The 71,677-nt window shown below is 37.2% G+C and overlaps 4 protein-coding genes and 1 long non-coding RNA gene across 14 annotated transcripts; 2 read left to right on the top strand and 3 right to left on the bottom strand.

Moving 5' to 3' along the window:
- Positions 1-10,393: 10,393 nt before the first annotated feature.
- LOC124177702 (activated RNA polymerase II transcriptional coactivator p15) lies at positions 10,394-12,188 on the top strand. Of its 2 annotated transcripts, none has more exons than XM_046560369.1 (4): positions 10,394-10,546; positions 11,078-11,182; positions 11,628-11,850; positions 11,979-12,188. In XM_046560369.1, the coding sequence occupies exons 2-4, from the start codon at positions 11,129-11,131 to the stop codon at positions 12,059-12,061; spliced, it is 360 nt and encodes a 119-aa protein (XP_046416325.1). In that variant the 5' UTR covers positions 10,394-10,546; positions 11,078-11,128; the 3' UTR covers positions 12,062-12,188. The 2 variants fall into 2 exon arrangements, with proteins under 2 accessions (XP_046416325.1, XP_046416326.1); XM_046560370.1 differs by lacking the exon at positions 10,394-10,546 and adding an exon at positions 10,762-10,786.
- Positions 12,189-12,599: 411 nt separating this feature from the next.
- LOC124177701 (serine-rich adhesin for platelets-like) lies at positions 12,600-27,304 on the bottom strand. Of its 4 annotated transcripts, none has more exons than XM_046560364.1 (12): positions 27,104-27,304; positions 24,376-24,546; positions 23,216-23,349; positions 22,333-22,483; positions 21,987-22,223; positions 21,673-21,914; positions 20,052-20,362; positions 19,355-19,947; positions 18,660-18,719; positions 14,020-18,543; positions 13,564-13,619; positions 12,600-13,192 (listed from the first exon to the last, which is right to left on the bottom strand). In XM_046560364.1, exons 1-12 carry the CDS (start codon positions 27,144-27,146, stop codon positions 13,094-13,096), a joined length of 6,621 nt encoding a protein of 2,206 aa, XP_046416320.1. In that variant the 5' UTR covers positions 27,147-27,304; the 3' UTR covers positions 12,600-13,093. The 4 variants fall into 4 exon arrangements, with proteins under 4 accessions (XP_046416320.1, XP_046416321.1, XP_046416322.1 ...); XM_046560365.1 differs by having other exon boundaries at positions 21,673-21,902; XM_046560366.1 differs by having other exon boundaries at positions 23,240-23,349.
- A 13,882-nt stretch (positions 27,305-41,186) lies between these two features.
- Positions 41,187-48,153, top strand: LOC124179130 (synaptic vesicle glycoprotein 2C-like). Of its 2 annotated transcripts, XM_046563263.1 has the most exons (12): positions 41,220-41,292; positions 41,921-41,962; positions 42,021-42,095; positions 42,188-42,349; positions 43,331-43,493; positions 44,557-44,678; positions 44,937-45,175; positions 45,441-45,601; positions 46,718-47,076; positions 47,307-47,466; positions 47,549-47,676; positions 47,971-48,153. In XM_046563263.1, the coding sequence occupies exons 1-12, from the start codon at positions 41,259-41,261 to the stop codon at positions 48,102-48,104; spliced, it is 1,779 nt and encodes a 592-aa protein (XP_046419219.1). In that variant the 5' UTR covers positions 41,220-41,258; the 3' UTR covers positions 48,105-48,153. The 2 variants fall into 2 exon arrangements, with proteins under 2 accessions (XP_046419220.1, XP_046419219.1); XM_046563264.1 differs by lacking the exon at positions 41,921-41,962 and having other exon boundaries at positions 41,187-41,292; positions 42,036-42,095.
- Positions 48,154-48,622: 469 nt separating this feature from the next.
- LOC124179132 lies at positions 48,623-51,726 on the bottom strand. Its single transcript, XR_006869959.1, has 2 exons — positions 51,513-51,726; positions 48,623-49,555 (listed from the first exon to the last, which is right to left on the bottom strand). It is a non-coding gene; the product is annotated as an uncharacterized LOC124179132 (long non-coding RNA).
- Positions 51,727-52,320: 594 nt separating this feature from the next.
- On the bottom strand, positions 52,321-67,583 carry LOC124179129 (probable multidrug resistance-associated protein lethal(2)03659). 5 transcript variants are annotated; one of them, XM_046563260.1, is made up of 12 exons: positions 67,518-67,583; positions 63,009-63,138; positions 61,494-61,745; positions 61,085-61,349; positions 60,813-60,987; positions 60,584-60,740; positions 60,279-60,481; positions 58,859-60,194; positions 58,103-58,317; positions 56,448-57,526; positions 53,367-53,477; positions 52,321-53,196 (listed from the first exon to the last, which is right to left on the bottom strand). In XM_046563260.1, exons 2-12 carry the CDS (start codon positions 63,083-63,085, stop codon positions 53,170-53,172), a joined length of 3,897 nt encoding a protein of 1,298 aa, XP_046419216.1. In that variant the 5' UTR covers positions 63,086-63,138; positions 67,518-67,583; the 3' UTR covers positions 52,321-53,169. The 5 variants fall into 5 exon arrangements, with proteins under 5 accessions (XP_046419216.1, XP_046419215.1, XP_046419214.1 ...); XM_046563259.1 differs by having other exon boundaries at positions 67,369-67,580; XM_046563258.1 differs by having other exon boundaries at positions 67,373-67,580.
- Between the last annotated feature and the right edge of the window lie 4,094 nt (positions 67,584-71,677).

Genomic DNA, 71,677 nt, shown 5'->3' with positions numbered 1-71,677 from the left:
AAATAAATCCTGCTGAAAAATGTCGAAAACTCAGGTTCTCGTTTTTTGGCTGTAACTTTCGATGCGTCGATCGCAGCGTATTGGGACTGCGCCCAATCGATTTCTCTCGCAATATTACGTCGGAATAGTGCATGAACGAATTCGTTCCAGCACTTTTCGAAATCGTGAAAATTTTCGCCCGAAATGCAAAGGGGTTACTTACCTTACTTAGGCCTTACTTTTTCTTCATTTTTCGAGTCGAAAATTTTCGGTCTCAGATTCGATCTAAATTACCCTTACCTGACTAATTGGACCCTCAGGAACTCAGAAAACGCAGCGAAAACAGCGTAGTGGTTTGAAAACCTGAAGAGGTGATACAGAAAGAAAGAACGAAGCTTCTTAAAACTTCTAGTACATTTTAACACACATTTAAGAAGTACGAGCAAAATTTTTTATCATCCAACTGTTGCAGAACGGTAGCGTTATTAGCTGACCCGTTAACTGAAGAATATATCTTTAGTCAACATCTGACTATCGAAGGGCCTGGCCGCTTGAGTCTGGAATCGACAGCAAAGATGAAGTTCGTATTTCTTGTATGTAATGTGAGATCTGCAATCATTATACATCATGTATCATCGTACATCATACATCATACATCATACATCATCATACATAGTATTAAAGGTCCAAACCAAAGTTTGGATGTCGGATGTTCAGAAAGTGACGTCACCAATTCAAAATCAGCTAGCCGAATTCCTCAGTCTGGAAACAACCGCGCAGTAGAGCGGACGGATAAGAGTCGCGCTCCGCAAATTTCGAGTACCGGGTTCTCAACCTCCCGGATCCCGCGCTTCGGGTCCGCTACGTATTTCGAGTACCGGGTTCTCAACCTCCCGGATCCCGCGCTTCGGGTCTGCTACGCGGTGAAACTCGACTTCCAGGATAAGCGCTCCGTGGCTCCTCGTTCATGTTTACAATAAATTATTTCAATTCGTTTTTCGCGCAACCCCTAATTCGGTAGCTGTCAGTCCGCTAATAAAATTTCTCGACTTCCAGGATAAGCGCTCCGTGGTTCCTGGTTCATGTTTACAATAAATTATTTCAATTCGTTTTTCGCGCAACCCCTAATTCGGTAGCTGTCAGTCCGCTAATAAAATTTCTCGACTTCCAGGATAAGCGCTCCGTGGTTCCTCGTTCATGTTTACAATAAATTATTTCAATTCGTTTTTCGCGCAACCCCAAATTCGGTAGCTGTCAGTCCGCTAATAAAATTTCTCGACTTCCAGGATAAGCGCTCCGTGGTTCCTGGTTCATGTTTACAATAAATTATTTCAATTCGTTGTTCGCGCAACCCCAAATTCGGTAGCTGTCAGTCCGCTAATAAAATTTCTCGACTTCTAGGATAAGCGCTCCGTGGTTCCTGGTTCATGTTTACAATAAATTATTTCAATTCGTTTTTCGCGCAACCCCAAATTCGGTAGCTGTCAGTCCGCTAATAAAATTTCTCGACTTCCAGGATAAGCGCTCCGTGGTTCCTGGTTCATGTTTACAATAAATTATTTCAATTCGTTTTTCGCGCAACCCCTAATTCGGTAGCTGTCAGTCCGCTAATAAAATTTCTCGACTTCCAGGATTAGCGCTCCGTGGTTCCTGGTTCGTGTTTACAATTAATTATTTGAATTCGTTTTTCGCGCAACCCCAAATTCGGTAGCTGTCAGTCCGCTAATAAAATTTCTCGACTTCCAGGATAAGCGCTCCGTGGTTCCTGGTTCATGTTTACAATAAATTATTTCAATTCGTTTTTCGCGCAACCCCTAATTCGGTAGCTGTCAGTCCGCTAATAAAATTTCTCGACTTCCAGGATAGGCGCTCCGTGGTTCCTCGTTCATGTTTACAATAAATTATTTCAATTCGTTTTTCGCGCAACCCCAAATTCGGTAGCTGTCAGTCCGCTAATAAAATTTCTCGACTTCCAGGATAAGCGCTCCGTGGTTCCTGGTTCATGTTTACAATAAATTATTTCAATTCGTTTTTCGCGCAACCCCAAATTCGGTAGCTGTCAGTCCGCTAATAAAATTTCTCGACTTCCAGGATAAGCGCTCCGTGGTTCCTGGTTCATGTTTACAATAAATTATTTCAATTCGTTGTTCGCGCAACCCCAAATTCGGTAGCTGTCAGTCCGCTAATAAAATTTCTCGACTTCCAGGATAAGCGCTCCGTGGTTCCTGGTTCATGTTTACAATAAATTATTTCAATTCGTTTTTCGCGCAACCCCTAATTCGGTAGCTGTCAGTCGGCTAATAAAATTTCTCGACTTCCAGGATAAGCGCTCCGTGGTTCCTCGTTCATGTTTACAATAAATTATTTCAATTCGTTTTTCGCGCAACCCCAAATTCGGTAGCTGTCAGTCCGCTAATAAAATTTCTCGACTTCCAGGATAAGCGCTCCGTGGTTCCTCGTTCATGTTTACAATAAATTATTTCAATTCGTTTTTCGCGCAACCCCAAATTCGGTAGCTGTCAGTCCGCTAATAAAATTTCTCGACTTCCAGGATAAGCGCTCCGTGGTTCCTGGTTCGTGTTTACAATTAACTATTTCAATTCGTTTTTCGCGCAAGCCGAAATTCGGTAGCTGTCAGTACGCTAATAAAATTTCTATAACTTTACAATCTTTTCATAATCTTTTTGGTAAAATATGTCGATAAAAAAATTATATTAATCCTTACACAATATTTTCGATGTGTTCTTATACTGAAAATATTTATTACTATTCAAGGTACAACCTGAGGTGGTTGAAGGTGGTCGGAGGTGGACGAGGAGGAGGACGAGGAGGACGAGGATTTGTGCTGGGTGAGTAAAACACTTTTATAATATTTGATGGCAATTGTAATTATATTTCATCTGAAATATTACAAACTTGTCACGTTTACAATAAATTATTTCAATTCATTTTTCGTGCAAGCACATATTCAGTAGCTATGAATAATCTTATACAATTTATTATATTATTAATTAATTAATTAATATTCTTATAATATTTAATGGCAATTGTAATTATATTTCGTCTGAAATATTACAAACTTGTCACGTTTACAATAAATTATTTCAATTCATATTTCGTGCAAGCACATATTCAGTAGCTATGAATAATTTTGTACAATTTATTACATTATTAATTAATTGATTAATTACATTAATCCTTACACAATATTTTTGATGTGTTCCTATACTAAAAATTTTCATTACTATTCCAGGTATTACCCGAGGTGGTCGGAGGTGGACGAGGAGGAGGACGAGCTGGACGAGGAGGAGGACCAGGTGGACGAGGAGGAGGACGAGGTGGACGAGGAGGAGGCGGGGTGGGTCGTGGGAGAGGACCTCTCCTCTCCTCAGAGGAGGGGAGGGGGAGGGGCAGGGAAGGGGGAGAGGTGGGCGGGGAGGGGGAAGGGAAGGGATGGGAAGGGATGGGAAGGGAAGGGAAGGGAAGGGAAGGGAAGGGAAGGGGAGGGGTGGGTGGTGGGAAGGGGGCGGGGGACAGGGTGGAGGGAGGGCGGGCGGGAGGGAGGGAGGGCGGGAGGGAGGGAGGGAGGGCGGGAGGGAGGGAGGGAGGGCGGGCGGGAAGGCGGGGGGGGCGGGAGAGTGGAGGACGGATGTCGATCTTTAGAGTTAATAGAGCAGAACACCCCTCCCCCCCCCCACCCGCCCGCCCTGCCTCCCTCCCTCCCTCCCTCCCTCCCGCTTCCCCACCCTCCCTCCCTCCCTCCCTCCCGCCCACCCGCCCCCTCCCCACCCTCCCGCCCCCCCTCCCCGGGCCTTCCCTTCCCTTCCTTCCCCTCCCCCTCCCCGCCCACCTCTACCCCTTCCCTGCCCCTCCCCCTCCCCTCCTCTGAGGAGAGGAGAGGTCCTCTCCCACGACCCACCCAGCCTCCTCTTCGGCCACCTCGTCCTCCTCCTCGTCCACCTCCGACCACCTCGGGTAATACCTGGAATAGTAATGAAAATTTTTAGTATAAGAACACATCAAAAATATTGTGTAAGGATTAATGTAATTAATCAATTAATTAATAATATAATGAATTGTACAAGATTATTCATTGCTACTGAATATGTGCTTGCACGAAAAATGAATTGAAACAATTTATTGTAAACGTGACAAGTTTGTAATATTTCAAATGATATGTAATTACAATTGCCATTAAATATTATAAGAATATTAATTAATTAATTAATAATACAATGAATTGTATAAGATTATTCATAGCTACTAAATATGTGCTTGTACGAAAAATGAATTGAAATAATTTATTGTAAACGTGACAAGTTTGTAATATTTCAAACGAAATGTAATTACAATTGCCATCAAATATTATAAAAGTGTTTTACTCACCCAGCACAAATCCTCGTCCTCCTCGTCCTCCTCCTCGTCCACCTCCGACCACCTTCAACCACCTCAGGTTGTACCTGGAATAGTAATAAATATTTTCAGTATAAGAACACATCGAAAATATTGTGTAAGGATTAATATAATTTTTTTATCGACATATTTTACCAAAAAGATTATGAGAAGATTGTAAAGTTATAGAAATTTTATTAGCGTACTGACAGCTACTGAATTTCGGCTTGCGCGAAAAACGAATTGAAATAATTAATTGTAAACACGAACCAGGAACCACGGAGCGCTTATCCTGGAAGTCGAGAAATTTTATTAGCGGACTGACAGCTACCGAATTTGGGGTTGCGCGAAAAACGAATTGAAATGATTTATTGTAAACATGAACGAGGAACCACGGAGCGCTTATCCTGGAAGTCGAGAAATTTTATTAGCGGACTGACAGCTACCGAATTAGGGGTTGCGCGAAAAACGAATTGAAATAATTTATTGTAAACATGAACCAGGAACCACGGAGCGCTTATCCTGGAAGTCGAGAAATTTTATTAGCGGACTGACAGCTACCGAATTTGGGGTTGCGCGAACAACGAATTGAAATAATTTATTGTAAACATGAACCAGGAACCACGGAGCGCTTATCCTGGAAGTCGAGAAATTTTATTAGCGGACTGACAGCTACCGAATTAGGGGTTGCGCGAAAAACGAATTGAAATAATTTATTGTAAACATGAACCAGGAACCACGGAGCGCCTATCCTGGAAGTCGAGAAATTTTATTAGCGGACTGACAGCTACCGAATTTGGGGTTGCGCGAAAAACGAATTCAAATAATTAATTGTAAACACGAACCAGGAACCACGGAGCGCTAATCCTGGAAGTCGAGAAATTTTATTAGCGGACTGACAGCTACCGAATTTGGGGTTGTGCGAGAAACGAATTGAAATAATTAATTGTAAACACGAACCAGGAACCACGGAGCGCTTATCCTGGAAGTCGAGAAATTTTATTAGCGGACTGACAGCTACCGAATTTGGGGTTGCGCGAAAAACGAATTGAAATAATTTATTGTAAACATGAACCAGGAACCACGGAGCGCTTATCCTGGAAGTCGAGAAATTTTATTAGCGGACTGACAGCTACCGAATTTGGGGTTGCGCGAAAAACGAATTGAAATAATTTATTGTAAACATGAACGAGGAACCACGGAGCGCTTATCCTGGAAGTCGAGAAATTTTATTAGCGGACTGACAGCTACCGAATTAGGGGTTGCGCGAAAAACGAATTGAAATAATTTATTGTAAACATGAACCAGGAACCACGGAGCGCTTATCCTGGAAGTCGAGAAATTTTATTAGCGGACTGACAGCTACCGAATTTGGGGTTGCGCGAACAACGAATTGAAATAATTTATTGTAAACATGAACCAGGAACCACGGAGCGCTTATCCTGGAAGTCGAGAAATTTTATTAGCGGACTGACAGCTACCGAATTAGGGGTTGCGCGAAAAACGAATTGAAATAATTTATTGTAAACATGAACCAGGAACCACGGAGCGCTTATCCTGGAAGTCGAGAAATTTTATTAGCGGACTGACAGCTACCGAATTTGGGGTTGCGCGAAAAACGAATTGAAATAATTTATTGTAAACATGAACCAGGAACCACGGAGCGCTTATCCTGGAAGTCGAGAAATTTTATTAGCGGACTGACAGCTACCGAATTTGGGGTTGCGCGAAAAACGAATTGAAATAATTTATTGTAAACATGAACGAGGAACCACGGAGCGCTTATCCTGGAAGTCGAGAAATTTTATTAGCGGACTGACAACTACCGAATTAGGGGTTGCGCGAAAAACGAATTGAAATAATTTATTGTAAACATGAACCAGGAACCACGGAGCGCTTATCCTGGAAGTCGAGAAATTTTATTAGCGGACTGACAACTACTGAATATGGGCTTGCGCGAAAAACGAATTGAAATAATTTATTGTAAACATGAACGAGGAGCCACGGAGCGCTTATCCTGGAAGTCGAGAAGTTTTATTAGCGGACTGACAGCTACCGAATTTGGGGTTGCGCGAAAAACGAATTGAAATAATTAATTGTAAACATGAACGAGGAACCACGGAGCGCTTATCCTGGAAGTCGAGAAATTTTATTAGCGGACTGACAACTACCGAATTAGGGGTTGCGCGAAAAACGAATTGAAATAATTTATTGTAAACATGAACCAGGAACCACGGAGCGCTTATCCTGGAAGTCGAGAAATTTTATTAGCGGACTGACAACTACTGAATATGGGCTTGCGCGAAAAACGAATTGAAATAATTTATTGTAAACATGAACGAGGAGCCACGGAGCGCTTATCCTGGAAGTCGAGAAATTTTATTAGCGGACTGACAGCTACCGAATTTGGGGTTGCGCGAAAAACGAATTGAAATAATTAATTGTAAACACGAACCAGGAACCACGGAGCGCTTATCCTGGAAGTCGAGAAATTTTATTAGCGGACTGACAGCTACCGAATTTGGGGTTGCGCGAAAAACGAATTGAAATAATTTATTGTAAACATGAACGAGGAACCACGGAGCGCTTATCCTGGAAGTCGAGAAATTTTATTAGCGGACTGACAGCTACTGAATATGGGCTTGCGCGAAAAACGAATTGACATAATTTATTGTAAACATGAACGAGGAGCCACGGAGCGCTTATCCTGGAAGTCGAGTTTCACCGCGTAGCGGACCCGAAGCGCGGGATCCGGGAGGTTGAGAACCCGGTACTCGAAATACGTAGCGGACCCGAAACGCGGGATCCGGGAGGTTGAGAACCCGGTACTCGAAATTTGCGGAGCGCGACTCTCATCCGTCCGCTCTACTGCGCGGTTGTTTCTAGACTGAGGAATTCGGTTAGCCGATTCTAGGTCGATGACGTCAAGAGAAAAAAAAATTTCGTGAACATCCGACATCCAAACGTTGGCTTCGAACTTTAATACTGTTTATGATGTATCATGATGTATGATGTATACTGTATGATGTATGATGTATAATGATTTTAGTTTTAGTTTCTACATTTCACAATCAGACAAGCAATATGCACATTATCCTTTCTGCCGATTCCAGACTCAAGCGGCTACGCCCTTCGATGGTCAGCCGTTGACTAGATATATTCTTCAGTTAACGAGTCAGCTAATAACGCTGCTGTTCTGCGACAGTCGGATGATAAAAATTTTTGCTCGTACCTTTCAAATGTGCGGTAAAATAGACTCGAGGTTTTCACAAGCTTTGTTCTTTCTTTCCCTATGAAAAAAAGAAAACAATCGCCGACACACACTTTTCAGGTTTCTAATCAGGACACTGCGTTAAATACCGTCTCATATACGAAGCATCCATTTCATCTCGATCAAAATCAGCGCATCCGTGATGTATCACAATTACTCCGAAGTTTTCACCATACGAACACCTTTCGAAAAATAATTCCGCTTCTCTACCCAACGATGATACTTCACCAGCGGCTAGCTAAAACAGCGTTTCGATTCTATGCCTAGGAAAATTTAAGATCGAGAGAGCAAATGAAAAGTTGTGAGAATAATTATGAATATTAATGTTACAGAATACATAAAGGAGCAGGGGGACGAAAAGGACGAAGGTGGTCGGTGGTGATCGGAGATGGTAGGAAGTGGCAGGACCTGATAAGTGGTGGTTTGAGGTGGTACGGGGTGTTGGGTGACCGCAGGAGGTGACAAGGGATGGTAGGAGTTGTACAGAAATGATAGGAGGTGGTAGCAGGTGGTAGGGACTGGTAGGAGGTGGCAGGAGGTGTTTGGTGGTGGTTGGAGGTTGGAGGCTGCACCTTAAAATAGCTCATGTAATGGCCACTTACCTCTTACATCAAATTTTTGTCACAACACGACACTGTGTTATTTCATTGGCGTTTTTCGTTAGATACGACCAACGAAATCACATACTAAGTGTCGAGTTGTATCAGAAAATTGACGTAAAAGGAAAGCCACGGAGTAGTATGTGACGTCGGAACGGTACCTAGTGGAAATCTCCAAATGTTAGACACCGGAAACATTCACACACAGCTACAGCTAGACTCACATCAGTAGTTTGGGTCACCAATTACCGATTAAGTATTGAAATACACCGGACAACGGGCATTCTGTCGCTCTAATCTAACGAACCGAAGAAGGAGTAATTGTTGGATAAAAGATTTAATTTGACTTACCTTTTTGAGAATATTCTAGATGTGATGACTTGCAGCGTAGACTGGTGAGAGGTTTTAGCGGAATAACTGACTCTAATATATTTGGATACTTTGATTAACTTTGGTTTATTTTATAAGTTCGATATTTAAAGTCACAAAAACGGAGTTACACAGTGTAAGATCTTAAACTTAATATGACACAATGGAGCTGAAGCTCGCTGGACTTTTGCGCAGAGTAACGTTGTATGAAAGTTTAAATGCAAAAGGCTGAAGGATTTTACCGCGAGACTGTACCGGAACAAAATCACGAATCTGGAGGTAGAAACCAAGAGGACGATCGAGTGATCGGTCGCCGTTTTTATAGGGGTCGATCGTTGCGCAGAACGATCCCCCTCTTAGATTTTTGGTCACCTATGCGCACCTCCCCCCTTTTTCTAGCAACTAATTAGGGCACGACATCGTCGCGCATGCACGCCTGTTATCTTAGTTCATTAGCTATTACTATATTGTAAGTTTTTACGTATGGTATAACGCTGCAATGGTGCGGTGGTGTAGGTGCGGGGACTTTGTTCTGTAATTTTCCAACCTGCGTGAGCTTCTTTGTTGAGGCGCAAGCCCCCCTTTGGCCCCCCTCAGCCACTTAACTTCTTCCTGTTTACTTCTTAATGTTTTTACTATCTTGCTCGTTACAAAGTCCATATGTCATATTGGTTACCCGTCGTTTGTTAGTTTTATAGCTGTATGTATATAGAATTACATATGTATTATAATCGATTACTGTCGTTATTAACCTGGAGTACAATAGCGATTGTTTATGAAACATAGTTTGCTATTTGCTTAACATTATTAGAATCGCGCTGCTGCGAATATTCTTAGCTGTTTGTGTTATAACTACCTTAACAGATTTAGAGTATTTAATAATTTGATAATTCATAGCTTTAGAGCAGGTTTACATGTGTGCTTTTTTGGATATAATTCTCTTATGTAATTGTTAATTCTCATATTGATATAAATCGGCTTGGAAGCTTCTAGAACGTCTTCTTCATACTTGTCGGTTGCCTGTCATTGGGCGTTGCCGCGTATGCATCTTTGAGTTTAGTGCGAGTTGATTTACCTTTGATCGTTTCGTCGGTAAGTTTCCTAATGTATTCTCTAGGTGAAGCTCTGTATGGCTCCACATTGGAGATCTGCATTGCCTTCAAAACGTTGCGCGTGTTGCCTACAATACGACGTTACGAAAGAAGGTATAGTTCATGCTGGATAATTAGTATTCACGGTTTTGATGGTTTTGCAGTCTCTGGTTTTATGGGTTATTGCAGCAGTGCTATCTTTACATTATATTGGTTATGCATTTATCTATGGTTTTACAGTCTTCCATACTCCAGGCTACATAGTGAAGCGTATGTTGCTTAAAGTATAGTTCTCAGCTCCGAATGCACGAATGGCATTGTCGAGTGCTATATAATAATTGGATATAATCATGTTAGTTAATTATGGTGTTAATATGATAGTGACATATAGTAACGTATAATAATATTATAGCTCTCTGTAGTACGAAGATCTCGTAACATGGTTTTTAAGCCTTGGCTAGTGAATTTCATAGTTATTTCCATCTAGGGATATTCCAAATAGACAGTTGTTTTAATTTCTTATGGTTACAAGATTCTCGTACTTCGAGTTTGGTTAGTTGATAAAAGTAACATGCAGTAATAATAGTTGATAGAACATACGGACGTTCCGGTCGGATGTTACAAGTAGGTGAGCGGCCGCCATCTGCCGCGACATTGCCCAATTTTATTAGGCACAAGGACCGTTTCCCGCTCCGTGTCTTGGGGAACTGTACAGATTCAAATTATTCAAAAGCTGACTATCTTTAACAATCCGTAGTTGATGGTGTTCACGTTAACGGCTATCCGCTTTTTAATGTTTATTCGCCTGCTTGAGAGATTCTGCGAATTGCCACTTTTTTAATACGGTACATATAACTACCAAATTATCGATAAAAGAAAAAATCATTTGATACGTATCGCCATACATATAAGTTTCAAAATTCAGATATATTTTTGTCTATTGATATGTAATATCAGACTTTTTCCCAACCGGTCTTAGCCTTTTTATGTTTTTTGTACAGTTTTTCCCGATCTGTTTACTCATGTTCCTCATGTTCTTAAACTGAGCATCAAACACATCATTAAAAATTTACTAACCACGCCATGTATGTTCTGAATTTTATTCAGAGATACTCATACGTATACATTGATATGCACTAAATAACATTTTTATCGTCAGTTGACGTTTTCTGAAATTAATAGCGTTTAACAAGAAGTATTATTCCAGTACTAGTAGAGACATGTATATAACTATTTACAATCGGCAACTTTTCTTTGTGTAGCAATCTTAAAATATTGAAATGTTTGTAAATTATATTATTGGTTCAGGGTTATGACTAAAAAAATTTATTCTTTTACCAATTAATCAACTTAAGAGCAAGTTTTCATTGTTACAGTTAAAACCTGTCCAAGCATACAGAAAGCTATCCTGCAATATTCGTCTGACAATGCCGAAGTCAAAAAAGTATGTGGAGTCAAGTGATGACAGCAGCGACTCGGAGGTATATAAACTTTAATTTTTCAAATTTCTCTTCAATTTCAAACCTGGACTATTTTCTTAAAATGTTCTGTAAGTATTTCAATTTGGGTAGAATCTTGAAGTGATAATGCACAAATTTTTCATCCAATCCGAAAGAAAAAAAAGTTTCGAATTTTAAAGCCAACATATCGATGAAGTTAAATAGCTTGGAGTAGATAAATGCAGTCACTAGGCAATGTCTAACTGAAGTATTTGCACTGGAAAATTGTTTGAATTTATTGACATAAGATGTCCTAAAACTTCATTATGTTACAAATACTCAGGCTTGCTATTTTATTCTTGAGATTTGTATAAGTCCGGAACGAATTTACTAGCTAACAAACATCCACGAAACTTGTCTTTCGCTACCAAAAATGTGAAAAGTTTGAAGATATCAACATTTGTATCGTATTCTTGTTACCTTGTAGCCAAAATCAGAGAAAAAAGTGTCAAAAAAGTCAAAAAGAGAAAATTCAGATGTCGAGGCATCCCAAAGCAAAAAACCAAAGAAAGAAAAAAAGGAAGAAGACAATGCTTGGGACTTGGGAAATAACCGGCAAGTCACGGTTAGAGAATTCAAGGGAAAGCTATTGATTGACATAAGAGAAATGTATTACGATAAGGAAGGAGAATTAAAGCCTGGTAAAAAAGGTAAAATTGGCATATGTTACTTGCTTATTCTGAACGTGTTTCTTTAATGACGTGTGCAGAACCATATTTTTTGTGTTATTACTGTTGTATGTACATTAATTACTCTATGCTGGACTTCTATTTTATAGGAATCAGTTTAAACACAGCCCAGTGGCGAAAATTTGTGGATGCAGTTGCAGACGTTGATGAAGCTGTTAAATCGATGTGTTAAGATAAACAGATATATCTAAATATTAATAACATATGTTTTACTTCTGGAAGAAAAAATTTGTATTACCTCATATTGTAAGCTAACGTCGATTATTTAATAAATATGTGTTAATACTATAGGTATCTAATTATCACGTTAAGGTCAGTAACCTATTCGTACAAGTCTTGTCTATTAGTTTTCAAAAAACACACATGATTTAGCTATGTACAAGTTTAGTAAATTTAGCAAGTAGTGGGTTGGAAAAAAATTGAAACCATTTCTACATAGTAATATCTACACAATGGATGTGTGTATGAATACTTACGTTCATTTCTTGGAAACCGAGGAGTAATCGGGCTCACAATCAGATGTGCTTGATGTATGTCAAAATATTGTGAGAAAATATGAGCACGAATTATTCAAGGGCCATACTAGTCTTGCAGTTAAGAAATTTGATATTAATCAGAATTTTTTTTTCCTTATCACTAAACACAATAAATAATGGTCTCAAGAGGTGGAACGCCGAAAAAGAGAGGTAATGTGATTAAAAATCATATATAATATTTTTCTAATATAGTCCATGGGAGTCATTAATCTATATAATCGACAATGAACAGTCTCTTTTGGTCCAGTTACAAAAGTGGTAAGTTAACCCTTACGGAAAATACTCAACTTGCGTGTAAATTCGTACCCTCGACTTTTTGTTTGTGGGAATTAAGCAGTATCTATGAGCTGGGGGTTCGAATTTGCACCCAACTTAGGGTTTTTTTCCGAGAGAGAATAAAGTTCTGGAGAGTGACAACAATAGAAATACTCAACATTATTACTTTCTTTAGGCATGGTAATAAAAGGTTTGTCGGTAATGCCATTTATGTACTTCAGTGTCTTGAATTCTGCGCGGAAACTTTCGAATAAAAATAATAGTATTAATAGTAATAATAGTAGTTAGAAACAAATAACAATATCCAGTAAGTTACATGTATAAATATATGTTCAAAATTTAACAACATTATCTTCCTATGTACACTTAGTTAACTGTTTAAACCAAATGCATTATTGTCCGACAGGTCCATGAACAGACGTCAGAAAGAGGTCCAGGTCTAATTTCTTCAATAATGATTGTGGGTCAGCAATACGTCGTTTCTTTTCAATCTAAAATGTATAAAATCAATCTAATATCTTATATGCCTAGATATAATTAGTGATATTTCTGTCAGTATAAGAACACAAAACTGTAAATGTAGTAAGGAAAAATCAAAAAATAGTTATTATAAAATACGAATAATCAATCCTATTTCTCATCCTATTCTGAGATGTACCTGCAACAAATCGGGTGTAGAGGTAATAATATTTATTAAACCATGAATTTTCACTACGATACCTCATGGTTTTGTTTTCTTACCAAAGTTCTAGACAACAAGGAAGATGAACGTATTTCTAAATTTTAGATTTTTCTTTCTTCATTTTTCCTTCATTTCATTCTATGCTAACTTAAGAAATTGTAATAAATTTTTGCACCCTACCGGTTGATCTTCTACTGAGTCTGAGATTTTCAGTTTCTCCGAATCTGGGTTGCCATCTACAACATCAAATTAGTGTAACTTAGTTTTTATCCTCTTATCACTGATGATTCCTATGAAAAACGTGTGATCGGGCGCATTTTCGAAATAATTCTGACATTTGAATTGAACTTTTTCGTGAATGTTAATATTATGACAATTTACTTGGAAAGAATTGATTTCAAATATTACGAAAAACTGTTATCAGTTCTATTGAAAAATAAAATGTGCGAGCTGAATTATTTTCCGGGTAATATTGTGCTGCAAAATTTGTTGAAGATCAGTAAAGCATGGTGTCCAGTAAAAAATTCGTAAGAAATTCAATGACATTTCCAGGACATAAGAAAAATCTATGGATAGTTTCCAGGACCACTGAACACCATGTAAAGGTAATTTATTTAATGTGTTGTAAGTCTTTACCTTCATGCTCCGTTTCATCATCTTTCTTAGTCAACATGAGGCTCTTGGTTTGCGTTTTTGTAGCATTCTTCTTAACTTTGGATGGTGCAGTTTTTAATTTCACGCTCGAAGATAAAACAACTGATGTCTCTATTATATCGTTTTCAAATTTTGTTCCAAGTGTACTTGTGGGTTTCAGAGCCTCTTCTTTTGTGGATTTGGAATTTTTAATTTTCAGCTTCTTAGCCACTACTCTTTTCTTTGGTCTTGGAGAATGATTGAAAATTTCTTCATAAGCAGTGGATGTCATTACCTTCTGACATTCTGTTCCGTTGTCATCATCAAGATACCGAGATATTATATATTCCAAACTACTACTACGAAACTTTGTTCTCTTTTTCTTTATTGATACGGAATCAGTATGGAAAAACTGATATTCACCCAACTCGTTAATATGTAATTGAGAACTGTTGCCTGTGTTCCCAATTGTTTCGGTTTTATTCGCCGGAACTAATTTCAAACATTCCAAAACATTTGTTAATTCTTCTTTTGATTTTTTAGGCACAATCTCACAAATCTTCGGTTCGGATTGAGCGCTATAAACAGGCATAGAAGGTTCACTTTTTTGCGTATCCGATAATTGACGGGTTTTCGAACGAGTAGTTCTCTGATCGCTATTTTCCTCATCACTGAAAAGATCCCTTTTGATCTGGTCGACTTTAGACAACTGAACAGTCTGACTTTTTTTCACTGGAATGGTGATATTTTCTACAGGACATTCCTCATCATTTTTGTCATCAGAATCTTTTTCGAAAATCGTTTCACACTTTTGGGATACAATTGCTATAAGTTCGGTTGAATGTCTTGGATCAATAATTTTGCTAGTAGCTCCAAGGTCTTCATTCAATTCCGTGTAACTCATTGGTTGTGAGGTATCGTAATCTAATGTAGTCAAACCCACTGTCAATGGATCTTCATTTCTCATCGTATCACAAATTTTGGAGTCACACTCAGCTTTGGCAGTCTCCTGAAGCACTTGCCGATTTCGTATTCTCCTGATCGATTTTCTACTTTTCAGAGGTGCATTACAGTCTTTTTTTCTTATCGTAGAACTTTTGTGTGTATTCATATTAGATGACTTTTTTGTGCCACTTTGAGCTGCATCACATTTTTCCTGTTTACAGTCTTCAGAAATTAATTTCACCGAAGCTTCTTGGGATTGCGTAAGCTGTGCTCCCTCATTACTTTCATTTTCCGAAATCCGTTTGCTCGATGCTCTGCTACTGTTTGTCGCATTGGGGTTTGTTTTTTTTTTAATTTGAATAACTTGCTTTGTTGCTGGATTATCAGACATTGTTTGAGTTGAACTCTTTCTCTGTTCATAAGTGGAAAATGTGGCTATAGTATGTTTTTCTTTGGTATTCATTTTCGCATTTAAATTTACTTGTTTGAACCTTACTCTATTTGGAGCTATCTTTGTCTGAGGATTACTTTTCAGCTTAGCCATAAGACGCAGTCTTTTTTCTTCCAAATGCATACCAAGCTTACCATCTAATGTAACGGATGATGAGGAGACTTGGCTATTCGAAGGTTGTGTTGTACTGCTTACAATTTCAGATAGCAATGGTGGCTTGAGTGCAAGTGAAACATCTGGCAAAAAGTGTTGCACACTTATAATTTTCGGTTTCAGTCTTGTAAAAGGATGAATATGAGTTTTATTAACTACCTGATTCTGTTTTGAACTATCTTCATAGCCAGAATTGTCCAAAGTAGAAAGTTTTGACTTTAAATTGGTTAAATTTTCTATTCCAGATTTAGAGCTACTAGGAGTTTCGGAAATATTAGCCTCGGACAGTAGTGCCTCATCTTTAAGCGGTGTTTCCTTTGTTGAAGCGTCTACCTCCTCCTGAGTCTTATTCAGTAACAGTACTTTTAAAGGTGATGTTTCTCCTTTCTCTAATGACGAAGTATGTTGCATTTCAAAGAGATTTTTGTTACTTTCTACTGCAGCAACGCCGTTGTTTACAGTTATGGGAGAAAGTTTACTTATTAAATCGTGAGTATTCAGTACATCGGGTTGATTTTTGGCACAAGAGTCAGTGCTGGTATCGCACGCGTTAGATTTTGTTTTACATTTTGTTACCGACTTGAATGGCGTAGATGTAGTCGCAAAACTGGAGCAACTACATGATGATGACGTTGATGAAGATGAACTAGTGCCAGATGATGACGATTTGCTCGATTCATTTAGACTTGTGGAATCAGTACTCTGATTTTGTGGGGACCGTTCAAAAACATTTTCATCTTCGATCTGTTCTTGAATATTAATAGGTGTCGCATAGATCAATTCAGGTAATAGTACTTCAGTACTTGTAGAATTTGTCGATATCTTCAACTCTTTGTCAGCTTCTTCTTTTGATAAATTTTCCTTTATTACTTCAAACTGTGTTATTTCTGGTTTACGCTTTAAAGTACTTCTTATAAAATCATTATCCACCACACTATTGAGCATATCATCAGGGTCCGTTTTCATGGACGGTGCAACGGGTACAACTTCGGGCCCACTTTTTTTTGTGGTATTTAGGCTACTGAACACGTTATCTACAATATTCGGCTGTTCTGTACTCGGTTCATAATAAGGCGAACATGTTCCAAACTCTCCTTTCTTGATTGCATCAATCGTGATTTCTTCCATTGTTTTTGGCGTTAGCCTTATGTTTGGAGTCGGTGGAAAATCCGGCGTACTAATGATACCTGGAACTTTGCTTGATTCCTGGGTCCTGTTCGTAAATGGAGTTATAGTAATGCTACTTGGACTGAGCATTCTTGGAGTGGGAGGAATACCAGGAGAAATATCGCCTTTTCTTGGAGTTTCTAAATCACACATTTGCAATATGTGAGTTGTTAGACTATGAGTTTCAGGAGAAACTTTCAAACATTCACTTTTCTTTTGGCTAGAGTCATTAGGGCATAAAGTTGTGCTTTCGATTTCACGATTGTACTTGTGTTTTGAAATTTTTGTTTCCAAAGTTTTTAATATAGCATACTTTTTAACACTCAGTTTTTCTTTCGTTTTACTCACATCAAAGCCTTCAGAGGATTCCATCTCATCTTTAAGAGCATGTTCATGCCGTAATTTGGAGGTAACGATCTGTGCATCGGTTTGCACGACTAATTCGACATTTGTATTTAAAGCAGAGCGCTTTTCATGCAGTGATATCTCTTTGTTTGCTACTGAAGGACTAACATCCGCAACTTCATCAGATATAACTTCGTCAAAACTATTCACACCCCGTTTTACAATAAATTTCGATTCATTCCGGTCCATTATTACGCCATGCTTAGACTGCTCAGCATTTTCACTTCCTTCAGATTTTGAAGCATTTTCCTTTCTACCTGCGCTGCAGCTTTTCCCAACTCTACTTTTCACTTTTACAGGTCCCTTTTTCACTAGCAATGTCGAACACGAAGGTTGTTGATAGTCCTGTAAAACTTGCCTAAGATCGGCATCCCAACTTTTTTTCACAGTACATGACGAGGATTTTGCTTGAGAATAGGATGGTGGTTCATCGTGTTCGACGGATGTTGACGAAGAACTGGGATGTGGAGATGTGCCGCCAAGGATCATTCCAACGCCAGTGTACTTATCCCAGCCTCCGAGTAACTTTGGAGCAGGGCTTCTGGTAGCAATTGGTACTTTATATGGCTGTTGATCTTTCACTGGTGTTTTTATTTTCTGTGACATCGTTACCGAACCAGAAAAAGGTGGAGACTTGAAGAGGCTTGTTCTACAAGCTGACCTTATACGTTTAGACGATTTTGGAGAAAATTGTACACTTTTGTCGCTGCCTGTTTTCTGCTCAGAACTAGATGATTTTTTTGGGGTGTTAAAATCCAGTGCTCTTATGTGATTGCTTCGCCTTCGAGGGGTTGACATGCTTAATCTGTTATTTCTGGACCTATTTCTTAACAATGACTTTGGAGTGTTCCGAGCAAATAAAATATTTTCCGTATGAGGCAATACTTTAGATTCGTCAACCTTGATATCCACATCTAATTGTTCAATCGGAACATCATTGGTCAGTTTTGCTGATGATACGTTGGATGTTGATGTGATATTTTTGTTATCGTGGAATTTTAGATAGGGAGAGAAACCGGTACCAGTTAAGGCCATTGTATCATCAAGATTTATCATTGGCATATTCCCAGCATTTTCAATCAGTGTACCAAAGCTATTGTCATTTGCATAAAGTGTTATAGACTCAACTTCTGCAGAACTAGTCTGTTCTGTGTTCGTAACCGACAAAGTTTTAGACTCTACGGCGGTATTTGTCGGTACAATAGCAGACTTAAGATTTTTCTTTTTTTTCATCATTTTGCGATTACACTTTGTATTAGCTCCTGATACCTGTGATGACGATGGAGGATTCGTTATCATTTTCTCTACTTTGGTAGCGACTTGAGGTTGAATCTTCGATTGAACTTGTATCGGAACATGTACAGCTCTGAGATACAACGGCAACATTGGCTCCAAATTGTCAGGTCCTAGAAAAAATATGCCAATTGTTTAATTGAATTTTAATACTTAATTCAATAATATTCGGACATGAATACAATTTAATGGTTTAAGAATATTTAAGGATCATAATTTCCTTGTTTACCTTTTGGGGCAATGGGAACGAATCGAGGTTCAGGGTAAGACACAGTTGACTGGGATGAGGCTGAAATGTTAAAGATTTCATTTACTCAAACTCAGTTTCTCAGTTTTCAATATTAATTGTACACATTCCTTAACTCTTATTTTACAGTTATGTTAACCACTCGTCAGTTTGTGTACACCAGATTTCAAGATTACACGATTCTGAAAGACATCATGGATTATGTGATTGTAGATTTCAAAACATTTATAGGATTTCAAAAAATTTCGAAGTATTTCATAGGATTTTAGTGATTTCGCATGTCTTCACATAATATTTTACAAGATTTCACAGGACTTTAATAGATTATGGTATATTTCAGGAGATTTTCGAGACCATTTCATAAAATTTCATGTGCGATGTAGACCAAATGTGAAAGGTGGTCAACCCCTTGAGTAAGGTATGTCTCAGCATCGAAAATTACTCGTATTGAATAATTCAATTCTATTTTGTAATAGAAAACCACCTGTATCACAGAGGTCAAAAGCTTGCGATTATCTAATAACCACAAGTAAAATGACTCCGCAAAAATATTTTTTTTACAGATTAGTATTTATTATACAAATGAATGAGAGAGAAAATGAACTAAATCATGAATGCTGCGTGTATCCAATAAATGTAAGTAACTCGTTTAAAGATCTTTAATATTTCAAACTTACACAGATTATCTGCTTTAATACTATTGCGCACTTCTGCTGCAGAACAAAGAATCAATGTAGGCATCGCCATCATTTCTTGTTCACTGATGAGATTAATCTGATTGCCATTTAGCTCAGAATTAGAATTTGGACAAATGAGGTTTTTAACGGCTGGTTCCTCACTACTTTTGTGGCTTGTAAGATCATTTTCCATTACTTCAGTACTGTCTGCGATCTGACTTGCAGGAGGAATTGATACAGGTTGCGACAATTCAGTGGACTGGATAGCCACAGCAGGCTTTGCTGCTATAGCATTCCCGACTGCAGGACCTTTGTCTGACATTTGTTTATTTCCAACAATGTTTGCATTAATAATACTCCGAATAGCTTCAGCGTTATGATCTTCAAGAGCATTGTCAACTCTTTCAACGTCTTTTGTTCTGTCTCTTTCGTCCTCCGGCTTACTATTCTGTTGTCGAGATGAACTACGTAATCTGTGCTTCAAAGGTAACTCTGTTATGCCATTTGAACTCGTACTTTTAGTGGATACTACTGAAGTTACTTCTTCCAGTTCCATGTCAACTACAGCAGTATTAGATGGTTCCGTCTGAATTCTGCAAACAAAATTAAAAAAAATTAGATAAATCTATCCCCAATTCAATAATGAAAGTGAATTTCATATACATAATTTATAGCACCACAATGTAAATTCAATTACCTAGAATTTGTTTCATGTTCCAAACTAACTCTGAAGTCATGCTCTTCATCTGGACTGGTATCGGTATCCACATTAGGTCCTATGATCTCGTCCAAAAAATTTTCAAATACTGGATCCGTTTCTGTCGCTACCACTATGGATTTAATTGCATTATTCAGCTCAGCCATGATCGAGGTGTTCATCTCGCCACTCATAGACTCACAAATGCTTTCATCCTTAGAAGGCATTTCTATGGGAAGTATTGCTTTGTTTATATTTTCAGCTATTCTTTCTTGCAATTCCGTCCGATTAAGTAGTTCTTTGGTCAGTAACTATAAGTTCACAAGATTTGTTAATTAAAAGAATAAATAATATATACTTGTAAGTATGATACATCGTTTGAATCTTTCTGTAAAAATGATTCATGCCACTGATAGTCTAAAATGACATGCTACCAAGTTGCTGCGTAGTTTTCAAGGGATTGTACATTCTGAAAGAATCATTTATTCACTAAAAACTTTAAAGGTTAAGCACTACTACCACAAAATATCCGTTTTGTCTAACATAAAGGAGATTCTGTTCAAAATGAAACATAATTTTTTTTATACATGGTGACAATTTTCTCACGCACAATGCAACTTTCAAAAAGACTAGTCCGTGTGAGAACGTCAGCAGACAAAATTTATGTGAAATGTGCACTGCATTTAGGTACATCAAAAAAAAAAAATATCTGAAATTTTGTAGTAATGCATCACGCATGGTAGTGTTTAGAGGTTGGGTGTGCTGGATAACGAGGGTCGATTCTATGTCCATTGCTTTTAAATTTTTTTCGTTTGTCCAATAATTTTTTCTGAATAGTCATTCATTTTCAGCTGATCTTCTATTGCGCCGAGTTCTGCCTTCGGATTTCGTCCGATGATACAAAGCCAGTAGTCATGTTGAATGAGAATATTCTTCCCAACTCCCAAATAATAACATGCAAAAGAAAATGTCAAACTGATCTTGCACAAACACACAGCGTTTGGAATAAGTAAAGTTACTGAAGTTTTTTTATCGTTATTTCACAAGTCAGGCTGCCGAAAAACATTTCCAAAATTTAAAAACAATTAGCTGCGTTCGCACTTAAGACTATAGAGTCCTATAATTAGTCTTACAGTTTACAGAACAAACTTATTATACTCTAAAATATGGTTGAGGAAGCAAGAATCAAGTGTGACGTTTTATCCATAAGGTACTGGCATAACCACAAGATTCTCAAAGTAAACTTTTTCGTATCCTAAGTACTAAGCATCATATGCTTTCGAATTTACTGATCTGTACAGATCGCACAAGATTTCAAATATAAATTGTGTTCTCCATGAGAATATCAATGATACAACAGCACAATAGACATTTGTACGAATAGATTCAAATGTGACATGCCACATAACTGAGTTAATAATCACCTTAATGAGGTAATTCATACAAGTAGGCAGTTGTAAAAGAGGACGAATTTTAGGAACGTCAAAAATCTCCAAATTCGTCCGTTTTTTTGGCCGTCCAGTTGTATACACCCCCGTAATCAATGTGTCGTATATGATTTGTATAATGAGATCATTGCATGCTACATATTTGTGCAAAATCAGGACTATTATAAACTTACGCTTAAATTTTCAATTGGCTCATCGTCCAGCTCATTTGATTCTGATTCCGAGAGGGCGTAGGGAGTGGTTTGTACTTCAATGCTGGAGTACGTGGTCAATTCATCGGTACTAGTAGCCATCGTTTTTCCTCCGAGCATTAAGTTCTTGTTTTCCTCATTATCTGTCCGCCTCAAATCCGTTATATCTGTTACATCTTCCAAACCTGAACTGCATTTCTCCAGTCTTCCACCTGCAGTTTGTACTAAGTTACACTAATGATCTGTTCAAAATACAATATCCGTAAATGTTATTGTTTGACGTGTAAACACCCTACTCGAAGTTTCCTGCTCTATGGCCTGGTTGGACAATCTCGTATCGTGACACATCTGTGTCGTAAGAGATGAAAAATCACCCAAAGGAGGGCGATCAGTGTACTCATTTTTTGTTGAAGTGCAGTAAACGCCATCACTGTCATGGCTAGTAGACGGCTCAGGCTGATGGGTTACGCTGCTCAAATATGTATGACCAGGTAAGCTTTCCAGTGGAGTAGCTTCTACTGTTTCGCAACGTACTGAAATAATTTATTGCATGATTTACTTGAAGTGATCTCAATATCGAATTAAGTCGCATTGTATTTTATCAACAACTTCTGGTTAATCAATTACAAATATGCCACTCACACTGACTGCTTACTGGCTCGGTCTGGTTTTCACTTAGTTGATGTAGCGGTTTTGGGCAACGCCTAGAACGCTCTCTATCACTGGCACTGTGATACCTTTTACGTATACTACTAGTTATTAACGGAGATCCGCCATAAGTTTGAGAACTCGCCTGTAAATAATTTGTGTTTAAATCGATGTGCCCCATTTTTCAAGGATAAGTAATGGAGATTAAATTTAATTATAGTACACGAGGATTCGATAGATTCTCAGTAAAACATCGTAAGCTAATTTTTTATTAAATTGTATTGACAAGGATGAATTTTGTAACTTCAACACAACGAAACAGTTTGCGGAAAACTTTAGAATTTCCAAAAATGTACCAAGTTATAAATTGCTTTTGTGATATAATTGTGAGGTGAGTAATATTATGTTACACAAATATTTAGAACATCTTTTGCGCTATGCAATCCTGAATATCATCTATTTTTGCCATTACAAGTTAGCTTTTAGATGTGCATCTACAGTATTTTAATTTTAGTCCATTAAATATTGATAAACATTACCAAGAACAAAATACTTTTAAATAATACACAAAATACGTAGATGTATCTCTGTTCGTGCAGAAAAATATAGTGGCTTGAATATTTATGGTAAAAAGATATTTAAAAAAATTTTTTATTATATTTTGAAGTAGAAGCTCGCATATTGTAGTTCTTGACAAAATGAGGTTTCTAAAATGTTTAATAAATATTATAGCGTGGTGTTGGCAAGCATGACGAAAAGTGATGATTTTGACTTTTAAGAAAAAATAATAGTGAGATACAAATTTCTAATCCGTTCATATGCATATGAAATCAAAATTCTTCAAAGTAGCAAGAACTTGAAAGAAATGAGCTAATACTTGTGATGGAACATTGATGTTTACTACAAAACGTTGTCCTCGAGATCCTCCAATCAGAAATCGCAACTGGTCCAGCAAATCGCCACATCGTTTGACCTGCTCACAATCCGCAACTTTATTCAATCTCTCCTGCACTGTAATCAAAATATGCAACCTCAGGAATGGCTGCCATACAGTACTTGACCTAAATTTTGTATATGAGTCAGAGGGTATGACATTGCTGAAATTTCCTCAAACTGTTATAGAAAATCCAAACTATTTGCATGGGCATATTTTACGACTTAATTAGCGTCAATGGTAACTCATAGGTAAATCATTTCTAAGCATAGCTGTAAAGATGTCCATCGCAAGATGCATCGAAATTGGTACAGCTGTTCAATCTCCGCAAATTTATATTATTACTAGCATAAAATTTAGAGAGAAAAAAGAGAAAAAAAAACACGCAGCAAACTACTATTTTAAAAAATTATCATATCGACCTATGTTCATTTATCACCGTAACTCAGTATTGTCGTGAATTTGAATTTGCAATCCAGTCTGATTACTGAGATTTCAGGAACAAAGATAGGTGCATTTCAAGATATGAATGGAAGTAAAAGTTAGGGGGTAATCCGCTACTTTAGACTTATTATTGAGAAAGGTGATGCTTCAGGGGAAATAAGAAAATCAATGAAGTTTCGGATTAAATCGAAGACTATGCAATAAGACTAAACAACTTGCTACTGCCAGTACTGCAATAGAAAACAAACTAGTTTGAATTGAAAGAATTAGAACAAACACAGAAGTTTATTTTTCTACATTCGTCCATATTTCTGCTCTTTTGGAAACCAAAAATTACTCTCATATAACAATATTACTTAGTCGAAAAGGATTTTTGCTGTCTACAAATTGAAAAATAATGATAAATGGTGGTGATTTTTACCATTGCATATTGTGGATTAAAGAAAGTATAAAAAATACATTGTCTCGTACTTGGATGCCTTATCATTATGTGACTAATGGTGCAGAATGTAATGATTTTTATTTTTAATACCTGCAGTAATAAATATTTATTACACAAATAGATTTCTTTAAACGAATTTTACTTGTCTTGTCTTTAAAAAATTTGTAACATTAATGTGGATTGCTAATATAATGAGTTTAGGAGATTAAAATGTCACCTAATAAATGAGCAGCAGAAAATTTATCAAATATATCAGTAAGTGTATATCCGTTGACACGGGTGTTGAACCGTCTGCCGTTTAATACAGCAGTGCGACATTCATGCAGGTGTGGAGAGGCTTCCAAAAACGATCTGGCAGCCTCATTGCATTTTTGGTCTTCAAGGTATCCTGAAATTCAAGAAAAAAAAAAAAAATTCATGTTGAAGAAAAACCACAAGTGTCAAATAGCAGTTTTGAGGGTGTATGGGTCGCAATGCCTGAATCAAGAGTGATGAAGAGAGAAAAAATTTCCAGTGGTGTTATTTGTGTAAATGACAGTAAACGCAAACAAAATAACATACCTACTACGAAAAAAAAACATTCATCTAATTGTAAGCAAATTTGAATAACACAAGCTCAGATATCAGCAATTTGAGCAAAGGTTTTTTAATTAGAACGTTCAAAGTGATCAAGCTGTGATGTTTTTGGGCTTGTTTTGTTCTCCATAGAGATCTTCGTAGACTACTGAATATTTTTTTCAAATAGTTATTTTCAGAGTCGTTGAAAATTTGTTTTTGTAAGTACGGCACAAAAGGTGTTCATCAACAATTATACTTGCATATGGTAGCTGTAATGAAACGTAGAATGTCTTGAATGTTTTTAATACAACTTGTGAGGATCAGGTCAGTCTACGAAATGAGATCAAAAACATTAGAATTGGTTTGAAATCATAGGAATTTAATAATTGTAAACCTTTTCATTATATGTCTCATTATACCTTCTCTATTGATGAATATTTAGTTTTATAGGTGGGCAAAGTCCCGTATGATATAAATAAATAAATAAATCATACAACTTTTAGGCAAATTGTTCATACCTTAGCCTGTGTTATTCATATTTGTTTACTTCCATTTCTGTTACACAGTACACAGAAATAACACTGTTGGAGCTTTACTAAATAGTTGTTCTCCTTTCCTAATGTTTCATTCAGATATTGTGACCTTTTCATCTTCAATTGCATACGTACGTACTGTATAGTAACTTATGTTCAACGCGTGATAACTAATCTACAAAAAATTATTTAAATTTGGAAAGTGCATCCGATAAGAGAAGTTGGATTGAAGTTTAATTACTGCCTGTAGAAACACAAATACAGGCATTCTTTTTAGGCATCCATAATCTTTGATACTTTAAAAGGTTATTTAATTTGGTACTTTACTTATGTACAATGCGTATTAAGTCGAGTGTCTTATGAGGTGAAATTGAAGAAAACATAGATTTAAACTCTGACATGACATAAATAAGTTTTATTTTATCGCTAGCTAAAACACAGTATCTATTTTAGTTTTTCAGAGATAATAGATATCAAAGTTTGTTACTACAACTATATATGTTCTTCACTCTAGATGTGAATCCATCATCATTCGTAAGTACTTCAAGAACATAGCAACTTGAATAGTCACTTATTGCGAGTATTGTTGTCAAGACTTGGGTTTAGTAATTAAATTTAATGCCAGACTGTTGTGGAATACTGTTCTTGTGATATCTGTAGGCTGTATAATGTAGTAAGCTCAATGTTAATAATATTGAGTTTGTTTCAAATCATCTGAGATAAGTCTTCATGAATATTCTTTTTTGGGACTTTTGAGAATTCCTGCATTCATCCTCCAATAGCAGATGAGTATGGGGTTGAAGTTAGTATTTTAAACGAAAGAAATGTTGGTAAAACTTACTTTCAAGAAATCAAGTTTCCAAAATATAAGTATATTTTGCTTTGTAATAGTTTATTAAACTTCAGACATTTTTAAAGTTGCCAAATGAATTTTTACTTTACATTTGCATCATTGAAGTAACGTTATTAACTTTGACCTCATTTATTTCTAGGGCTACTTGAGACTAGCAAATCTTTCAGGTAGATAGAATATAAATAATCTTTCAAACTTTCTGTTTTTGAAAACTAGCAAATAATAGACTAATAGAATTGATAACCAATTCAAAGAAATTAAAGCAGTCTATGATGTTGTTCATTTTACACTATGCATTGGATTGTCGATTATATTTGCTACAATTACTACCTAACTGGTGTATTATTTTAATTCCATGCTTCCTCAATCAAATTCCACAATGCTGATCATATAGAGAATTTATTATATATGGAGAGTCTAACAAAAGCAGGCAAGATCGATAAGTGTGCTGTACTGGCTCGATTTTCGCCGCGCTATATTTTCAAGCCTCAAAGTTCAATGCAGCTAAGGTTTGGATCAATAAAAATAGAAGAAAAAATTATAGTAATTTGATTCAAGTCACCTTACCAAGATTCATATACCCATCAAGAATTCAAAATCAACAAAGACTTGGCTTTTCGATCATGCTTGATCGATTGGAACGTCAGGTGTACAGGTAAAGTATGCTGAATAAGAGTTTTGGATACTACAAGCTGCTTAGTAAAGAATCATAAAACACAGATAGAGAATAAGTTACGATTATGCACTTAAAGGTACGTGAAGTGGGTGGTGTAGTTGAATGTAAACAGCTACAAGCAAACATATACATTGTAAACACGCCACTTTATTCTTTCGTAACTCTATTGAAACGGAAAGTTAAACGATCATGACTAAAGATGAAAGTCAGAGAATAAGAAGAAATTAGATTCTACGTGCACAAAGTATTGTTCACAACAAAGGCTGTTGATATTCCCGCCAGAAGTAAAGGTTAGCGACGACTAAGAAGCCAAATAAAATCTTACCGAAAACCAGTCTTGCAATTTCCGATGGCAGTAGAGCCTCCATTTGTTTAACTCTGGAAGACACGCCGAAAACGATGAAGATACTTCACAAATAAACTGTTAATACTAATAGTCCGCGGTCAAAATTGAGACGCTACTAAACTGAATCCAAGCAAAACATTTTTTACGTTTGTATGCACTTGTACCAGAGGAGTAGGTCTGTACTCGCGACAGTGGCGACGACATTGGTAAAAAGATCAACTGCACAGGTCTTTTCTCTAAAAGTTTCCCTCGCTCTCTCCAGTTGAGTTGAGCTTAAGTATTGGGAAATCATCCACTCAGATACGCTACCTGACGGATCAAATATAAACTACTCTATGCAGGTCAAGCTTAAACTGCTGATATCAAATATAATATGTGAGAAATGTAGTTTAAAAGTGTTAAACTTTTTTTTAAATATTAAGTAATCAATTATTATCTATGAGCTTAGTTATTACTTAAAAACATCTTAAATTTCAATATTTGATCAAAAAATTTAATCATGGAGTTTCCACCACGAGAAAATAAAAATAAAACTTTCTGCTGCGTGTATGGGTGTAATAGCAAGTCTAGTAAGAACAATACAGTTCGATTTTACACTTTTCCTTCGGCAAATTCTAGTTTTGCAGTGATCAAAAATAAATTTGGTGAAGATGAAGTAATTGATCGTCGATTAGCTTGGATAAAAGCATTGAAAATTGGGAATGAGGTTACACAGTCAAAAAAAGTGTTTTCATTACATTTCACCAAAAATGACTTCATACCAACATGTAAGTAATTACCTATAGAATTTCATTTCATAATTATTTGTTTATCATCAATATCAAACGAAATTTTTTGTCGTGTAATATTTGTCAGAAAAAATAAAAAACAATAAACATTAAATTTTATTTTTCATTGCAGCCAAAATTGCGATATTGCACCCACAATTTCATGCGGTGGATCTTTTAAACGAGAAGTTTGGAGACAGAATGCAATTATTTTATACTCATTATCACAACTAGTATCTGATTGCTGTAGGCCACATTTCATTAGATGTCCCGCATCAAGTATATCTTCACCACCAATAAAATTTTTATGACTAGGCTGAGTATTTGCAAACTCACAAATTCCTTGTATTGAAAATTTCATATTTTATTGAATTTTTTTTGAAAATTCGAGTTTAATAACTGTAGATAAATACACGCTTTCACATAAGAACACGAAAGCTGATTTAAAAATGCGTTTTAGAATAGTTACTGCTTCTGCCGCAAGGAGAAGCCACGCCCCCGGCAGATTTCCCAATACCGGGTGTGAAAAATCATTGAAATACCCTGGACAAAATAGCGGATCATATAAATGGCCCCATTCACGAATCTTCGGTAATCTTTTTGGAATAAAAGTTTCGAAGTGGTTTTATTGGATGTGTACACACTGCGATACGAAAATCCTCCAATTTATTGCTCTCCAGGCATTGACGTTTTCGAGAAATTCGGCAATCAATTTTATCACCGGATAGAATCTTTTCTTTCGATTTTTTAGCACTCCCCGTCGTCGTAAAACGATTATTATCTAATGTATATTTTTATAAGAAAGTCACATCTTTTTGAATACGCAATCCAGACTCAGGTAAATCCTCCGCTGAGAGAAAAAAGTCTTTGAATCAGAAAAAAAATTGGTTCGATCAACTAAATGCGGCGTTCACGGACAGCGAATATTTGGTTATTACAACAATTTATAAGTTGCACGAACTAAATGAAAAATACTTCTCTTGGCTAGATTATTACTCAACACAAGTTCGTTTACATTTTTTTGTTTTTTTAGTTTCTAGTTTCTAGTTCTGTTGTTAAGTTTACTTCTTCTATTTTTATTTTTATATCTTCGGTCTGTGTATAGGGTCGTTATTGAACCTCTGCAGAATATATGCAACTGGATTAGTAATAAATAAATAAATAGGAGGATGTACAATCAAAGAAATTAAACATAGGTAATATGAAAATCATTTTGATAATCCAAATATTCTACTCTTTGATTTAACACATGTTTAATTGACGCAAAATAATGTTCTGTTAGTTTCAAAAAATCTCATTTATTGGAATTGAATGTTTAGTTGAAAAAATTACAGCTAGGTTTGACAAGCAACTGAACATTCAGTTTAGTGTAGTGTTTTATTAATTAATCAAAACAACTTATTTATTGACTGTAGTCTCATATCGTTTGGATAAACAAATGTTCAGGTTATAATAAGCTAAGGTAATTTTTTATTACAATTACTATATGGGTTAGACACCTTCAGGCTTCAATAGCTTTGACTTAATTTTTTTCTAGAATTTTGTCATACTGTTTGAGAGTAGTGTCCATGATTTGTTTTACAATTTTTCTAGCCGCCGTTCCCGAGTTCTTGGAAGCCCAAATTTTAATATATTCGAAATCCATGAATTTTTAACCGATGATATCTCCAAATTGAAAAGTCGTATCAACAAAAACAAGAGGTTTTGGATTTTATACGAACCCAAACACTTCCTTGTTTTTGTTGATACGACTATTCAATTTGGAGACATCATTGATCAAAAATTTGTCGATTTCGAGTATCGTAAAATTTGGGAAGGGCAACTCGAAAAATTGTGAAATAAATCAGGGGCACTACTCTCAAATGGTATAACAAAATCCTAGAAGAAAAATGAAATAGAAGGTATTGAGGTTTGAAGGTGGCTGACTTGAAGTGAAATGTCCCATATTACTGAATGGAACGAAATGAAGTTCCACAATCATTTGGAGTGATTCTGATTTAAAATAAAATTGATGTTTTTAGCATAATAACGGCAATTGGTAGATTGTACATTAGCGCAAATAACTTGTAATTGTTCGCAAGTTGGATAAAACCCATTTTGAGCTTCCGATTAAATGGTCCGTGATTTGGTTCGGGATTTGAACCGGGGACCAGTTGCAAATGCCAATCATTCTACCTGGCTGCACATCTGTATCTACTATGCCAAATTATCGCACAGACTTCGAATTAACTTTTGCTCAGTTAGATCACGAGATATATTTATCTCACCGATACAAAGCTAGTGCCAGGTGACGTGAAGAGATTTCAACAACATCAAAGGAGTGAAAAAGCGGATGAAATAGTTCAATTAACGAATGAAACGCTCCTAGTCAACAAAATATTTATTGGACATATGTACATAATTCGTCGATATAAATGGTTCAACTCGCTGAAAACTTCGATTTAATTAACTTTAGGTTTTCCCAGTTGCTGTACACGTTGGACTTTTGTGGTTTTTTTCGACCAACAAAATATTCGAACATAGCTAAATTTATTGGACTATTCGTGATTGTAGATAGATTCATTGTATTATTTGTATGGAAATAATTCTCTTGTTGATTCGACTGATTCATACATTTGAAATAACAAGAGTATATATGCAGTTAGTCGAATTACGTTCGCTGACTTGGATCAACGAAACAAGTGGTACCTATATACCTGTGAAACGTGGATTCGTTTAGGCTAAGAAACACAATTTGTTTCTTTCAATCATCAAAAGTTCCTGACAAATTCACATTTAGTTCATTCAACCATACATATTCAACAATGTATAAGTTTAATCGGAAAGAATAAAAATCACTTCTTTTAACGAAATCAATTTATTTACTGAATCACATGCAGGGACTGATTCAAGAGGATCAAATTTAATTCCGTGGAGTAATAAATTCTTTGACGGCAAAAAATATTTAGTTGAAACGATTACACGCATTTAACCGCAGGTATCCCCTTCTTCAACCGGATCATGGAGTTGACACAACTAACTCAAACTAAATTTTTTGGGACCTTTCAAATTTTTAATCAAATCAACCGCATAGTTCAAATAACACATCTTGTTGACTTAACCTGACAGAATTTATTATGTTAACTACGGTATATTCATTTTCACAAAAGAATGATTGAAACAACAATTTTTCATCCAACTAAATTGATTTCGTTGATTTAATGACTTTTTTCTCTCCGTGCAGAACGTTCCAAATACATGTTGATAGTCTTTTGACTCATGTATGTGAGAAGATGGTGAGAAGGCCCAAAAGATAAATTACAGTCGCGAAGACGGCATCGAACAACGGGTGTTTCACTGATTGTGAGAAAAAAAATGATACCACGATTACAATATTTCACGATTACTTACATTTTATAGAGTGATTATGAGAGATCACTCGATAAATAAATTCTACTTAGATTAGGTGATTTCTCATGATTTCAAAGACTTTCTTCAGTCAATGGTTACGGTAACAAAGAGATTTCTGTAATCAACAATAAATGATTTCTTCATGACTATCAATGATCACTAATGCAAAATTTTATTTTAATATTACTGATTTCATTGCGATTTCGAAGATTACGAAATTATCTGGACTCATATTAACACCATGATTATTTGAATGGAAGACCCCTTGGTATCTAAGACCACTGTGTAAGCCACGGTCTTGAATACAGGCCTGAAAATAATCTCAATTTTTCGGAGGTAAAGGAGGCCCCCATTTTAAAGCCAAATTAGTAGTTCCATAAACGGACGCGCGGATCGCCACGTATGCAGGAGTAAGTTGTGCTATATTCATGTGTTCTGGCTTAAATGGGTAATTTGTTTCGCGCTCGGCCGACTATGGCGCTGTATGTTTCTCTGCGTTGTCAACATAACTGACTAATTCAAAAAATTAACCATCTCAGATTCATTGTCCCCAAGTGTACATGCGCTACATTTCGAATTTGGGCTGCTTGATCTAGTATCAAGGCATTTCGATGCACTGCGGTGTATGCGGTGACGATTGTCTGTGACATATAGTATAGAACATTACACATATATATTCAAACATATCTTGTTAGCAACTACAGTCGATAACCCGGAGTGTACAGTAATTTAGAGAGCCTGAAATAATCGACTTATCCCGTAGATTAAATCAGAATACTTTCCTTAGGTTACTGGCGAAAGCCGACTGATCGTAACAACGAGACTGAGGCGGACTGAAGGTAGGAACTGTACCTATCCGGCTTTGGCCGTGATCCCACTCGATATTGCACTAGTTTTTATGTGCGACAAACTTCACTCCACTGCAGCCAGTATTTCGATTATAAATCGATTGAGTCCGCGGAAAGTCAAAGACGTAAGTACGGTATTTCATTGTCAACAATGATTTATATGAACATATTTTACGCATGCTCTGCTTGGAGAAATTAAAAAAATTGCATAGAGTCAGAAGTAACAAGTCGTGAAAATAGTATTTTTAGCACTTCATTACTTTGCAAACTAATCGTATTACTGAAACCGCCATCAAGTATGATCGAAATCTTTTATTTTTAATGTTCTCTTTCTTCATAAAATAGTTCCTTCATTACTCATGAAATTGTATCTTAATCCGTTATTTTATTCAAACATAAATCATCATAAATTTTATATAAACGTAGTGTTAACTGCACCGGAGTCCTTTGAGTTTTCATGAATTCATTTCGATAGAAGCATACGATCAGAGAAAACGAGACATGGCGATCTTCAATGGCCATCATTTAATGGTAAACTAATGTAAATTTCATCGGTATAGCCAAATTTATTCTTCCTCAAACAATTAAATTGAAAACGAATTCATAGACCCCTTTGTTTTTGTTGATACAACTCTCCAATTCCGGATGACATGCATCAAAAATTCTTTAATTTCATGCAACACATAATTTTTTTACTTTATTTTTAACTGCAATGACGGATTGTTTAATAATCTAAATTAATGTTTTTGAGGTTTCAACAGAATGCCCTAAATAACGGTACCCAACTCGTATAATGTGACGATGACTTGTTTCAGACACAGATCGTTGAGAGGCAGTGGCAGAGGGAAGGAAGAGGGGGAGAGGGTGGGGGGGGGGGAGATAATTAAAATATTTATGGTTTATTTTTAATAAAATCTTATTTTTAAATAAAGTTGAAACGAACATCATTCACTGTGTTCCCATTGATTTCTAATATGGTTTGTGTCAGAATATGCATGTTTAATAATCGCCCTCCAAGATTGTTATGCGTAAAAAGGAATACGATGCGCAATCTACACGTAAATACGAGTGTAAAAATTACGCTTTTTCCTCTAGTCGTTAATGTATACAATTTTTCTTCATTTCTTTCCCCCTCGTCAAATCGCCACAAGTCACTTTTTTCTTTAGATAATTTTTTCAACTTTCTCACTAAAAGTATAACTACAACGACAATAAATCAATGTGCAAGATGTAATAATGCTTGCTCCAATTTTTTTCGATGCGGAATATCATATAACTATTAGTATCTTCTGAACAAGGTCGTAGACTTGATGAGATAAAAATGTTGCAGGGCTTATAATAGTACTTTATTCCCGACTCAACCGTACAGTTAGCTTCTACGATCTCAAAAGCGGGATGAAAGTGGCATATTTTTCACTAAAAGGCATTTGTGGGAAATATGAGCTCATATTAACCCGGAGACGAGATCTAATTGACCAGGAACTATTTGAACCGGTTAAACAGGCCACTTTATGCGGCACTAATATAAAGTCTTTATACCGCTGTTCAAGATGCGCAGTTCGAAGTGAGCATCAAAACTGCGGTATAAAGACTTTATATGGTAGGTCTCGGGTTAACGGTATAAAGTGCAACTTTGCAGATCGAAAACAGGCGCCAAGAAGTGACTTTTATTCATGCCTGCGCCGGAAAAAGGAATTATTACAGATGATGCCACTCACTTGTGAAATTGGGATTAAATGATTCTCAAAACTAGTGAATTATTCTCTTCAAAAATAGTTATTCGTTTCCGACAGTTATTACATGCAAAATGTATAAATATGATTGCACGATCAAATTTCAAAGTAATAGAATAAAATTTAATTAAATTAGGTATTTTCTACCTAAGACCGGCACGGTTGCCAGCTTATTGATCGATATGTGGCGGATACAAATGATACAGTTAATACAGCTACGGACATTTGTTTTCAAAACAACACCCTAACTATCAGCGCTTTCAATCAGTCTCACCAAGCGGTTCTCCGTTCACCGAGATAAATTTTTAGTTCCGGTTGCCGCTCAGTCCTCGATTATTTTCATTTTTTACCACAATCGAAAAATATAGTTCTAGGTACAAAATGAAAATTAGTTTTATAGCTGTTGCCAGAAAGTCTAGTATTCGTTACTATCCTTTCTCATTACGATCACTGTTACTAGATTTTCTGGTAACTGTTGCGAAAATTTAATGCTTGTGCAACCATAAATTGACGTTAAAGCCATGTTTAAGTAAAAAAGTACAGTAAACCTCAGAAACTGATTTTGCGTTGCAACTACCAAAAAAGGATCGACAATAACGCAAAACGGTTACATGTTTTTCCCTCGTTTTGCGTAATTCCAACAATATTCAAACAGTTTTTTAACGATACCTGTTTTACTGAATTTTTATAGTTACTATAACAAATGAAATTTTTCTCAGTGTTACTATTTACTGTTTCAACCTGTATACGAAATCTCTGAAATCTTTTTAAATTCTTTGAAATATGGTGAAACCATTTGGATACTCTGAAATCTTTGAAAGAAAATCATATATTGTGAAAGCCTCAAAAGAATATGACTTAAGTTATTTCGGATTAGTCATTTTGCAATTGTACATGTTAGTGACAAACCTCACAGCCGGGTACTACAAGTACCCAAATTTTCTTTTGTACTAGCTACAGGTCTCACAGTCACCCTTCTCAATAGACTCCAAACAATAATGATGGGTTCGGGGTCGATTTAACGATTAATAATATGGCCACCAGATATGAAACTGTACTTCAGGGCTTATTGGACAAGCTTTACATTCATTCAATCAGTAATTATTCAACGCTTGTGTCAACTTGGGTAACTTTCTAGCGGTTATCCGTTCAACACGTGTCTCGTCGCGAGCAGAACCGGAGTAGGCCCCAGGATGACGAGTACAGGTACCATCTCACCCGAATTACTATTTTAACCGTGCAAATCGCGCTGGTTTCCCGACACGGAAACCACCCCGGGGTAGCTTATCTTAGCTACCCCGGCAAGGCCAGCCCACGCGGCTACACCAATTTTGTGTGATTTGTTATTTATTTTCAAATGTTCTTGATCCGCGAACTGTAACAACCACGTTGGTTTCCCAGCGTGTCAACCACCCCGGGTCCAAACCTCAATCATGAGGCCCCGGGAAGGCCGGCACGAGAATCCCCAACCGGCTCTACCCAGTTCTGCTCTCGCATCTAATTACTCGATCACTGGTACATTAGAAACACGATCCAACGTCATTTAATAATCAAACCGATCATTACGAGCCCCGATTCGTCGAGTTGATATCCCCGCGTTCACACACTTCACTGTATCACTCTCGCACACATAACGAGCTACTGTCAGCAAGACTCACGTGTTTTCTCTTCCGAGTTTCGACTAATACTGATCTGGTTTTGGATTCTTCTCCGTATTCTCCTCTCGCTCGCTCTCGCGGGGATTTTGAGAACTTTGGACTGTGTTGTCTTGTTGACCACTCGCCGTAGTGTGCGTGAGATTAGTGTACTTGGATTCATTCACACACACATCGTAGTATTATAATACATTCTGTCCCTTTACTAATCTCCAGCTGATCTATAGCGGTCGTTCACCCCCTCGCCTTACCATACCTCTCTGTTATTACATATGGTTTCGAGTAATGCTCGTTCAAACTGTAGTGCTATTGAGTACACTTCTTAATTTTTTACACATACTCAAGTTGAGATCGCGTTAAATATCGGATTATAACTTAATAATCACACGGGGCAATAATGGTCTGTGGCAATGACCGATTACGAAATTATAGGTCATAAAGCACTAGTTACAGCTGTTTTCTGTCTATGTATTGATATGCGTTGCCAACAGTACACATAAGACTACATTAAAAAATACAAACATATTTTACTTCCGTTGAAAACGTTATATCACAGATATAAACTTTAGTTCACAGCATCTGCTGAAAGTTACGGAAAGTTTTGTCAAGTTTATTTAACGTTTCCACAGATATTTCTATAAAACTTTGGCTTATCGCAGCTGAAAACTTACAATTATATTGCGGGTCAATGAAATAGACGTGTGGATGAATTTAAACGCCATGATAGGAATAAAAAACACTCATTGAAACAATTTGTGACTAGCTCAAAATGTATTTAAAATTGACAGAATTTTCTGTAACTGTAGAAAGAAAGGTATGAACTTGACGACATCAGGATTTTAATACAAACATGCAATGTGTCTTGGATATTGTTGGATGTAGTTTTCTTCACATAATTTGAATGATGAAATTAAACATTTTTAACGTTTCATCACCTTTGGTGACATAAAAAAAATACTGGTTTTGGTCGAAAATCGCTTTTTCTAATTTCACCGAACCTTGAGCCTTCGAACCTCTAGAATACGAAAAACAGGTTGTTGGAAAAATGTCCGTCTGTCGGATAAACCCCCGCGACGATCTTAGAAACGGCTCGATCAAATATTTGAAACTTACAGGATTTAACAATCAAATGGTAGGTATAAAAAATTGTCATGTCCTGTTTAATTTGAACTTCCAGTGCTGACGGAAATAAATTGATTTTCAATGGTTTACTGACAAACATATACTTCTTTCTCCTTATTTCTTTTTTTAAATAAACGATTATGTTCTTCCCAGTTTATAGGGGAGATTGGGTTACGACGGCCCCCCTTAAGCCGCTAATTATTTTTTGTTTTCACCTATCACGAACAAATTCATCATCACTTGGTCATAGTTAATGATAAAAAAAAAATTCTCCCCTCCAAAAATTTTACTTTTTGTTTTTAAAATAACTCTGCATCATATTCCGTGTTGAATAAATCACCGATTATCTAGAAAAATGTATGGCAAAAGAAATTATATTGCGGAGCAAACGGCCTTTGTCTAAAATATCGTTTTTAAACAATATTTAAAAATAATTTCTTTTGCCCTAAAAGAATGTTGAAGTAGCGTATGCAACACATATTAAACACACCTTTAATAATATCTTGATATTAAAAGAAAAATTTGTTGTAAAAATTTCTTGGTGCGTCCGTCGTGCCCCGGTCTCCCCTATATTTATTTATTAAAAAATGTATAAATTTTTGTTCATTGAAAATTTTTTTTTGTAATTTTCTCTCCAATACTTTCACATTTGGCTGCCAAATCCTATCTGTTTCAAATTTTGCACTGGGTCATTTTCGAGATCGTCGCGGACGTTTATCGGATAAATCGACACTCTTCCTTTTTTATGGTGATGTAAAGTATCGCGACAAAACTGTTTTTCCGGCTTATTAGGCTATTTAAGTTGAGGTAGTTATGTGTAAATTTCATTTTAAAAATGCATTACTCCTCGTTTCCTTGTATACACACCTTATCGCAAAGTAAATAATTTATAGCATAAAATAAGCTACACAATGATAACGAAATTGTATGATTTTGAGAAATTTGTAACTCCATCCAAGATGCTTACTCGTACATAAAATCTCCACGTAGAATTCACCTTTTTTCATTTCATTGACCTTAAGGCCCTGCGTGGATCGATGCTTCATTTATTTCCATTCAGCTCTGTCCTTTCTTCGTCAGATTCTCGCTCGCGGTAACTTGAGATACTTTTCTGCATTACTCCTGGTCACCTTTGTTTTTTTATCTTTCCCTCCTTTTTTTCCCAATCGGCTTCCACTCTGCTTTTCTTTGGACTCCTATACCACTGATTCATCCATCCTAGCAATGAGACCAATTGGATTCTCTGCACACTCATGAATCACCCTATCCCTAATTCAATGAAATAATTCAAACCGATTGATATTTTATACCGGTTTTAATCGGGTTTCCGTTTGATATTTCCCATTGATTGGTCAGCATAATTAACGTATTCTGTCGTTTCTTGTGAAGAAATATTGCATTAATGCGAGTAGCATTCGGTCCGATGAAAATTAAGATCTTATTGAAAAATCATTAATTCCTATTAATTTTCCATCGCCAGCCGGAGATAGAATTGGCTTCACCGATTGACTCAATATTTTGATGGGTTTTTGTCGGGTTCTGTTATTTTTTATCGGACCTTGTAACCGAAAATGACTTTACCCTCTGTGACATTGCTCAGTTCGTGATTTATTTTAATTCTCCGTACTCTGTCTTAATTTCCTCTCATTTTTCGCTTATAAAATATATATAAAAAAAAAAAAAAAGCCTCAGGTTACCTGGGCAATTATGTAAGGAAGTATTGTAGTTTTACTCAAAACGTCATTTTTGAAGAGCGTGAACTTTCTTTCTCGAAAACTATCTAACCGATTCTTTTGAAATCTTGTACAATACTTCCTTACATAATTGCCCAGGTAACCTGAGGTTTGTTTTTTTTTTCAAACAATTATGCATTTTGCAATAACAAATAGGCTGTTTTTTTTAGCGAAAATCGGTGTTTTTTGTTCCAAGTGCCAAAAAACTTTTGGAACAAAAAAAAAAAAAAAAAATTATTTTCTTCCAGGGATACTTGCGGAAAGAAATTATTTAACGATAGAATTAAAACATTTTGATTTCAGACCAACCAGTCCCAACTTTTGTTCGAGGCGCCTCGGGAGATCTGCTGCCACGAGCTTAATTCTCGATATGTTTCTTTGAAAAAATTATGAAATACTCTTGGAATGTTACTCAACAATGTCACAATCAATAAAATAAATTTGTATTGCGTGACTCGTCAAAAAAAATTGTTGAAAATAAGCCTCTTTTTTTTTGGCCGAATTAAGCATACCCCCCCTTCCCTTAAGACGCCCTAAGAATGCGAACATACTACATAATACAAGCTATAAAACTTTTTTATGAGGCCCCAGTGGCCCTAAAAACACGAACTAAGTGTTTTGGCAATTCGTGTAGAATATTCCTTAGTTGTCACTTGGAGCTTTTAACTCCACGATCGAATGTGTCATTACGTCAGATTTCCGCAATAACAATATCCTATCGACAGTTTTTTTATCAGTCCATAGAATAGACTGATAAATCAGTTCAACACATGTTGCATTATTTACTAGTTTCGCTTTTGATTACAAATCGAGGTTACGATAATGAGTTCTATTACCTTATTGGGTATTGAATTTCAGAGTAAGGCCCCAGTTAGATGCCTCAGCATCTGGCTGGATGAATATTTTTTTTTTTATCACTTTTTACTTGCTCCGACTTAGGATAACGATACCCTCTATATGCATATTCGCAAAGTTGGATGAACTTCCTGTTTACGTAGTTGTTTATATTTATAATTATTTACCGCCGTCTAATCAAAATTTGTGATTAATTATATTTTGATTATACATTCCACCACTATTTTGTCTGTAGGGTGAAATGGTGATAAATGCAAATTACGTGAATTCACACCGACACTCTCCGATCATCTCTTTGGCGTATACTGCAATATACCAATCTATTGCACATAGTCGAGCCCATGGCAATGCAAGCTACGCTGAGGAACCGAACGTGATGATTCCAATTTCTACTCATAATCAGTTTAGCTTCTGGTCTGTGGTGCAGATATGGGTAATATCTATGTATATGACCCTTCCCTTTCAGTTTTTAGGTATTACTTATTTTCCTTATATTTTTCCGTGTCTGATTACATTTATAGCTCCGCCAAAATTCCATTTAGTCCGAAGATCTTGCCATCCGTGGTGTAAGGATTTCTAAACGTAAAACTACTGAAAAGTGCTATGGAAAATTGGTTGTTGGTGGATTACTGTTGCACGTAAGATTCTGCATATCCGTTTTAAAAAAATGAACAACTACGCAAACTGTAACGATAATAAAACTTTGAGCAGCCAAACGATGAAAATCTGATTTTCAATAGAAATCTACTGGACACTATTTTATGTAATTTTGCAGCTATGAGTAGTTCTTCGTTTTTTTAAAAAGAATATGAGGAATTTTATAATTTATATAATACATACTTTTCTGCGAAGATTTTCCCAAAATTATTTTTGCTGAGGGTGAGTTTGGGTCGAACCCATGCAGAGAAAAAAGTATATTCAAAACAAAAATTGGGTTTAAATTTCACGCGATTTTTATCGCATATATATTACTCAACAACTCTGGCAGTTTTGCATTGATCAGGGTAAATCGAGTGTTTTCTGAAAGGGTGATTAATTCTGAAGATTTTGAACGAAAACCGTAAGCATTGGTCGAATTTTTGCAAAAATTACAGCAATTTTAAGAAAATAACAATTACGACATGGATTACGAGCTGTTGTAAAAAAAATTGATTCATTCGTACAAGGTCCGGAAAATATCTTGAAAAAAAATCCAAACATACAGATTCCTCCGTAGGAGTAGAGACTTGGACTTGAATACTTCGAAAAGAAAATATCTTTGAACGAATTTACACGACTTCAGGCAAGTTCACAGAATTTTTTTTGGGTTGCCTTAAATTAAGCCCAAAGAATGACATGTTTAAATCCCAAGTAATTTGGATTTATGGTCTAGACTTACCTGGGTGATTGGAAATGAAACCCTACAAATTTTTCCAATTCTGTTCCTCATTTGTTCCTCAATACTCTTGCAACAAAATTATAGTCACGAAAAATCGCACTCGAAAAACAATCCAATAAGTGTGGTAAACGTCAACTTCCTCGTTGTCCATTGATGTAGTGGGAATTGATTCAATTCGGTATTTAATTTATCGGCGTTATCCACAGATGCAATTTTTGTAAATTTATTATAAGGCATCGAATGACACGTTAGCATGTTGACATGAAGCGCAAAACAAGAACGTGTCGTATTGACAATGGGACTAAAAATATGCCGTCATGATAATTGAACGCTCCCTCCCCCTCCCCCCCTCCCCCGCCCCGCCTTTGGCTTTATCCTATATGTGTAAATATATATACCTGTTTACATACATATACGATATATGGTAAAAACAGTACGCGATTATATTGTCCGTAATATTTTTAGTCTTTTCTTACGCGGCGATAACGGACAGATTTATTGCATGCCTTACGGAAAGTCTGCATAGTAACTCATCCGACTGTATCTTCTTGATATAAGGTGAGGGTATAACATGCTTACAGCATTGATTAATAAAGTTGCTGCCGGAAAGAGTGCGTGCTTTGCTTCATAAATAACAAAGGAGCTTCGGAATAATGAAAAAGTTGCAGGAAGAAGAACAGCAATTGCGTGAGTGCATTATCTCGTGAAATACGTAAATTAATTGTTGGTAGTTAATTGAGGGATGACAAAATGAATTTTTGTGACTTTGTCAAAATGACTTTTCCCCCTCGCATATTGCAAATGTAACAAATATTTAAGAATTCCTTATGATTCTTGTGACGTTCGTGGCTATCGTTTGTAAGGAAATTGTCCGGAAATCATTTTACTGCATCAAATAATGCAACATTATGACGTTTCGGTAATTCAGGAGGCATTGGCCGAGACGTCAGAATCTGAAGATAGGAAAAGAGTATAAACTGTGTAAAAAATTTCCAGTTAGGTTATTTTTACAAATTTTTTTTCATCCACTCTAGAGATGAATGTTTACTAAATTTTTTCAGGAAATCTCTATGGTGAACAAAATAAGCCCCGATACGTTAGAATTTTTGGTCAATAATACCACAGTCTAATCATTTTTAACATTTCCAATTTTACAACCTTTTCTCGAACTGTCAAAATTTTGGCTTGAGTAATTTGAATTCGCACAAATTCGTATCTAATACATAGCAGGGATGTTATTTCATTCGTGTTTACGGTTATTGGCGCATTTAACACTGCTAGAGATTTTTTGAAACGGTGTTTTTACTTCTCCTAGTTTTTGATTACGACGGTCCGAGCGATTCATCCTCAATTGCTGGTAAACTTATATGGTGAAAAACAAATTACATTTGTTTCCTTTGCTCATAATTATGTAGCTGTTGACTTTTCAGGGACCATTGAAAAGTCCGGTGATGAATCGGCTAGCTTTGAACGGGCTATGCATTTGGCAGGTAGCAAACTTTGTATCGTAACTTGGTAGACGAAAATATTGAGATTTAATTGATATTACGGAATGAAAGTTGACCGTCATATGTAATTTTAGGCCATGGTCGATATCACGTATCGCTTATGCTTGTATGCGGGCTAATTTCGATTGCAACTGGTTTTCAAAATAGTTTAAGCGCGTACATACTACCAGCTGCGCAATGTGATCTTGATCTCACCTCTACTGAAATGGGATTACTCAACGCTGCAATTCCACTTGGTTAGTGACAATTAAGCAATTCATTTTTTTATTCAAGTATATACTATAAATATTCGAAACACATACACTCACAGCGATTGTTCGAGTTAGGTTTAGGTATGTAAAATGTCTGGCATGTACATTGAAAAAAGAAATTGCCTTTTACAAGTAAATCGAATTTACTTGACTTTCCTCTCTCGCAGAAAAAACCCTCCAGTTAGGTGTCAATTCGTACCCTAGACTTTTTCCTTATGGAAATTTAGCATTAACTATGAGTTGCGGGTACGAATTTACATCCCAGTTGAGGGTTTCTTCCGTAAAGGCTGATTTGTTTCATTTGATTAATGATTTGTTCGATTCGAATAACACGTATTGAAAATTTAATCGATTTACTAAGATCGATTCAAAGGTTGTTTGATCCGATCTTTCTTTTTTACCAACAACAAGTAAATATGGGCTAAAAAGTATTCAAATAATTTCCAGCTTTTTAAATCCTGCAACCAATCACTTGCTTAGAATAAAAGGAACGTAATTTAAAAAGTTTGTGTTTGAACCAAGTGAATATTTTGGGAATTCAGAACGCCTTAATTATTTAAACAGTCCGTAGCCAATATTTACTTTTTATCAGAAAAGAAAAATTGAATCAAGCAACCATTGCATTGATCTGAGTAAATTTATTAAATTTTAGTACATCTTATTTGAATTCCAAAAATACTGGGTCAAATAAAAAAAAAATCAGGGAAGTCAAGTGAATGCCATTTATTGCGAAGAGCAATTTTTTTTCTTTAGTGTATGCGCTTACTATCGAGGCATTAACGCCGTACGATGAACTCCTACTTGTTTGTAATTAATATAGATTTTTTCGGAATTCTCATAATTATACAAACTTCATCGATAAACCTTGTGTGTAATATGATTCAATTATGAAAATCAAGCATACTTAACCGATTAAATAGAGATCGATGATCGAATTTACATTTTACGTTTCACTTTAATTTGCAGGAGGTACATTAAGCGCAATGTTATGGGGCGTCCTCGCGGATGCAACCGGTCGTAGGCATATTATGATATGGTGCCTGTTGATCGATGGCATTGTCACGTTACTCTCCAGCTTATCCCAAAATTTTCCTATACTATTTATACTTCGGTTTATCAATGGATTCGTGTATGTAAGCAATTCATACTTATCGTTTTACTATATGAGGTACTCTGCTCTAGAAATGTCATAGGACAGTCCAATCGAAAGTATATACCTAAGATTCTACCCCGACCTTTACAAAATCGGTTGCAGCTTTCTTTACGAACCGTTATTAAGTTGAATTTTTTTCCGGTTTTTAGGGTCGAACCTTTTTGAACTGTAGTAACTCGCGATCACAAGCTTTACATCTGAAGTTGAAGTTATTTACAAGGAAAAAAACATTTTCTTCTCTAGATCTAAACGTAAAAATATGTCGAATGATACTTTGGTAACTCTTCCTTAGTTGTTTTGGACCAAAATAACACAAAAATCGTGACTTCCGGAAAAGAAAAATGTTGTAGCCTATAACGTAACATAGAAACGTACAAAGTTTTCCGAGCTACTCGGTACAATTTTTATTTTTTTTTTTGCTTTTTTTTGTTGCCTATAACCGGAAAAAAAAAAATTGGCAACCGATTATATGTATAATTATAGGGGCAGAACGTTGTTCATCTTCATTTTAACTGCTGCACACCTAAAGAAAGTTATATATCGGGACAATCTCTTGAAACTTGGAAATAGCTGCGCATGCGCCAAATAATTCGATCTCATTGGTCGGTGAAATCTTCCCGCAGCGATATTTTTGTCCGCGATGCAGGCGGGCCAACATACGCAAAATGTGTACGTTTGAATTTTCAAAGAGCATGAGCATTAAATTCCGACCATTCTTCGAAGAATCAACTTTCCGACCCAATAACGAATGCTTTCCAAACTTTTCCGAGTCACTACCTCAATTATTTCAGATTCTAACCTCGAAAATTCGTATCAACCACATCGCTGCCAGAAACAGTTTGACAGCTGAAACTCGGGATGGCCAGCTTGCGCTAACAGCCGATAAAACTCGCGCATGCGCAGTTGATTTTCAAGTTTCAAGAGATTGTCCCGGTATAAATACGTGAATTTTTATACGATCATAGAATTGTTTTAAAAAAATGATTATTATTTTAATAACGTATACTAACATGATTGTATGCATGAAATAACAATATAGGATAGGTGGACCTTCAACGGTAATAGTTTCATTCCTTGGAGAATTTCATCCTGAAAAAACGAGAGCTACGGCTATTTGTTATCTCGGTATGTTCTGGACTATTTCAGGTATAGTTCTACCTGGTGAGTATAAATATAGGATATCAAAAGTATCCTGTTATTTCTGGACATTGAGTAGAAATTGTACTTAAATTACCAAGACCGTGTATGCTACATCGGAAAGTATATTAATGCAATTATACGTATTATTTATAAATCATTAATATTCTGGATGAAAATAATGAAAATAATGAAAATTGGATCCTTTTTAACTATGAAATATAAAACGTAAGAATGCTTTGATTTAGTCTTATTGTTAGATATAGGATATTAATATTACAGGTTTTGCGTGGATTATTATTCCTCTTGAATTTAACGTTGTGGTGTGCGGGCTCGTGTTTAACTCGTGGCGATTATTTGTTGGGATTTTGGCCATTCCCAGTTTGGTCTCCGCATTTCTCATATCAAAGTATCCCGAAAGTCCAAAATTCTTAATTTCCCAAGGGAAGCACAAAAAGGCGTTACAGATCTTGCGGGAAGTTTTCGCTTCAAACACTGGTATGCAAGCACATCAATATCCGGTTAGTATTATCTTAAACTTTGCATGTCTATGTTTGTAATCCTCAATCCGCAACGGTTAGAAATATTTGTTATCCAAAAAAATTGACATCACGTTGGCTTTTTTTTTAATCAATTTATCAACCTTACAATTTTTTACACAGTTCCATCAGTTATTCAATAGTTTATAATTACATTTGCTAACACTTGATATAATCGGAGTGGTAAAATATCATTGAACCTGTATTAAGTTTTATCAGTTATTAACCATCGGTTTTCATTTTAAAGGTCGCGGTACTTACTTACGATCATCATAAATCTAACGATGAATGTAATTCTATAAAAGCAACTGTCAGCAAAATGTCGGAGCAGCTGCACCAAGTGTTTGCTCCTCCGTTACTGAAATATACAGCTTTGATTTCGTTTATCATGTTCACGAATATGTTTGGGTAGGTAAAAAAACATATTTGTCTGTAGGATAAGAAAGTTCTAAAACTAAACTGCATATCGGCATCGCTGGAAAAAGAGCAATTTTTATCACTATTGAACACATATGCATAAAGTTCTGAATATCTTTCTTAACGCAACATTGAGAATCGATACGGTACCTTTTTGCCTTATTTAGATTTTCCTCAAATCACTTTTAACGCAAACGTATTGCACACAACCTTGTTTGACGCAGCATTATTTGACATGACAACATTCACCTCAGGAACTAATTATATTATTGATCACAGACAAATTCGATTCGGGTGTCATTTGAAATGGTGCATGTTCTTGTATCAAGACGTCCTAGTACTTTTATTTTAGATGTTCCGTTCAGACGGCATGTATTTCAGTTTTTGTGGTGAATATCATTGACTCGCCTAAATATGTGAGGAAAATTGATATGAGGTGAATCCGGCCATTCTCTAACGAGAACTTTCCAGACAGTCCCGTTAATGGCCGATATTCAGTAACTATATAATTAATTTTTCTCCATTTCTAAATTTTTTTTATCCATTGTGTAGATTGTCGTTATAGAAAAATACGAAATGTAAAAATGTTCAGAGTCACTACCTAACCAATTTAGTATGGAATGCTCCATATGCACGTACCATTGGTTTGAGGTACCTTATAAAATACTCCAATTGCATACAAATTAAAATTTGATTCTGACCCGCGAACATAATTGTATAATTTTAAGGCAATTCGGCTAAGGTCAGTTATTATATAATTATAAAAAAATGCAGATGAGTACTGTAATGTTCAAATTGCAAATGGTAACAGAGTTTGTCGATTCTGTTGAGTCGCACCTTCTACAGGGGATATTGGGTAATATGAAATTCTCAAAATATTGGGTTCGATTCTTGATAAACTCCAATAATTAGCAGTAAATTCAATGTTTCCAACGAGGAATTGATCTGACTTTTTGAATTTATTTCAACTGACGTCACTTTCTGCAACCAACTGTACAGACCTAACATGTAACTTTCGTTGCCTATTTGCTGGCGTTGAGCTGTGAGATTTACCGAAAACTCCCGGTACGTTTATGACAACGATAATACCAGAAATTAACGTTACAGGGGCCTCGGGCTGGGCTTGTGGTTTCCGGAATTGTTTAATCGGTTCGAAGCTTACTACAAGTCGCATCCTAACCAAACTATAACGGTATGCGAGCTGGCACATCTTCGAGAAGAAAATTTGGGACTCACAAACTTACAGTCCGTGGGACATGTACACATCAGTTCAAACTTCACTTCTCAGATTATTTCCATTGCCTCCAATTTGACATCAATATCCGTTGATGATACGTTTGAAAAATGCGACAGTTTCGTCGATGATAAAGTTTTCATCAACACGATAATAATGGGACTTAGCTGTCTACTGGGAAACTTCGCTTCTATTCTCTTAGCTGGACGTTTGGACCGCAGAATTATGCCGAGTAATGAACATCTATTTTACTGTTCATGTATAATACGATGACAGCTATTATTATCATATAGATTTTTTTTTTTAAATTTATACATTTGCATACATATGATATTTCTGCCAGTCGACGTTCATAGATGATGTTCTTTATACTCATATTTAGAGAATAGCGAGTCGAATGAACCGCAAGAAAAATGCGTGTATTTTTCGTAGTAAACATACCTATCTATCTGTTTCTTTTAGTTGCCACAGGAGTGATTTCTGGAATAGCTGGAGTCCTGATCTACTTTCTTCGATCTTCGACACAGAATCTGATTGTTGCTTGCTTATTCTCTTCTCTCTCGTCAACGGCAAATGTTGTCATTTGTAGTGTCATAGTTGACGTCTTTCCAACTAATGTTAAGTAAGTGTGCGATTATCGAGTTCTACATGAGAATATACACGTAAGCATCTTTTTGAACATACTATGTACATTTTTTCTGCAGTTCAATGGCTATGTGCGCTGCGACATTAGCCGGACGATTTGGCGCAATTATCAGCAATTTGTTGTTCGGCTTGCTATTTAAGACTAGCTGTGAAATTCCTATTTTTCTGATAGGAGGTCTCGTTACATGTGAGTATCATTTCACTTACACATAGTATTCATACGTCTACAAATAAATAATCTCACCTTATCCTCTACAGTTTCTTTAGCTGACCCACAAAACAATAGTCAAAATTTTTTCAATATTTTTAGAGTAATATTTGTATTTTAAGCTGGATATAATATGAGACATGTTTCGAAAGTCAGATTTCCCAGAGATTTTAACAAAATGTTTTTCAGAAAACTTTTTCCAACAGGAATAATTACCTATAAGCAGTAATTTCTACAACTTTCCAAACATTAATTATTGACAATGTTTGTTAGGTGGCGGAATCCTTGGAATATATTTACCAAAAAATCTGGTTGATGTTCCAGAAAAAAATAGGAGAAGCTTTCCAATCCCACAAAAAAATCTCCCGGAAGACATGGAGAAACAAATGTTCAATCCTGCAGGCTGACTTTTTTTTAGTAAATTGTTTAGCAGCGCATATTCCGCCAGGAATGCAGAAACGATACTGCCATTAAGGCGCAATAATATTGTGGCAATGTTGAAATAGTTACGCTCTCTCAGGAATCTCAGACCGAGGTTCTGGTGAGATTGCAGCAATATATCGTACTTAGGCATTATTTCCACAATATACTTCGAATATATTTCGAATCAATTTCGAATCAAGTGTGTAACGTAAAAAAAAAAGAAAAATCGATGCTACATTAACTCGGGTAAATTTGGGAAACTCATAAGCGATAGCTTTCAATATAAAAAAAAAATATTGCTCACAATCCGTCGGCACGTTCGTCGATCAGGGAAAATAGAAAAAAATGCATCACTCGCATTGAACTACTACAGAATTAGGCACTCTCTCACTCTCTCTCTCTCTCTCTGTCACTTATCGCTAAAGCTCTGTACGTTGACTAAAGAATATACTTTGTATAGTATTATAATATAGGTCTGTAACATTATAAATAACAAAATAGATACAAGATAGATGTAAAGACAAAATAAATTGCCATTACGAGCGTAATATTTAAAAATATAATTTAAAATTTGTTCGGTCCTGCATGCCCAAATATTCTGTTTTTACAATTTATTGCGCAGTTTGATATAATTTCCGAAGAAATGACTAGGCTGACGAACGAGACTTTACACACATTTGGAAGGGAGGAAAGACCCAGTTCAGCTCATAGTCTGACTCTGCTTTCTTGGACGGGCAATCGCAGCATATTCGGTAAGACAATAACCGCGTTTCGGGACGATGTACACTTGGGGTCAATAAGTCCAAGGCTGATAATTTTTTAGACTAGGTAGTTATGTTGGCAACACAGAGAAGCCTGCAGCGCCACAGTCGGCCGCGCGCGAAACAAACTCAATCTCAATAAACGTAACATAATCCATGACCATCGAATCTAATCTTAGAATACCGCGGAGATAATGTCTTGTTAGATTGACACGTATTATAAGGTTGGATTCGACGGTCATGGGTTATGTTACGTTTATTGAGACTGAGTTAGTTTCGCGCTCAGCCGACTATGGCGCTGTAGGTTTCTCTGTGTTGCCAACATAACTGTCTAGTTTAAAAAATTATCCGTCTCAGATTCATTGTCCCCAAGTGTACCTTGGATGTAGCCGTAGACAATAACTACGCATTTTAGCAACAATACAATCGTCTAAGAGTACCCCAGAATGCTGGTGCGGGTTTTTTCCCGCATTTAGGAGACCGCGAGGGTCTTTCCATTGTTTTATTGTTTATTTCGGACATACCTGATTTTCCCTCCCACTCGCCGTATGTGCAGCCTAGCATATTTCCAAATTATGCATAAAACGCAGTTGCCAGAGAACCAGCGCGGAGTGGACTCTACTCCGGTTCTTTTGTTGCAGTTCCCTCAGACGTACTTCAGTTTATTGTAAATTCTAGAAACAATCAATTAGAATCAACTTTACTACGACTAATATTTGGCACACTTATCCTACGGTACGAGCAAAATTATTTCCCCTAATAATTTGATATCTTTCACTGTGATTAAACTATTTCTTTACAATCAAGAAATCGACGAGACGTTTCTTATTTTAGAACTGATTAGATTTTGGATATGATGGGTTCTGTAGTTTACGAGTTGTTCTATTAGCAACGTAAATAAAAAATAAAAGAGGTTCGAGACTGAATCAATAGATTTTGATGACTTTGGTCTCGATCGACGTAGCTTTTCTTAGCTGTGAATTAATTTCTTTTGTTATTAAATACGCGACCGGAAAGATCTGGTCTATCTGAATCTTGCCGACATAGGTCTACAAAAATTGAATTGATTATGTCTGTACAAAACGTGAGGGATAAGTGTTCAGGTCGAAATGGAGATCGATTGACTTGAGCTTTAGTTATGCTGTGTTACTTGTCAAATAAATATTCAAATTTGATTAAATAGTACGTATTTTGATTAACACAACCATTATAATCGTCGATTTTTCATGCACTGTAAGATTTCGTTTCTTATTTTTATTTTACCTCCAGTTATATCGACAACCACTAAGTGAACAAAATCAGATATACCTAGAAGATGATGTAACAATCGGGAAAAAATCGATCGAGAGAAGAATGTCATATTTCGTAGTCGACTAGTTCTCGTGCTGTTGAAAAATTAACGCTGCATCCTTTGCATGGCAATACGTCTCACGAAGTGCCGAAACATGTGATTAACTCTATCAGTCACAGTGGGATTGTCAGCCTCCCATCGCAAATATTTCCATGTTTTAGCCTTATCACAGTTTATTTACAACTTCAAATGATCTTGTTACTTCGTATAATCCCAAGAACCCTCGAGTAAGAAGTTTAGGCCAGAATCGTCAAATTTTTATAGTTTTTTTTCGATTTCACATCCGCCATCTTGGATTTAGAAATTATCAAATTACGACTTCAGATTCGTGATCAGTGACTCCAAAAACCTCCGGGTAATAAAAAATTCAGTCCACAATATTGAGTTGAAAAATGTGTGACAGAAAGGGTTAAAATAAACTGGATTCGTATGATGTTTGAAATATTCGTGAACGGCGGTTGATCTATATTGATTGTGTTTTTCCTGGTCAAAAAGTCCTGGTCGACTGTTGTTTCGTTTTTTGAGAAAACGGACCTTCCACAAACGGTAATTGCATTCTCCTGGTTTTGCTCATCGAGACGAACGCAATACGGTTTCCAGTAATTGGCAATTTTTTTACACCCTGTACATGTATGTGTATAATCTGTATATGTTATTCGTATAAAGTACAATAATAGGTCCAGGTTTAAGGTTGTCACTCCGGCGAAAAGTAGAGTAGTGGGGCCGAAAGACAATAGATTTAGAATAGAGTACCTAGATAGAGACGTCGAACGAAACTATATACTGATATAGTTATAGGTATATCAGTGAACGGAACAGACAATTAAATATTGCGACGTGCCAAAATGGCAGAGAAAGAATTACGATTACATACAACAGGACGACCAATAAATGGAAGTTAACATATAAGACCACATAATCGATCCGTGTATGTATGACCTTGACAAAACCTTACCGATAGTTCGAATATGAAAACCACCATATGAATGTCTTGTATTATATGGATAGATTGATTCATCAGTTTGTCACACGTTCCATTAGTTGCTCATTTCGATTTTCGATCAGTTATGAGTGGAACTTGTAAAACTTTTCACTAGTAGAATCGATAGCCTTCCTGCGTTAGCAACTGAAAAGATACCCCTATCTGGCTGATGATATCCGTTTCAAGTGCGAAGTAATATCGGCATTACCATTATACATACACGTGTTAATTAAGTGAGCCGATCCAAAATTTTCTCCTTTCTACTCAAACTACTTAATGAATGAAGAATTATACCTACATTGTTTAGTTGCTCTTTATTTCCCATTGGTCTCAGTACCCTTCGATTTGTCTTTAAGCTCTCAGTTGTCGATTAATGATTCTAAACAATTTCAGGAAAGTTTCGAATGCTCTTGAAAGTTCTGGAAACATTCTAGACTGTTCGATAAATATAGAGAATATTCTTGAATAATGTGTAAGGTAAGTGTACCAGTTATTGACATATTTAGATCGGATTACTGACCCTTTTATTTTCCGAAATTATAAATTGTTAATTTCTTGAGGACTGAAACCAATTGCTAGAGAGTCAGACACTGCAAATTAATTTTTTTGGTAATTTGAAAACTGAGCATCAAACAGATGCAACAAAAAAAGCTCAATAATTGGGACGCTGCTAACAATTGGAACACTTACCTTAATTTAGGTAGATTCGTAACATAAACATGGAGAATACTAGTTATGGTTATTTTTAGTTTAATTTTTTTGTATGCGTGTGTGTGGGGGCGGGGCGACTTTTTAATCAACTTCGCGATTCGTTAATCCGCGATTAATTAACGTTTATAATAATAATAATCACTACCAGTTTCGCCATACCCTTTCGGGTATGCTCTATATAAGTGGATAGCTTGTGCGGAATGGGGGAGGGGTGCAATGAATTGACTAGGTATTTCAAGATTGATATCTCAAGGCTCGATTTTCTTTGACTTTCCGTAAGGCTTAATATCTTGCATAATTTTGCAAGCCTCTGGTAGGATCGATGCAATCGTGACGTGTATTCTTCTGCCTATCCTATACCTATAGAAACTTTGATAAATTCCATTGCCAATTAATTGGAAGGTAGAAATGAAAAATATATTCCTGTATCAATCTCTTAATGCGTACAGTCGGACTTTCTGTTTTTCCTTGATCATTTTATATCGATAGTTTAAGAAAAGTTTAAACTGAAATGATATTTTCATACAGCTATTTGACAGAAAACTTAAAAAAAAAAAAAAAAAATTAATATCCTAATAAGGTATAATAATTGTTTTTTAATCATTATGATCATAGCAATAATATTGAATACTAATAATAATGATAATAGTAATAAAATTTTCCTATATAAATTGTTTTAGGCACATTGATTACTGAGATCGTTTTTATATGCGATTTGCCACAACAAACGAATACTGCAATATTGATATTATTACTCTATTAAACCTAGTAATTGAAACCTAGTAGAAGCCCATATATTGAGCTTGTATGTCGTATGCTTATATAAAGCTTATAAACTTTTTCTGGCGGTGAATAAAACGTGCCAGCGTAATAAGTACCTATAAGATTAAGATCAACTGTGTCCGCTCTGATTCGATATCAGTATTTGCACCTATAAGGTCCTTAAAAATTAATGGAAAAGTATACAAAGTTTGAGAATGGTAGATAACAAGTATCTTTTAAGACACATTAAAAAAGACTATATAAAAATATTTGATTTTCGCATGAATCACTTTTAAATATAATGTACGACATGTTAAGAATAGGAGATGGAAGGCTTCGTGAAAGAGATTTTGATTAACGTATTATGTGCAGCCTTGGTAATGGATGATTCATACTCATACGTTCTTGGCAAGTTTAGAATCCTAGCATCCAAAATGATTGTGTGAATCCACAACAAATCCTAGTATCCTTCATGTATTCCTTCAAGTCGACGTTTGGCTAGTGTAGTTCTGAAATAACACCATTAATCTTATTCACATTTACGTTGATTTCATTATGTTTTCTTCTGCCAAGCTATACTATTCGAGCTAGAGGGAAAATATAGGGTCGATAAAGAATGGAAAACTCACAGTTATAAGATGTGCATAAGTTGCACATGGTTGCAAGAATAATGCTTTACCTTTTCTGCTATTTTTGTAAGATTTTCCGCCATTGAATGTCCGGTTTGCTGCACCATGTCGTACAAGTATCCTTGTCGATTTTGAAGCAATAAATGAGGATGATCAAACTCCTGGAAGCACAATGGTGATCTTACTGTTATTTTAGGATCTACATACCTATATGGACGATAATTAAAATATGGCTAGTTTCTCGGCCGAGTCGAGTACGTTGGTAATGCAGATTGAGCCCGTAGCGGCCGACCGACAGTGGCACAGCAGGCTGAATCAGGGTCACCAACGTAATCAACTAGGCCGAAAAATTAGCCGTCTCTGAATTAACGTCCGCATGTGTACAGTTTTACTCAAGCACAGATTGCGTACGAGGGTACAAATGAGTAGACAGCTGGAGAAGTGGGTGAATTTCGGGGATTTATATTCCGACAACCGATTATTTAGTTCGATTAGGGTTCAATTTATTAAAAAGTTTATACAAGATTGAGCTTCGTTCGAATTGTTTTTAAAATCGGAATCAGTACTACGCATTGTTATTAACAATCACGTCAATCATTTCCCTCGGTGATATGCATGTTTAGCGGTGCCCACAACATGTCAAAAATGGCTCAGCCGACTTACTTCTTTGCAGACAGTATGCTTATGTAGTCAATATATTTTGCTACGATCTGAATTTTTTTTCCTCACCAAAATGGCGACCTTTTGATGTTGATTTTGACTAAATTTTTCGTAAAAAATCGACGACTTTTTCTTTATTGAATTAACAAGAGAATGTTACATCCTCCAGACTTCGGATTCTTTTCTCGCCATCCAAAGCCCATGACGAAAGAAGAGTCGTGTAAGTCTCTGTTGTAAGGGAACGTTACGGCCTGGAGGTGATCCGGCTCACGGATCACAGTTTTTTTATGTGTGATGAGCTTTACAGCTACATTATACCCTGCATCCTCGAATCCTCCCCTTACCATCACCTCGCTGCCTGGGTTCCCATACCGCATCAGTAACATGCTCCTTCTATAATTGATAGACGGTAACTAGCCAGTCCCTTACATCCTTCCTCCTATATATTCACTTTCAAGTCAACTCTCATTCGGCCAACATATAAATTCATTTCTCTTCCTTTTTCCCTCCTGCGAATAATACTTCCTTCTCATCTTCTTATTGTACTTTTGAGATCATTCACAATAAATCAATTATATAAACAATCATTCAACTTCTCAATATTAGTTCCTCTCATTCTCCATTATCTTTCGTACGAGTGCGTAGTCGACGGGTTACAAACTTATAATAGGCCATAATACCATCACGACAGGGCTGAATTCATTGATAACCGCTCGTCGTAATCACAGTCATACATATCCCGTAACAAGAATAGAATTATAAAAAACATGAAATCTTGGCAAAGAGGCTAAACTATCCAAGAATACGGTCTCCAAATTTGAAGTAACTGGTTTAAGCGTTTTTGAGATATCGTGGGCACTGTAAAATGCGAGGTAACGAGTGTACGCCTGTGGAAAACACAAATGCATGCCATTGAGATTTATTGACTTCACCTACTTGGATGTAAAAATGTTTCTTCAAACCAAAAAAGAAAAATTCTGGACTCTGTCAAGTTATGACAGATTGTTCCGTGAAAGGTCAACAATTTTTTTCATTTTTACAACTAATATTTTAATCACTTGTATGCCACTCTGGGGTCTCAGAAGCTCTAAAATGGAACCGTAAACTTGCGTTTCTCGAGAGAAAATATTTTTCAACCGACCATATTTCAGAAGGATTTCAGAAAGAACAGTTCACCTATTACCAGTTTGTTAATGCATAGATAGATTTCTCGATTAATTGGCTATCGTAAGTGAAAATGCATGTTGGAAAATTAGAGCATACTGAAAGGAAACGGTGAAATTCAGCAGCCTGAGCGACCGACTGCGCATGCGCGAGATAATTGAACTCTATATTGGTCAGTGAGATCGTATCGACGCAATATTTTCGTCTTTACGGTAGGAAGGCCAACTTACTGGTAAACGGGCATGGGCTGTCAAACTTTTCCGCGTCAAGTATCGAATTGAAATTGGGGTCACGCTCTTATTATGATTATTATTCGTTGGTTAGTTTGCCGAGCCTAATCAAATTATTATATAAATTATGTGATATCTGTGTAGCCTAAAAAAATAACAGCTGAAGCTTGAGACCGCTAGCCTGCGCGAAAAGACAATGAAACTCGCGCATGCGTAGTCAATCGTTTACTATTTCTTCTGTGCATACTCACGGAGGACAGGAGGAAGCATTGATAATTGGACACTAAAAAAAGTGTCCTCAAGTAGGCGAGCGTGAGGGACGAGTATGGCTACATACCTTCACGTCCTCTAACACAAAAGCATACCTATCGTAATTGAAGACCCCGAGCATTAAGTTGATATAATCCGAATAATGTGTGAGGTTGTGATGTTTTTAAAGTTGATTGATCTGTTTTTTCTGTGAACCTTAGAGGCTGGGTAAATTGTTAAGAAATAAACAATTACGTCAAACAAAATCATTGTTACAAAGGCAGTAGAAATCATTTATGTATCGATTATTCAGAGAGAAGCAACATGATGAATTCACTAAAAAAAATGTAACAATCCACAATTATGATCAAAGCCTAGCAAAACGTTGTATCTGCCTGAGTAAACGTATCAGCTTTGACTGCAGAATGCATGTTAGAATTACTGATTTAATTCAGACTGCCCTTCATGCACAGATGGTAAAATTTGACAATGCTCGTTCATACAAGTTTCCCATTCATACTAATGAAAAATATATAAATGAAATTTGATCTACATAGTTTTGAATAAACCGAACCTCAAATGAATTAAATGATTGGTTGTCGAGGTATAAATCCCCAAAACTCATACACTTTTTCCGCTGTCAATGTGTGTACTAAGATCCTCTTAAGAGGTATAATAATGCCCCCTGTGCTAGAATTAATTGTGCTATAAATTTGAGAGAAACCACTCTGAATTTTGTTCGAAGGTAATGTTGGTTCTTCAGGAATAAAATGTGATAGTCAATACCGACATAATTATAGAAAATGTTTGCATATAAGTGTAACTCACCACCATGGTACCGGCATCCATAACAAGCACTTTGCTGCTGTCCATAACGGTGTTGAGTCGGTGGGCTATAGTGAGAACGGTACAGCCAGCAAACTTCTTTCGAATAGTTTTTTGAATCAGCACATCAGTCTGAGGATCTACATTGGCTGTAGCTTCATCAAGTACCAATATTTGGTTGTTTCTAACAATGGCACGAGCAAGACAGACCAATTGTCGTTGCCCGACACTGAAATTAGTACCCCCCTCAGACATTTTCGAATTCAAACCACCCGCCAATTCGTTTACGGCTTCCTTGAGTTCTACTTCCTCCAGTGCTTGCCAGAGCATATCGTCGGAATACTCATCAAACGGATCAAGATTTTCACGCAGCCGTCCGGAGAACAGAACCGGTTCTTGCGGAATTATGCTGATCTTGGACCGCAGATCATGCACTCCCAAGTTACTGGAAGGTATATCGTCAATGAATATTTCACCGTCAATGTATGCAAGTCGGAACAATGCAGATATTAACGAAGATTTCCCGGCACCGGTTCGTCCGACGATTCCAATCTTCTCCCTTGGCATGATTACAAAGTTCAGGTTCTTTAGAACCGGGGGCTCGGCTCTATCGTATCTCAAAAACATATTAGAGAACTGTATTCTTCCTTCGGTTGGCCATTCTTCTGGAGGTTTATGTTCCGGTTTGCTCTCAAGCGGCGGTTCCTGTTCAAGGGTACTGTACTCAAGAACCCTCTCGACGGATGTCATATGGTTCTCCATTTCCGCAGTCTGCCGGACGCCCCACTGCAGCATCCCAGTCAGCCCGATACACTGAGTAATTGCCAGACCCACGTTTCCTCCGAAAGTCTCTTGGCTCAGAACAAGGAAGCTGAATGTCACCAGGCCAGTGTAGAGTACGCAAGTGAAGTCTAGGTAATATCCAAACGTTCGCGAACATGAAATGAAGATGTACCAGGCTGAAGAGTGCAAGTCTTGGTGGTTATCGAATTCTTTTGAGAGATTGGCTTCGGCGTCGAAAGCTCGAATCGTAGTCAATCCATTCAAAGTGGCACTCAGATGTCCGAATACTGGAGACCGAGCTGAGGAAACACCATGTAGATTGTGAAAGATTGAAATGTCACTGCCACATTCTGGTAAGCTCCAGTTCACTTGAGACGTATTTTGTAAGATCAGTATCTGGCTTATACTTATTGAAAGCGTTCTTCTTTTTCTAATTTTTTTTTTTTGCCTATATTCATGTTGGGTAGGTACCAAGATTGAAACCATTAATTGAAGATTAGCAAAGATAGCCAGCCAAATACGGTATTTTGAAGCTAGATGAGTGATGGGGCAGAGAGCTTTGATATGGAAATTTCTTACTTTTATCGACCTAATCAACATTGGAGTCCCATAAGCGAGTCAGTAAATGTAGGGTATACACCCTTGGCAACTAGTTTCGGCATTAATTATATTATTACAAAAATAATATAAGCATTGTGTGAAAAGTGCGGAAACTGGGCTATTTGCGATGCCTCTGAAATTTTTGACTGTAAGCCTCAAGGGCAAGTGCTGTGTTCCTCTAAATAAAGATCAGTTCACACAATAAAAAGTATTTGTATTCGTATTGATCTTAAATTTTGCATGCCAGACGAAATAACAATAAACGTCATGCTTACTTATTCCTTCTAATCGTTTGACACTGCGGCTGGTACTGATGTAGATAACTCTCATAACATACAGCAGGATTAGGATAATCACGGTCGGTATCATGAGCAAAGGTCTTATCATTGTAACCAGGACAATCACACCGAGTAGTGAAAGGCCAATCTGCACAACGTCAGACATACTCATCGGTAGAAGTTCATCAATGGCACCCATATCTTTCGAGAACCTGACGTAGAACGTATATAAAAACACCCGGTTATCATCTTAAGGTCGGTCATCATTATTGATCACTGATAATCAGAATATCAGACCTCCGAAGCGCGAAATTTGCTGAAACTTCTAGAAGTGTTAGAACTAAATAAATAGAACTTCTCATGTTCAGTTCCATCCACTGGGCTTTCCTTCGCTCAATCTATAATACATCAGGTTCTCGGAAACTCGCTTGTTTGAGCTCGACTACAGCTCTGAAATAATAATACATCCCTTTACACTAGAATCTGTAAGAGCGTGTCATTGAAACTAAAACAGAGAACAATGAAAGTTAATATTTAGGACAAAAGTACACAGCAAATATCGTTTATTGCGGCATTTTACTCATCGCACTGTCAATTTTAACCGGCGTGAAAAGCCCAATGGATAGAACTATACGCAAGAAACTTTATATTTTCGGCCAAAGAAACACCCCTAACAGTTTTAGCAGAACCCGTCATCCGGAAGTATAATACTCACCTTGTGAGTGTAACAAACTAGTAACGTAAATTTCGTACCTGTTCAAAATGCGTCCAGATGTATTCGTATTGAAGAAACGCATTGTTGTCCTGGTGATGCATCTGAACATGTTGCCATGTAAAGTTTTCGACGCCCGCATGCAAACACTGACGAACATATACGTTCGCAAGAAAGTAAAGATGACAGTGGCCACTGTAATGCCGCTGTATGTGTAAATACACATGTCTCTGGTCAAGGGTGTCGTCCAGTTAAATACCAACGTGCCGTTGCTTATGTCTACTGAGGTCTCCTCCGTGTTTACCCAGTATGTGATAAAGTAGTCACCGCCACTAGCGAAACCTTGGTTCAGGATGCACACCAAGAACATAGTTACGACGAAACAAACGCTGCCAGCTGCTTTAAAGTAGGACAGGTAGATTTTGGCCGATATTCGACCAGTCGATCTCAGTTCCGCTTCCTCGACGGGATCCACGTCGTTTATCTCTTCGGATCTCATGCTCTGAATTGAAGATTTTCGACTCAAGCTTTTCCGCGTGCTTTCGTTATCCTCTGGCACGTTGACTTGCTCCTGCAGTAGCTTAACGAAATCTAGTCCAGCAGTTTCAAGCTCTTCGAAAGTACCCTCAGCTTCCACTTCGCCATTGTTCATCACGATTATCCGATCGACATGCTTAAGATACTGGTGCTGGTGTGTCGCGACTATCCTGGTTTTACCCCGGAGGTAACCATTGATGCATTCGTCGAACAAGTGTCTTCCCACGTGAGCGTCTACCGCCGACAGAGGATCGTCGAAGAGGTAAATATCTGCCTCCGAGTAAACGGCCCTCGCCAAATTTATTCTCGCGCGCTGTCCTCCGCTCAAACTGATTCCCCGTTCGCCAACAATCGTTTTATCGCCATAGGGAAATAGGGTGAAATCCCTCTTTAGTTGACAAACACTGACGACACTCTCATAGCGCGTCTTATCCATGGGTCGACCAAAAAGGATGTTTTGTCTAATTGAAGAGGCGAAAAGCCAAGGCTCTTGACTTGCGTAAGCGACTTTACCGTTCACTTCAACACTGCCACTAACGAGAGGAAGTTCACGTAATATTAGGTGGTGAAGACTTGTTTTTCCAGATCCTACGTGACCGATAACTGCCACAAATTGACCAGGTTTTATCTCAATGTTCAACTCTGAAAGTGTGTTCTCTTTGTTGTCTGGCACCCATTTTGCCGTAGCATTTTTCAACATAACAGCGTATTGGCTGTTACTAGTTTTCTCACAATTGGCTTGTCCATTAGCTTTGATCGCTGGTTTTTCTCTCTCCTCGTGCAGCATGAATTTTTGCAAACGCCTGACGGACACCAACGCTTCAGCAATTTGGGTCATACCTGAAATATTTAAAAACGTGCAATTGAGGTACCAATTGAAAGGGTATAAATTATAATGGCGTTTGGAATGATTTCTGCTCTTACTGATTGGAAACGCAATTGTCATTGCTGTGCGAAGGACGTTGTAAAAGGCTGTCATCATGAACACTTGTTCCGTGGTAATTTTATTACCACTAAGAACGTAAGCCAGTATCGTGACAAAGACGCAGAGTCTCGGTGTGTACATGTCGAACGACGATGATATTCCTAAGACGATTGAATTTTTCTTTATTGCGTTAACCTCTTTCCTAAAAATGATACAATATTATGTATGATTCCGTGATATATGTTTCCTTCGCTGCGATTTCTATTGCTCAATGACTTTATTCAGAATAATAAATTACCCTTACCGTCTTGCGATTTCGACAAGATAAGAAAATGGCTTTTCCCACGTGTACATTTTTATTACTTGAATACCATTGATGATTTCATTCATCAGGCGAATTCTTTCATCTGTTCGAAGAGCGATTCTCAGTCTGAATGTAGAGGACTTTTTCCCAAGATATCCTGACGATTAAAAAATAATATAAGTATTTTGTTAGTGTGCATTTCTAACGGTTTCGGCAGTTCAACAATCACCTTGCAACGGAATGAAGAATAGCAGTGTCAGCATTCCAATGACTGCTGACCATCCAACTTCCCGGTAAATCAGGTAAGTTATTACCACAGACTCTAAGGGCCCCAGCCAAATGTAGTGGATAAAATAAACTGCCAAATCAAATCTGTTCACATCATTGCTAAGCAGATTAACAATCTGGAATAGTTTTATACGTGGATGAATACTACAGTCTTTGATAATGGTCGGTCACACGTGCAGTCACGTGAGGTTTGAGTTAGTGTCAGCAACTCACCTGCCCAACGGTCGTCTCAGCCAAAGCGGATTTCGAGAGCTTTAAGACCTTCCTGTAGATGAGCGAGCAGCAGGCGACCCTTATTTTCATTCCCGTGTGCATTATTCCCAGCATGCAGGGATGAATTACAAGGAAGTTGAGGGTGGAGCATAAAATTATTCCACCGGCCCACAAGTATGCTTCGTCCTTTGACATTTTGGACCCATTGACATTGTCACTGCGGTAATACCGAAGTAACCCGGCTAACATCAACGGCTGCGTTATCCTGTCGGTGTTTGACGGTGTCGAAGACACAACGAATGTTCGTTAAAATGTTTTTCATGTTTTACCATTCGTTTTTTTTTTTTTTGGGTCAGTTAATTATTAACCTTGGAACCGTTCATGTCTCTGCAATGAGAGCTAGTCTCACCTTACGAGAAACTCCAAGGCTGCTATTATGATCCCCAACATCATAATCCGGGGGCCAAAGCACCTTACAAGTACTCGCAGCAGACTGGGCTGAGTTCCTTTCTTTGTTCGACAACATCTTTCTTGTTCCTTCTCCCAGATCCTCGATATTTGGTCCCCGAGGACGTTGCTCTTGTGTTCATTAAGGGGCGCATAGAGGTCTGTTACTTCGAGCTCTCGTCGGTATCCCAAAGCAAACGTCCTCAGAACCCATCTACATGAGAACCATTCGTTGGTGAAGTATGTAATATATAGTGAAGTTAAAGTGTTATAGAAATGGATCGAGGCACTGAGCGATAGATATTTATGTTTTCTCATGCCATCGTGTTGAAAAATTCAATTTGACGGTCGTATTATCAATCGCCAATTGCCAACGGCAGGACAGAGGTAACGAATAGAAATCTCATTTCTCAAGTACCTTCGAGAGGCGAGGACGTGTATAAATATACGTGCTATACACAGTGTTCGACAATGACTTGGTTCTAGACTGTGCGGTAAGTTTTAGCTTGAAATCATAATACTGCGTACCCAGTGGCGATGGCCAGTAAGCTAAAAATAATCGATGCATCGATCAACCGACTCCAAAAAATAATTGAACACAACTCGATTGAATCGGTGAAAATCAATCGATTACTTTATATTTGTTTATATTTGTTGAAACGGTGCATTTGAAACCAAAACTTCGTCAGTGCGTGCTCTTGTTGGCGGAAAAGTTTTTCGATAATTTATAGTTTCAGTCAAAACATGTTTCAATTTCAGGTGAAAATATTCATTTATCTTTCACTTATTACATCAAATAGGTACTTAGTAGGTAAGGAAATGATAATAGTTGATATTTTAATCAGATAAATTGATATTGTATTGCGTCGTTCATGGGAGTAAAAAACAAAAACCGATTGCAAAGAAAAATAGTCGATTATGCTCGATTAAACGGGAAAAAATAATGGATTCATTCGAAAATCGATTATTTTCGGTCATTCTTAGCACCCGGCATTTTTTCATTTCACTCCTGGGCGAGGCGCTTACAAATTACTGGCATTACTATAATCATGTATACTGTGTGAAATTTAATGCTGTCAAGCTTGTGATTGTCATGGTCATACTGATGTTTAAGTTGCAAAAAGATGAGTTGGCGTTATGATGAACCATAGGTACTTACATTCCATGGTAACCAAATACCGTATATTAATTACAGTCGCAGACCACTGTATGATATCAATTCAGTATGCGTTGTATGTTACTTACGGTATGTTTGCGATGCTAATCAATACGGCGATATGAGTATCACTAGCAAGGCTTCTGATAAATGCAGAGCATAATTATACCGATAGCACACGTGTTACACCATAGTTAAATAGTTAAGTGCATAATTGCGCTCCAATTCTTTGTTAATCAATGACGGTGATTTTTGTCGCGAATACCGATAACCAATGTCACCTATCTGGTTTATAATTGTACAAACGTGAGTTGAACTTACGCGAATGTGATGATCGAGAACGGATTTGCTTTTTCACGCGGGTTCCGTTGCGCTTGTTGTTTCTCCGACTTGTCCATGGCACATGAAGTTGGATGATTACCAAATGTCTCTCATCTAGCACAGTCACCTCCTGCAACAGAAACAAATCGTAACAAATTCATTAGCGTGATGCTAAATGTGACCGAAATCCACGGTACGATGTGAGCGCGGTTCGAAACGGTTGCCATAAATTCCATTTAATTATCCCTTATTCGTGCGAAATGAATTAAGCGCAAAGTGTGGATCTAAAGTTTCTTGGAATTACCATATTACAATTTCAGTTAACAATTTCACATCTGCAAAGTAAATGCATTGATCGAACCGTAGCGTTCAGGAATTATTTTGTTTTCACAAGTGTATAATATTACCAACAGCACCTCGATGGTATTGTTTTGACACGGTAAATATCGCTGATAACCAATCGTCGGTGGCAAAGATTCAGAAGGTACTATGATGACTTTCGACGAATTTAGCACAACGACCTCATCACGCGGATGAATGTGGTGTTCCTACATGCCGGTAAGCGAAAGGTGGGGCTGGGAATACGATTTAGGTCCGTACATAATACATACAGTCGTCGTATTAGAGTTTCGCTTCGTCACTATGCCTGATCGATTTTTTCGCAGTTACAATATTTCTTCTTTTATAAACTAACAGTTTAGATTGTTGTGGAGTATATATACGAAGGACCGTGGACGTGGACAAATCGCTGGAGCTCAAAGTACAACCGACTACTTGAAATGTGAGCCAGATTTGCGATTCTAATCAACCACACGAATTCTGAACACGAGAGACTTTCGGCTTTTGTATGGTTCGTTTATACCGCATGCGTGACGCGCGTTTGTACATTGCGTACATATGAGTTGTGCACTGCGGCACAGTTCCGCAAATATTCGTCACTCTTACGAATAACCGAGTTGTCGCAAAGTATAGCGAGTTGTAAACTCAATGGATCGATTTTCCTGACATTTTTCCGCGAACGCGATGTTGCTTTGTGATTAGTCGCCACTGTCTCCATTTCTAGCAATGTAAGTGTTGCGTTTTTCAATGTTACCACTTTGTTATACTAGTTTAGAGTTCCGACTATGAGATCACTGCTGAACTGCATTATCTGCACGCGGATAATGAATGTTCGACTTCGATCGTTTGTAGGAGAATACTAACACGATGTTTAATAATTTGAAAATAAGACTTGTCCATTGCATGGTATAAGATAAAGGCTTCATTACCTTTTATCCGACTGCATTACCAGAAAAAAACCGAAAATCGACTGGTCTAGATTTTGATTTGGACTTACATCGTTTCAAATTTTGTGATTAATATGCTTGTTTATACTTGGAATAAATGTCAGCAATCGGTAAATCATAACAGCCTCGAAATTATCATATTGGTGCATAATCGCCTTAAACAAAAGTGAAAATACGGCAATTGGAGCCACTGTACCATACTGATGTCACCATCGGCACTTGTATGCACAGTGGATAAAAAAGTTCTTCAGCTTCGGGCTCAATAAGTTAAAGAATTTGTGTCAACATCATCGTGTTACGAGCGAAAGGAATTGCTCGCGACGACTTCGAACGTCACCAGCAAAGAGAGACCAGACAGCTGATGATCGAGGCAGCCCGCATGCACAGATCAAGGGTGAACCAACGTAAACGAACGTTAAGCAAGTGCAACCATCGCGCATCTGTTAGAAACAATGAAACAATATAACGGAGGGAGTTTATTTTATCGTTGACTGGACATCTTTTCAATTATTCTAGAAGACCATCTGAACAGACATCATCCCATTAAACCTTAATTGAAAATTAATATTAGACCTGCAGCAGACTTTCTTCACCGATTTCTTCACTGATCGTGCACCGTTCGAACTCTGAATAGTTAACCTGTGTCATTTTATTTTTCCGTAGACCTATTTTATTTCTCGAAATTCTTATTTTATGTAATCGTCAGCCGGTATAACGACGACACAGCCGCCGTCGAAACTCTAACAATAAGCATAGTAGAAATCCGCCAACCGTGCTACTTTGGATATGAATGGCCTGGCGAAAATTTTTTTTTTACTCCATTCTACAACGCTAAGAATTCACCTCAACAGTAGACATCGTATATAGGGATATAATATATATTATGTACATGTAAGTTATAGGTGTTGGCAAAAAGAAATAACAATACCGTTATAAATGTAACACCGATGACAGGGAATTCGGGTTGAATTGCACAACATTTGACAGCGTATGTCGATGAAATTAAAATCTTACTCTGGTCCGTGAATTTGGCGAAATGAATAATCAAGCAGATCGATAACAACGAGTGGAAACTATACAACGTAGCGAACAGCAGGTCTGCACGTCCTAAACCAAAGGGTATGTATAATATGCAGGGAATGTCGCGATCGCTAAAAATAGCTGTCCTGAACCTTCGTGCGTAGGGTAAATATTTCAAAGCAAATACATATAAATATACAGTTGTTGATCGAACGAATTTGTGTCCTACGAGTGAGTGGTTTTTACCCTCTCCCCCCCCTCCCCGCGGGTTTCATTTCTGGGAAGGTTGAAAAAAAATACATCTTTTCTATTAATAAGTGACACGACGGTCCCGCCTTACCAACTCTTATGACTCGAGAACCAGCAACAACGTCGTTACGTAATCCCGGGTTGAATCTTCTAGACCATTTCACGTGTGTGTGTGTGTGCATACAACAAGCGTTATTGTTAGTATCGGAATATAAATTTTATGTTGACCTTGCAGCATTTCTGTATCGTAGCTACCAGTACAGGTAGATATGAAATCTTATAGTTGGTATAAAAAAAAGTGGTCTACCTGCGAGAGCGAGTTTCAGTGCGGGTTCAAGATCATCTATTAGCGAGATATAAATACGTTACATCCGAACTTGAACATCACTTCATTGAACCATCGGCGGTTGAACGTGAATTAATTCACAATTTTTAACGGTAAAACGATTCTCTTTTGCTTGTAATCTCCTCCGTGTATCGTTTCCGTGCACTAAAATAATTGTGGATTATCGCCACTGCCGGGCACGGAGTTGAAATACGCGCAGGAAAAATTATTCCAATACCCCGGCGTCTGACAATGAGATTATAAGCGAAAACACCGTTCAATTAGCTCTGGTCATAATGTTACAGTATCAAGTTGACCGCTTCGATGTAAACAAATTGACGGGGTAGTGGTTAATGATCGATTTCCTTCTTTAATAATCAGGCATTAGTTGTCGCATTGCATACGACCTCTGCTTATCGTTCGCGTGACATTGAGAAACGCACAAAGTATGACACGTTCAACTCCCCGCGATTCTAGATGAAAATGTTTTATCACCGCAGCTTCGCTCTGCAATCATGCAGAGAAGCACAATTATTGCCGTCCTTCGGCGGTTGTACAGTTTCTCAATTAAAATCGTATCAACGTAGCTATAACGGTGGGATGCGTGACGATAAACAGCTGCGAGAGTGACGCCCGTTCCGGTTGCCATGGCAATCGACGTATCGGGTTGAATGATAATTTAGCACGATATACGTATAGGTACATGGTAATACTCGGCGGCTGCATGTGATTCGTGAGGGAAGCGTGTGGTCTGTGAACCATTCCCTTCCGGAAATACAACGCCGTTATGCTACTCATTTCTAACGCTATTTTTTATGCAGATACACGTAATAACAGGATTGCCGTACAACAATGCGAACGCCGCAACGCGACGTGCACGATGCGACAAGTCTGAAAGCGCACTCCGTGGAATTGTGCATAAGCAAAATATTTGTGCTTACACAAGTGTCTCGCTTTAGACGAATGAATGCGCGATTGCAAAGATCTACTCTTCGCGTGCGGTGTGTTTTTACCAAAATATGTTCACCCGTTTCTTGTCAATTAAACATCACTCAATTATTTTATTAATAATTTCACGGGTACGGTTAACTCACGCGGCAGCACATCGTCATCCTCACTTATTACGCAATTCCGATTAACCCGCAAGGAAAAACCCTTCTACGTTGAACGAGGCGATCGTTACAGTGGCGTAGCCACCGCACTGCGGGAAATTGACCGAGTCTAGGGTTCTGGAATGTGGGAGAAAAGCAACGCTAACTTCGCAAGGTTCGTCCGTGTGAAAACCGCTCGTAAAACGTGCGAGGCGTTGTGATCGAAGCGTTGCACGTAGACGCAGTTTCCGCAATAACTCTTGGCCTAACAACAAAGCGACGCGCTTCCATTTTACACTCGCATCGCGCAATATCACGACCGAGTTAACAACAAACATTGAAACGCTGAGCGCGAGCAACGCGCACACGCCGCATGATTGTATTCTTACGTACTCGATGCGCCTCCTGCGTGCCTCGAAACGCCGATCGCTCTTTCTCGCGTTGCCTCGGGCCCGGCACACTCCAAGCATTCGGAGGATCGAATCCTCGTCGCCTCCTCCTCTCTCGCTGCGAGACGCAGACCTGTCGAGTAACCGACCGTGTGTGTTAAACTGCGGCACTCTGCCTTCTCCCGTTCGAAGCGATGCTGACTGCAGCTGACTGGCTGGCGCTGAGCCGAGGGAGTCGAGAGAACTCGTCATTCGGGCACGTGGTGGCTCTTCGACGCGCATGCGCCCTTGCGAGGCGAGTTTCAACCGGACAGGTCACATTTTTCGGGAATTGGCGAGATCACGGAACACAATTTTCACCGTAATATCGGGTCGCGGAGGCGGTGTCAAAGTTCCGCATTTGAAAAGTTTCGACGGCGCAGAATTCCGAACTTTTTCCTGACGAAACTTAAAGTAAAGAAACAAAACTTCGAGGAATCATCGAAGTTTCGAATGGTCAGAAAACCGACGGGTCAAAGTTCCGAATTGCAAGATTCCGTAAAGTAAAGTTCCGACAGAGCAAAGTAAAATGTTCCGAAAAGTAAAGTTACGATAGAGCAAAATTCCGAAAAGCAAAAAATCCAATAGAACAAAAAACTCGAAACAAAGTTTATTGAAAATTTTATGTACTGCAAATTTGGTTCACACCATTTTTAATGTTTCGTTAACCATTAACTATGTATTTAGCAATAACCATGTTAAAGAAAGTTTGACGCGCTATAAATAAAAATCCATGCGTTATACAGAAAAAAGTTATAGGAAATTTTATCATCCACAAAATCTATTGTTACTACATTTTTGTCGGGCGCGGGTAAAAAATTAGAAAAACCAAAAATCTGAATGGTCTGCATGAAAACAGTCTCACGACGGCTCATTTTACTCCTTACTTCGCATTGTTGCGCTGTCGTTCTATCGGCTGATAGCTAACCGTCTGTACTGCGGTTAAACGTGCGTAATGTTTCTGTGAATTGTCTCGTACTCGCTAAACCTGTTACAATATTCTCACTTTCCGATTGGCGGCAGGTTTATCTCGACAAACACGAAGAGCAACGGATTTCATCCGGTAATTGAGTTTTTAATAATATAACGATTTCACCCTAATCACCAGACGGGTTCTTGTATCTATTATGCGTGTCCATACGACGAATACTTCGGATGTTATATCTACTGTCCAACAATATCAAACGAGATATTATAAAACTGTATGGGATCTCTTCTTTGGTATCGTACGAAGTGATCCATGCGTATGTATAAAATTGAAGGACGGAGCATTCGAATTGGTAAAAGACCAACTGGGCAGTGAAATTTTCATCAAAAATATGAAAAGTGGCATTATTCCGAAAAAAATGTCATGTTTTGTACTTTATCGATCTGAAAATTTGAACCGCATTTACGTCGACATTTTATACCACGTACTGAAAGAAGTAATACCGATTTTCTAATTAAAAAAAGAAAAAAAATTCAATACTTGCGGGTTATCTGTCTGTCCGTTGCCGCTTATAAGGTCCACATAGTTCATTAAACAACGCGCAAATTACGTCACCAGGCGTATAGTATACACGAAATTTCAGAGAAAATTACGGTGTTAGATTGAGGACGCAAACAGCGTTTGCACATAAACGACACCTAAGACAAATCGCATGGGAGTGATGAAGAAACTCACATCGCGTGCCTAAAGGTAAAAGGGCATATCCCTACATGTTAGTAGGGATTTATGCTGAAAGGGCGTACAAAAAAATTTTTTTTTGCCAATCGGTTCAAAATCGTCTGAAACGCAAATATCTGTAAAAAAAATTTTTTTGACATCCTAATGCTAAAAGGGCGTATCTCAAGACATACGCCCTTTCACCTTTTAGAAAAATAATACTTAAAAGTAAAAGGGCGCATAAAGAAAAATTCTCATTTTGATACTAAATGTTGAAAAATAGTTTCACGAAACATGCACTAAAAAAAAATTTTTTTTATACCTAAGAAATTTTTCCTTATGGATAAAAAAATGATAAAAATAATAAAAAAATGATTCTTGGGATCAGAATATGGAAGTTTTTTAACTATAAGAATATAGTTTTCTGACTGTCAACATTATAATTTATATAATAATTTTTCATGTTTTTAAGTTCTACAACTATTTTTGAAATAAAAAACATTAGAACAATCACGCGTACTTTAACGTTTTTTGAATATATTTTCGGTTTTAACTTTGAAAAAGTGTACAGTTAAAGGCGTACGCTCTCACGACCACAGAAAGTTTTGCTTTTTTTTTTTTTTTTTTCATATTTTGACTGTCAAAAAAAAAAAATTATACGCCCTTTTACCTTTAGATTGCCAAAATTTCGAATTCTTAAAGGTGAAAGGGCGTATAATTAAAGACATACGCCCTTTCACCTTTGGAATTTTTTTTTTTGATTTTAAGCTTAGAATATATCAACCACTTGATTGGCAATAAAAAAAAAAATTATACGCCCTTTTACTTTTGCAAAGGTAAAAGGGCACATAGATTGGGATGCGCCCTTTTACCTTTAGTCACGCGACATTATCCGTCTATGTTTAAGCCGATCTGTAGTTCGTCGTTTACAGCACATTTGCAACTTCGAGGCAAGTGGAGTGCAAATTCAAAGTCTCCTAGGATTTGCGAACTTACTGCGTGATGTCTCATGAAACGATTATTTCACAATTGGATGATTAAGTTACTTCGACCTCGTTTCAGTTCATTCGTCATTCGCAGTTTACGACAGTTTCACAAGCGAAGATCCATTTTTCGCTCTCTCCGACATACTGCGCTAATGAAATTTCAAGGAGATGATTTTTTCCGACATATTCGGAGTAATACTGACTTCCCTTGCGATTTACAATTTTGATGAAATAATTTCCCCAACACTACCGTTACTCGGATGATGGTGAATTTTTTTCCGAAGAGTTTTCATAAGTCCAACATTTCAACCCAAGACCGATGAAAATTTTTTACAGTTGTTTCGTTCCGTTGTGAAATTGTCGTTGTTACGTAACCAGGTAATCGATTAAACGCATTCATCAACAAATTACGACCGTTTCAGGAAACGTGGATTTCATCGTAGTTACGTCCGTAACGTAATTACTTCACCGTGTTTCCTCTACTCTTCTTTCTGTTTCTGCATTTCCTATATCCGCCAAAATTGATTTACACATCATCCTTGTAGCAATAAATTTCGCTGTATGAAATACAGTTGCATTAGCACAGGAGAGAAAATCGAATGCTTAGAAAACATCAACGACGATACCTTCTGAAGTAGATAAGATGTATCTGTTACTTCTTATTAAACCTGCCTTGTGGCTTACACATCGCGATGATACACCTGTGTCGTATCCGGATGGTCCGCGGTGTGTTTACATTTCCTCTTATCAGTCATTGCAAAATATTTATCTCTCGCCTCTGTCCTACCCGTTCAAACTAACCGCCTTCTATCTTTGTTCACGCCGTCGTCGGTTGCTTCGCTACGGTGACTTGGATCTTCGCTACGTACCATCAAGTCGCACTGCACATAATGTGAATCTCGGATATAATTAGAAGTAGGTATAAGCACTCTTGTTTCTAATGCCGACGAGCTGCATCATCTATTTGATAACACTCACACACCACCACCCTCTTCGTGTGTAATTTTAGGTGGAAAGTTTCTCGTACGTTTCAGAGAAGACATTGGTACCCATTTCTGTAAGATTTATAATATTTCACGTTACAGATTTACATACGTCCGTACGTGGCACGTAACCGTCAAAATAATGATTCAGCTTGAAAATAGTCTGGAATTAGGACACTGTCATCGGTTACTTTCAAGGAGGCTAGATGGCCATTGATTGATACTTCTTATTGAATTTGTTTATCAAATTATTATATAAGTAGACTGCGAAGATCTTCTTAATGATAAATAAATAGTGAATATCGGAATTATAAACAAGTTTAGATATCGATGCTGAGTTTCAAATCGATTCGGAATGGTTGATTATCTGGTAGATTTGTTAGATTTGACTCCACGATTATTCATTTTATTCATGATACTATACGAATTCGCTAGAGGATTATTTTTTTATCATGTCGGTGTCGTTAAATATTAAATTCTACACAATTGTACGAATACTGCTCGTGTACGATAAAAGGCAGTATTGAAATGCGTAACTACTCGAAAAAAGCAAATCTGGTTCACCGACTTTTTAGAAAATAGTCTTCCGAATAAAATGCGATATCGTATACCACACAAAATCGAACGATGCTACTGGATTGTTAATCATTTTACAA

The sequence above is a fragment of the Neodiprion fabricii genome, chromosome 3 (genome assembly GCF_021155785.1).
Source record: "Neodiprion fabricii isolate iyNeoFabr1 chromosome 3, iyNeoFabr1.1, whole genome shotgun sequence".
Lineage (NCBI taxonomy): Eukaryota > Metazoa > Arthropoda > Insecta > Hymenoptera > Diprionidae > Neodiprion > Neodiprion fabricii.
Note: the sequence above shows the minus strand (reverse complement) of the source record. Positions and strands in the feature narration are given on the sequence as shown.

What these genes read in the sequence shown, in the direction of transcription:
- LOC124177702 (XM_046560369.1), top strand. Translation starts at nt 11,129, where the DNA reads ATGCCGAAGTCAAAAAAGTATGTGGAGTCAAGTGATGACAGCAGCGAC. An exon ending in ATGACAGCAGCGACTCGGAG is followed by an intron (nt 11,183 to 11,627) that starts GTATATAAACTT and finishes GTTACCTTGTAG; the next exon opens with CCAAAATCAGAGAAAAAAGT. An exon ending in ATTAAAGCCTGGTAAAAAAG is followed by an intron (nt 11,851 to 11,978) that starts GTAAAATTGGCA and finishes TCTATTTTATAG; the next exon opens with GAATCAGTTTAAACACAGCC.
- LOC124177701 (XM_046560364.1), bottom strand. Translation starts at nt 27,146, where the DNA reads ATGGAGGCTCTACTGCCATCGGAAATTGCAAGACTGGTTTTCG. An exon ending in AATTGCAAGACTGGTTTTCG is followed by an intron (nt 24,547 to 27,103) that starts GTAAGATTTTAT and finishes CTTGAATTTCAG; the next exon opens with GATACCTTGAAGACCAAAAA. An exon ending in CGTTCCCATTGCCCCAAAAG is followed by an intron (nt 18,544 to 18,659) that starts GTAAACAAGGAA and finishes TATTTTTTCTAG; the next exon opens with GACCTGACAATTTGGAGCCA.
- LOC124179130 (XM_046563263.1), top strand. Translation starts at nt 41,259, where the DNA reads ATGAAAAAGTTGCAGGAAGAAGAACAGCAATTGC. An exon ending in CGATTCATCCTCAATTGCTG is followed by an intron (nt 41,963 to 42,020) that starts GTAAACTTATAT and finishes ATAATTATGTAG; the next exon opens with CTGTTGACTTTTCAGGGACC. An exon ending in TTCAGGTATAGTTCTACCTG is followed by an intron (nt 44,679 to 44,936) that starts GTGAGTATAAAT and finishes TTAATATTACAG; the next exon opens with GTTTTGCGTGGATTATTATT.
- LOC124179129 (XM_046563260.1), bottom strand. Translation starts at nt 63,085, where the DNA reads ATGGACAAGTCGGAGAAACAACAAGCGCAACGGAACCCGCGTGAAAAA. An exon ending in TTCTCGATCATCACATTCGC is followed by an intron (nt 61,746 to 63,008) that starts GTAAGTTCAACT and finishes GTTCTCATGTAG; the next exon opens with ATGGGTTCTGAGGACGTTTG. An exon ending in TCTGGACGCATTTTGAACAG is followed by an intron (nt 58,318 to 58,858) that starts GTACGAAATTTA and finishes GTTCTACGTCAG; the next exon opens with GTTCTCGAAAGATATGGGTG.